The 72,089-nt window shown below is 36.7% G+C and overlaps 4 protein-coding genes across 7 annotated transcripts; 1 reads left to right on the top strand and 3 right to left on the bottom strand.

Moving 5' to 3' along the window:
* Positions 1-652: 652 nt before the first annotated feature.
* LOC129249213 (trans-1,2-dihydrobenzene-1,2-diol dehydrogenase) lies at positions 653-12,458 on the bottom strand. The gene is made up of 3 exons (XM_054888899.1): positions 12,020-12,458; positions 11,570-11,940; positions 653-1,702 (listed from the first exon to the last, which is right to left on the bottom strand). Exons 1-3 carry the CDS (start codon positions 12,387-12,389, stop codon positions 1,433-1,435), a joined length of 1,011 nt encoding a protein of 336 aa, XP_054744874.1. The 5' UTR covers positions 12,390-12,458; the 3' UTR covers positions 653-1,432.
* A 390-nt stretch (positions 12,459-12,848) lies between these two features.
* Positions 12,849-17,644, bottom strand: LOC129247681 (trans-1,2-dihydrobenzene-1,2-diol dehydrogenase-like). Of its 4 annotated transcripts, none has more exons than XM_054886919.1 (5): positions 17,542-17,644; positions 16,636-16,866; positions 13,610-13,901; positions 13,293-13,539; positions 12,849-13,214 (listed from the first exon to the last, which is right to left on the bottom strand). In XM_054886919.1, the coding sequence occupies exons 2-5, from the start codon at positions 16,835-16,837 to the stop codon at positions 12,957-12,959; spliced, it is 999 nt and encodes a 332-aa protein (XP_054742894.1). In that variant the 5' UTR covers positions 16,838-16,866; positions 17,542-17,644; the 3' UTR covers positions 12,849-12,956. The 4 variants fall into 4 exon arrangements, with proteins under 4 accessions (XP_054742894.1, XP_054742893.1, XP_054742892.1 ...); XM_054886918.1 differs by having other exon boundaries at positions 17,465-17,574; XM_054886917.1 differs by lacking the exon at positions 17,542-17,644 and adding an exon at positions 17,107-17,176.
* Positions 17,645-19,192: 1,548 nt separating this feature from the next.
* On the top strand, positions 19,193-20,225 carry LOC129247682 (transcription termination factor 4, mitochondrial). Its single transcript, XM_054886920.1, has 2 exons — positions 19,193-19,287; positions 19,344-20,225. The coding sequence occupies exons 1-2, from the start codon at positions 19,225-19,227 to the stop codon at positions 20,157-20,159; spliced, it is 879 nt and encodes a 292-aa protein (XP_054742895.1). The 5' UTR covers positions 19,193-19,224; the 3' UTR covers positions 20,160-20,225.
* Positions 20,167-21,474, bottom strand: LOC129247680 (trans-1,2-dihydrobenzene-1,2-diol dehydrogenase). Its single transcript, XM_054886914.1, has 4 exons — positions 21,224-21,474; positions 20,866-21,157; positions 20,561-20,807; positions 20,167-20,494 (listed from the first exon to the last, which is right to left on the bottom strand). The coding sequence occupies exons 1-4, from the start codon at positions 21,459-21,461 to the stop codon at positions 20,228-20,230; spliced, it is 1,044 nt and encodes a 347-aa protein (XP_054742889.1). The 5' UTR covers positions 21,462-21,474; the 3' UTR covers positions 20,167-20,227.
* Between the last annotated feature and the right edge of the window lie 50,615 nt (positions 21,475-72,089).

Consider the following 72,089-nt stretch of genomic DNA (forward strand, 5'->3'; position numbering starts at 1 on the left):
ATTTGAAAACCTTTCAGAAGAACATTTTTTTATTTATTTAAATTTTTTTTTTAATTTTTTTTTCAATTAATTTTTAATTTTTTTTCCAATTAAAAAATAAATTTTAGTTAAACATTGTTTTTTTTCAATTTTTATATTTAGAAAATTAAGTATGTAGGTTATGTGAAAATTTTCTTCTAAATTTTCGAGCTTTTTTTTGAGTTTTAAGAATCCATCAATTTAAATTTAAAAAAAAACTTAAAAGAAAATTTCAAAAAAAAAGTTTTTTTCTAATTTAATTTTTTTTTTAAATGAAAATTTTCGTTTAATTAAATTTTTTTAACATTTTTCAATTTTTTTTTTCTAATTAAATTTTTTTTTTAAATTTTTTTGTATATATGTATTTTGTATACTAAATTTTCGAACTTTCTATTATCGTGTTTTAAGAACCCATCACCAAATTGAGCTGCTACGGAAACAGAAGCATTCCCTGTTAGCTTACCACTTAAGTATAAATTATAAAAAAAATCATTTTAATTAATTTTTTACTCTTATTTCATGCGACGCTTAGTTTTTTTTTTTAATTATTATATAAATAGTTTTGTGCCTCACTTATGTATAATTTTAGTTAGCTGTAAAATACTTTCAAAACCAATAATTCTAATTATAATTATTTGCGTAATTTAATTAACTTAACAAAAATTTGCACACATCCGCACATACGAAAATATGTAACGCCTTTAATTTATGCTAAGCAAACTGTATTTCAGCTGAAATAAATATACACACATACATACACATGAATAAAAAAATACCCAATGTATATATAAAAAAAATTTCAATAAAATGCGAACATATTAAGTTTTATGAAAATTGCTTTTAATTTCACCATTTGGCTATGTTTTTGTTTTTTTTTATACAAATCCATAACTCATCGTAGTATAAAATATGCATACCATACACACATACATGCATACGTACATACATTATAAGCTTTGTAAATATAAACTTTAAAATATTTAACAACTACAGGTTGAGTAGAGATCGAATATTCTTTAGAAAAAAAAAACCAAACGTTTAGCTGATGTATTCTAGTTAATTTAAGATATTTGAGAATCAAAAGTGAACACCTAAAATAATGCAAATAAAACCCGAATAAAAAATGTGGATTATATATACCCATGGATACATACACATACATACCGACGTATGTAGCACCAATACAATGGAAATTGCATAACACTAATCGTATGTAGATAAAAAATATGTCTTAAGAGCATTAATAAAAAGCATAAGAAACTCTTGTAAAAGCACGCGGTCTGCAATCTTTATCCCTTTAGAGGCAAAGGCGTGCGCTTGTGGTTTTTCCAACCTACAAATTTCTCAAATTTTGCTTACTTAAGAGTACGCGTTTTCCTTTCGGCTCTCACGCCCGCCTCTTTTCCCGTGTGGCTCACAAATCCAAGCTCAACACATCCTCATAATTTACACCCATTTGCCGACGCATCTCCTCTTCGATGCACATCAGTTCGAGACTCTGCGCATGCGTAAACAGCGGAGATTCCAGCATACGTTTTTCGATACATTTACGCACTTCTTCCGCTTCGTAGCGTAGTCCACAGGAATTGATGTGGTTGAATTCAAATTTGGCGGGAGGTAATGGCCAGGATTCGGTGATATTGTTGGGCCTTGTCAGGGAGGTACAGCACCAATAGTTGTCTAGCTGTGAACGACCGAAATCGGAAAGAATGAAGAACTTAATAGAAGAGGTAAGAGAAGTTAAGGGGGGACTCTACTGTAAAACTTAAAAAAAATCGATTTTTTACTTTTTGTTGAAACATACTCAGAAACAACTCCAGAATGTTCCATGAAAATCTTAAAAAGAAATCTTGAATAGTTTTCAAGTTATAAAAGTTTTAGCAAAGCAGGTATAAACTGAGCGCTCGAGAGGTTTACGGTCATATGCGTGTTTTTCTCGAAACCACGTTTTCAAAATTGCCCACATCACAGCTCCGTGAAAAATTAACATATCAAGCTCAAACTTTGATAGCATATTTTTAACAATATTTACTAGTTTTTAAAGCTATGGTGGGGAAAAATTTATTATTTATAACCCCTTTTTTAATAACAAAATGACAACAAAAAAATGTCGATTTTTTAAAAAACTTCAAAAATTTTACAAACAAATTTTTTTTTTGCAAGTAATAGGCTTAACAACTAAAAATAATGATATATAATAAAAAAAATTTGGGTTTTTTGATTTCAGATTTTTTTTAAATGCGCGACAGTGTGGGCAGATTTCAAAAGGCGTTTCGGGGGAGCGGCTGTACAGCTGCCATTTTGAAATGAAAATAAATTTAAAAATTTTTTTTGTACACTCAAGACCTGTGTTTATGTAACCCTAAACTTTTTTTTACTAATTAAATTAATACAAGTATGAAAACAAAATCCATGAAAATTTGATTTTTACAGTAGAATCCCCCCTTAAAGAATACTTCCAGCGGCGCAAAATTAATCATCCTTTTGGAACATTTTTAATTTTTGCAAATGGCGTCGTACGTCAATTATGTTTGACACTTCTGAACTAGACAGCTGCTGTATACAAACAGACAAGAAATGGAGCGCGTAAGGGTCAGAATAAAAATTTCCATTACTCAACGTTTTTTCTTTTATATAGTAAAGAAGTTATTGAAAATCAAAATCGGGTGATTAATTTTGCGCCACCTTGCATAATATGTGAGAAAACAATATCTATATATTAAATTGATTCATCTATATATATATATATATATGTATACAGTGTACTCTCTTTTAAGCGGACACCTAAGGGACTGAAAAATTTCTTCGCTTATGTAAAAAAAGGTAATGATATAAAAATGAGTTCGCATTGTTTTATTCTGAGCTGACAGCCACAAAAAACACGGCGAAAGAAAAAAAACATCTCAGCTAATTTACCAACACTACCTTTAATAGATTCACCATGGTACCAAATTATTAATAAAAAAAAAGAAAAAATAATAAAAACAAAAAAAAAAACATTTTTGACGTTGGAAAAATAAAACAAAAACAAAATTGAACCAAACATTTCAGTTGAAAAGTTATGAACAAATTTTCATCATAAAAAAATTGATTATAAAATTAGCTGCTGCTTCCGTGGTTGTAGCAAGACGTCGGAAAGCTGTAAGGATAAGGCCAAAAATCATTTTAAATTTTCTGCTCTTGCGGTAAAACTTAAGAACGGGCCACTCTCCCAGCCTAAATTGGAAGTAACTTCTACTCTTCTAGACGCTTAACCAGGAGGACGACATCGGTCCTACCTAGTGGGAGGCCATCACGTCAGCTCAAATAGTTAAGTTGAGCGCTTACCTAGTAAGTTTGACTTTGTCGTAAGTCGGCCATGATCAGTGCTCCATAAGACATATTTTTCTGATATCTAATCAATCAGTGGACACGGCTGCTTCCAGTATTATCTGCATAGGCTTGGTCACAATATATTTTTCTTCACATTATATTTATTATACGGGAAAAGATGTCTAATGGTGTGGCCAGTATCAGATCGTTAGCCGGCTCTTAGCGAATTTGACAGAATCAGCGGTTGGACTAACGTAGCGGCCGTTACTCTACGATAAAACTAAAATTGTGTTAGTGATATATGAAAAAAATCAACACAATGTCACTTCGTTGCCCTGCGAACGACGAGTGTGTGAATATGCGTGAAATTATCGTGCAGATTTCGGCTGGCGAATACTCACGTGACGTGGCAGCCGAAGTTCCTCTCACAATTTTGTTTCTCGCCATAGTTGTTGGCCAAACCTAGTAATCTATCATCCTTGTATAATTGCCCTTTCACATGTCTTGAAATATGGCATGGCAGTCGTGCTACACTTCGGATTTAAATAAATTCTATTATGAGCGCGTAAACAAGCAGCACAGAACGTTATGCTTCGCCCGGTAATTGCTATACATCAAACGCCTGGAAGTATGCATGATATTTGATGTTATAACCACATCAATACCATATTCCTCACAAATGTTTGAGAAATGCTGCTGGAATGACAGTCCTTTACCGGTTATAAATTCAGCTCTTTCCGGTTACGTAGAATCGACTGCCGTGGAAACGCTGCTGGTTGTTTGTTCTGCATTTATGCCTTGTATCATAATTTGAGAAATTTCAACTTTTATTTGAATTCCTAAACCCCGATGTCGAATGACTGAGTTCCTACCACTGTTAGAACTGGTTAATTTAAACTTAACTTTTTTTTAATTATATATAGATATAACTTTTCGTGGCAGTGTACCTCTGTCACTTTCCCATTCTGTGTTGCCTTTTTTCACTTGCAAAACTCTTACTGAGAAAAATTATTCATTTCTCTAACAATGAACTCTGTCGCTACAAACCCGTTAGGTGTCTGCCGTATCTAGACGCCGTAAGCCGTTGTAAACTAATAAATTACTGCCGTAAATACGTGGCGCTCGTCGCGAAAAGGTTAAGAATTAAATCGGTTTTGGACGACTTTGGACGCATTTGAACAGTGTCATTAGCATCATTTGAGCTCGATCAGACGTCTTCTAAAGCGGAAGTGATATTTCAAAATATAGCTCACACACAAATGGCTTTGAACAAGGAGCATTCATTAACGGTGCTGGCACTAGACCAACAACAATGTTTTCAACGTTTGATTGTCAAAGCAAAGTATTGGGAGACTAGAAAACAAATAACGAATTCGCCTTGCTTCATTCTGAGCTGACAGCCACATGGACACGGCGAATGAAGGTGTTATATACAGCTAGAATTTTCAAAAAATCGATTGTTTTTTATTCACTTTTTTTTCTTAATGTACATATATTTAAGAATACACGCGGAAAATTTAATATCGTTCCAGTGAATATTTTCGAAGTTACACGCAAATTTGAAAAGTCGTTTTAGACTTAGACTCAGAGCTTTTCAAACTTTAAACGCGTTCTTCTCAAAATGGTGTTTTCAAAGTCGGTAGGCAATATTACTCGCAAACGGCTACACCGATTTGTCTCAAATTTTAACACGAGCTTCTTAAGGGGTTATATACCTTGTGAGCCCGAAAAAGTGGATGATTGTCATAATTTTGTTTAAATATGTTTTAGAACTTTTATTCAAATGAGGCATGTATCATACTGAAGGGTAACTCTCGAAGAATACATTTTGGTGTTTTTATTTAAAAAAATGTTATTATTTATTGTTGGGTTGGTGTCGAAATTCTGTATGTACAAAATTCTAAAAACAAAATTCTGCTTTTTAAAATTCTGCTTTTTTAAAATTCTGCTTTTTTAAAATTCTGCTTTCTAAAATTCTGCTTTCAAAATTCTGTATTACAAAATTCTTTATTAAAATATAATGTTAACAATGTTAAAGAGGTAATGTAATTATTGTATTTAATTTATTATTATTATTATTTTTTATTATTATTCGAGATATTAAATAAAAAATAATAATAATAATAATAATAATATTTTTTTCTTTCTTCTTCTATCGAATCCACAGTATTTTTGCGTAGAACTCTTCTAAAAAAAACGACAGCTGCGAAGAATTATTAAGAAAAGAAATGAACTAAGTCACACTACATATTTAAAAAGAATTCCAAAAAATATTGTAATTGGCTAAACTAAAATATTGTTATCGCTTAAACATATACATATGTATATTTATGGAATAAATGTTTATTTTGTTAAGAAGTATCACAAATGACATATGACGAAAATCACAAAACTTGAATAAAGCAGAATTTTTCGCATTAAACATGCAGAATTTTGAAAAAGCAGAATTTTAAAAAGCAGAATTTTTTTGCAATTTACAGAATTTTGTCACCCAGAATTTTGTAATACAGAATAATGACACGCTCCCTTTATTGTTGATATCGTCCCTCCCCCGAAACGCCGTTTTTAGAAGAGGCTTGCGGTGATCACGGTAGCGCATGAGCATGAGCAGCTCAACTGAAAACAAAAAAATTAAATGATTATTGTAGAAAAATGTTTTTTATTGAATCTGAACGGTTTATTTACCCAAAAATAAATTTTCTCGCTATGAAAGCCGGTTTTTCAGGGGTTGAAAGATTAAAAAAAAAATTAATATCAGTGAACTATGTAAATATTTATAAAAAGTGAACCATTCAGATTCACGAGGTTGTAACTACGAATAATTAAAAAGGAAGTTTAGCAAATCGGCCAAATAGTTTTTGATAAATAATGATCACCGCGACGGTAACTTTCAAACAAAACGACTTCGAGATAAACGCGTCTAAAGTTTTGCGTGCACTTTATTTATGGATCATTTTTATTCAGGTCGCGCGCTTCCACGGTCTCTAACTTTCGTTCTAGTGCTCCGATTTTTATGATTTTTTATTGAATTTATATTTTTAAAATGATGTACTTTTGGAATATGCTATAAAAAAATTTCGATTTTTTAGTCCAACACAAGTTAAAGGGTGGTTAAATTTCAAGGGCCAATGTTAAATGTGAACCACACCTAAACGTCAACGACACCGTTAGACTTCTTTCTTTGGGTTTATTTGAAAGAAAAGGTGTACGTCGATAAGCCAGCAACAATTCAAGAGCTAAAGGATGGGATAATACGGCACATTAACGGCATAGAACCTCAATTATGCCTCAGCGTCATCGAAAATTTGGACCATCGGATGGAGGTGTGCCGCCGAGGCCGCGGCGGCCATTTGGCCGATATTTTATTCCATACGTAATTTAGCCATACCAATATTATCATAATAAAGAAAAATGACAATAATTTCCTAAAAAAATTGTATTTTATTCAAAATCAACACCGGCCCTTGAAACTTAACCACGCTGTATATAACCCCTTAAATATATTTTTTAGTAATTAATCGAAGATTTTTTTTCACCGATAAATATTTTGTTTTATGAACAATTTAACGCCGAAACTTTGGTCAAAAATCGATTTTGTTCTTTTTTTGACGTGATAACGTCTTATAATTCGATTTAACAGGCTACACGCACGAAAAAATGTGTCGTTACCTTGCTCATTAGTGTTACCTTGCTCATTGCCGTTACCTTGCTCATGTGTCGTTACCTTGCTCATTGCCGTTACCTTGAATGAACTGCAAGCGAAAGCGCGGAACGAACGACAAAGCAAACAAAGCAAACGAACGGCAACGTTCGACATCTTGCTCTCTCCTACTTAAGTGAGCGTATATATGTATGTATATGCGCATATGTACATATATAAATTCACGTATTTGTATTTGCATATGCCTTCTTATTGATTATTATTAATTTGATTTACTTGAAGAATTTAAAATAAAACCAAGTTTGTTAATAATACCTGTTGTTTTAATGTTATTATTATTTTTTGACGTGATAACGTCTTATAATTCTATGTAGCCGGCTGCACGCACCAAAAAATGCGTCGTTACCTTGCTTGAACCGCATGTTATGTTATGTTATGTTATGTTATGTTATGTTATGTTATGTTATGTTATGTTATGTTATGTTATGTTATGTTATGTTATGTTATGTTATGTTATGTTATGTTATGTTATGTTATGTTATGTTATGTTATGTTATGTTATGTTATGTTATGTTATGTTATGTTATGTTATGTTATGTTATGTTATGTTATGTTATGTTATGTTATGTTATGTTATGTTATATTATGTTATGTTATGTTAAAGTATTGTATATTATGTTATGTTAATGTTAACTCATTTTCTATATCCATACAAAATATCTATCAAACAAATAAAATTAAAATTTTCTTTTGAAAAATGCAACCATTCAATCAGTATTTTCTTATGACGTTATCACGTTAAACTATCGTCAGTAAACCGACTTTACAGACAACCTCTTTCTTGTTTTAAGAAACCGCCATTTTGTCAAACAAATTTATTTTGCTTATTCCTTCCATTACGGCGGCCGCCGTAGCCGAATGGGTTGGTACGTGACTACCATTCGGAATTCACAGAGAGAACGTCGGTTCGAATCTCGGTGAAACACCAAATTAAGAAAAACATTTTTCTAAAAGCGGTTGCCCCTCGGCAGGCAATGGCAAACCTCCGAGTGTATTTCTGCCATGAAAAAGCTCCTCATAAAAATATTTGCCGTTCGGAGTCGGCTTGAAACTGTAGGTTCCTCCATTTGTGGAACAACATCAAGACGCACACCACTAATAGGAGGAGGAGGAGCTCGGTCAAACACCCAAAAAGGGTGTACGCGCCAATATATATATATATATATATATATATATATATATATATATAACAAAGTACCTCCTGTCCTCAAACAAACAGTCAGCGCACTCGCGTATCGGTACCCACGACACTGTTGACAGTTATGATTTCGAGATTGTAAAGGACTTCGTATACTTAGGAACCAGCATTAACACCGATAACAATATCAGCCTCGAAATCCATCGTAGAATATCTCTTGCCAACAAGTGCTACTTTGGACTGAGTAGGCAACTGAGCAGTAAAGTCCTCTCTCGACGAACAAAACTAACACCCCACAAGACTCTCATCATGCCCGTCCTAACGTATGGCGCAGAAGCTTGGACGATGACAACATCCGATGAAGCGACGCTTGGAGTGTTTGAGAGAAAGATTCTGCGTAAGATTTTTGGACCTTTGCACGTTGGCAACGGCGAATATCGCAGACGATGGAACGATGAGCTGTATGAGCTTTACGACGACATAGACATAGCGCAGCGAATAAAGATCCAGCGGCTACGTTGGCTGGGTCGTGTCGTCCGAATGGATACAAACGCTCCGGCTTTGAAAGTATTCGATACGGTATCAGAAGGTGGTAGCAGAGGAAGAGGAAGGCCTCCACTGCGTTGGAAAGATCAGGTGGAGAAGGACTTGGCTTCACTTGGTGTATTCAATTGGCGCCGGTTAGCGCGAGAAAGAAACGACTGGCGCGCTTTGTTAAACTCGGCCAAAATCGCGTCAGTGGTTATCGCGCCAATTAAGATGAGAATATATAATATTACTTTAACGAAATCTGTTTAGTTTTTTAATTTCAGACGATCCAGTTTAGAGATATAGTGATCACTGTCTTTTTTGAGAGGAGCTCCGGAGATCAGCTGTAGCTCCTTTCCAAATAAATATTTTTACTAATACTAAGTCTTAAAATACATTTAAAAGATAACATAATATGTGTCACAATTTTAAGATCAATAAATTTAAAAGTTTTCTCACAAAAAATTCTGAAAAATTCGCTTCTTTTCGGCCTTCTAACTGTATATAACCCCTTAATAGATTCGCCTTGCCTCTGCCTATAATTATTTTTCATTTTGTTTAACCCTCTAGTGCATAACAGTGCCTTTAGGCAATGCTTGCTTTGCAACAGAATTTTGAATTACATATTATGTAACCTTTTTTATTTTAAAAGTTAAACGTTCATATTTTATACAATTTTATGACTCTTTTTTGATATGCAAAGTTTTTACTTCACTTGCCATTATATAATGAATGGCAGTTGTCCGCGAGAAACTGAGTATTGAGCATGCATAAAATAGTTGTGTGAAAAGTGTAAACTTTTAAGTATTTGTTCGCTGGTAATTTATATAGAGAAAGTGATAAAAAAATTCAGGTAAGTTATTTCATGTATTTTCAATGATATTCAGTTGTCAAAGGTGTTAGCTTTATGTATACTTCATTAGGGTGACTTTTCAAGTTTCAATGCCTAAAGGCACCAGCATGCAGTTACCAAGTGAATACTCTTTTGTAACGAACTTCTCTCTTTTGAAAATTTTAAAGTTAAAATGAATGGTTGGAAAGAAAAAATGCAAAAAAAGGCTTCAAGTTTGACTGAAAAAGAAATTGAGGAGTTTTTGAACACTAATGATGTTATAGATGAGGAAAGCAGTGACGACGTGGTCTCAACGGATGATAAAGATATAGATGACGGTATCAACTGGGTGAAAAATTCAGTTTTGACTGTAGCGAACTGGGCATAAGTGTATCAAATCTAAATTTAACTTTGGTTACGCCTACAGCTTCCGTAGCCAGGGAAGAATCAAGTGTAAATTTACATGGTGACAGTACTCGTATTAATTCATTGCAACACGAACGCTTGACTCTGGCTGAATTTCGATGTGAAGTGGCAGAAGCTCTCACTAAAATAGGCCAGGATTCAGTCAAAGGCAGAGGAAGGCCAACAAACTCAAGCAAAGTGGAAAGTTTTGTTGTCGGTAAAAAAAAGGTTATATGCCAATATCAGATGTACGTTTTGATAACGTTGGTCACTGGTGTCAATTTCGAGATCGGTCTGCAAAATTGCATTGTAAAAATAAACCTTGTAATTCGCAGACACAATCTTATTGTGAAAAATGCGATATTCCAAAGAACTGTTTCAAAGAATTTCATACCAAGATATAACTAATTCAAATACAAGTACATACATAAGTAAGTCAAATCAATCATATATAATTATATATACATATATTATATATATTTGTAAATATATGTATTTATATATCTAATGTACATCCTAAGGCAGGCAAATATACAAAAATATAACTGATCGATCAAAAACGAAAATATGTGTACAGTAGGTTCTGTTTTTATGCGGCTTTTTTTTATGCGGTTTTGAAATAGTGCGGTTTTTTTTTTTAATTACAAAATGCATGTCGACCTATCGGGAATTGTACATATAAACAAGATTCTAAACCAGCTAAGCAAAAACTCATCACAGATTACATCAGAAATGCTAACCCTTGAAGTATGGAACCGCCTGCATAACTATCTAGATCAGACGTGTACATTTCCTCAAGTGACGAAAGTGATTTTACGCGAAATCCTAAACGAATGCGCAACATGTGGGTATTGTCTGATTCTATTCCTGACTTAAATTTATTTTTCGATTCTGACGTTTCTTAAATAAAGATATAATTTTCAAAAATACAATATTTTGTTTATGCGATTTTATTTAATTATTTCAGATTCATGCGGTCTATGGAACGTATCTATAGTTATAATATGGGACTAGTGCCCTTTTTTATGCGATTTTATTACATTATTTCAGATTTATGCGGTTTTAGCACTTTGAAACGTATCTATAATTTTACTATAGAACTAGTAGCTTTTTTTATGCTGTTTTTTTTATGTTGTTTCTTGCGGAACGTATCTACCGCATAAAAACAGAACCTACTGTACTTATTTTGATACGGTACAATGATACCTTAACTGCATGGCAGTGCCTTTTGGAAAGTATTTCTTTTCCTAATTTTTGGCAAAACTGTAGGTAAAATATCAAAAGCGATGTCGGATTCGTATTCTCTGACGGTGAATTAAGTGAAGAAAATTTTAAGTTAAAAATTAAAAAAGTATGCACTAGAGGGTTAAAAGTTATTTACTGTGCGACGCATATCAAATCCAACCTGCTTTTAATAGCAAAATTAATGCAAACAGTAGATAGTGTTGTTGTCGGCTGACAATGCGAATTTCGTTATAACCTGTGCGGAAAAGCTCACTTCAAATAGATGCTATTGTTATCAGCTGTGAACCGATACTCACGTCTCGTTTATCAATAACAAACACAAATTGATAAAAGAAAAAAAAAAATCACTCAATAACCTACAACAACTAACCTTGATTTCACCCTTGGTGCCCAGCAATTGGGCACAGTTCTCTAAATCTTCCAAGCCCGATATAAATGCAGCCAACTTTCGATTTTGGCCATAATCCATTATGAATTCACACTCCACATCGACGCCATCACTATTCAGATGTGCGTTACATTTAATGTCAATGGGGGCGCAACCATAGACTAATTGGCCCAATTGTATCGCATAGCGGCCAATATCAAGCACGATGGAACCGCCGAGTGAACGCAGCAAAACGCGTTCACTATTCACACGAAAGCCATGTTGCACTTGTATGAGTGTCACTTCGCCAATACAATCGCCAAGCAAAATTTCATGCAGGCGTGCATAGCTGGGGAAGCAACGCGACCACATGCCTGCAGGAAAGCAAAAACAAAAAATTGTATTATTTCAAAACTTGCACACCCACACATCAGACTGCTTGGCTTTCTTCACCTTCCATAAGGAACACATTACGTTCCTTTGCCACACGGTAGAGCTCCGCCGCTTGCCGCAAACTTAAACAAAGTGGCATCTCGCACAACACATGTTTACCGCGTTCCAACAATAGACGCACTACGCGATAGTGATAAGGATTTAATGTGCCCACGTAGACTGCATCAATTTCTGTATCCAGAGATAAGGCATCGAAACCATCGTAGCATTTTGGTATCTCATGACGTTCAGCGAATTGTTGCGCGCGTGTCATTTCGACATCAGCCACAGCGATCACCGTATGCTGACTATTCTCAATGGTGGACAATGCTGTGACGAAATCGTGCGTTATACGGCCAGCTGCTGCAATACCCCATTTTAGTACGGGCATTTTTTTGTTTTTCGTTTTGAGGAGTTACACGCTACACGGACGTTTGCAAACTAATGCAGAGTGGCGGCGTCGCATTCTCCGCCATTCAAAAGAGTGGGATTAATTTAATGCAACAGTTTGGCGTTATCAATTGCAATAATCATGAAGAGTGCATTTAATGCATTCACTAGCACTTGCATGTTTTTAATAGATTTCGTTTTATTTTTGTGTTATTAATTATACGTACATAGGCATATATACATATTTTTATATATGTATATAAACAAATGCAGTGTTAGTACAGGGTAAAATAATATACAAATAAAATAATAATGAATTAAGGTTATCTGTTGTTGTTGTTGTAACAGCATAAACATTCCCCATACTTACATACGGGGAATGCTGCTGGAGTGACAGTCCTTGACCGGATATAAATCCGGGTCGTTTCGGTAACGTAGAACCGACTGTCGTGGAAACGAATTAAGGTTATCTCATCCCCTTTGCATATACCTGTGTATTTTATAGAAGGATATGCAGTTTGTAACTAATAAAGGGACACTTTATATACGAACAAATTCATTTACTTTGCTAGTTATCTTCTGGAAAGACTACACCGATTTGTTTTCTAATATCATCTTGCACTTTAGCAATAATTAGACTTTCACTGTGGGTGACGTTTTCGTTTTCGATTTCACCTTTCAGTATGCTTTGACGTACTGCCTCAGCTTCGTAGCGGAAACCCTCTGACCTCGCGTAGTTAGTAGCGTACCTTCCCTTTGGCAAGGGCCATTCCTTCACCTGTCCATCAACATCGATGAGACTGATGGGACACCAGAACAATGGTATCTGCACGCAATGCAAAACAAAACAAAAAAAATGTTTTTGTAAAAGAAAACAAATATTTGAAATAAATAATAAATCTACCGTGATTTCGCCTTTCGTGCCCTTGAAGACCGCCTTATTCGCCAATTCTTCTTTAGCGCCGAAAACTAACTTGCCGACGCGTCCACCGGAATACTGCAACTCGGCTTCCACGTACTTATCCACACCGTCTTCATTGAGTTCGCCCTTTGCTATGACCTTTAGTGGCGTGTCTTGGAAGCCCCATTGCGATGCTTGTATAGCGTAGACACCCAAATCTAGCACAACACCGCCTCCCAAATCTTTTTTGCTGTCAATGGAAAACGTAAAAGTGAAATATTTTACATATTGGATTTAAAAAGAGTATCATATGCACTTACGTCAAACGATCGACGTGGCTTAAGTCGAAACCAAATGCAACATTAACCTCTTTGATTTCACCCAGTACACCGTTTTTGATTTGTTGACGCAGATATTGATAGGCAGGGAAGAAGCGTGACCAGATCCCTTCCATTAGGAAAAGGTTTTTGCTTTCGGCGAGATCTATGAGCTGCTTGGATTGCTTGTAGTTCATGCAGAGCGGCTTTTCGCACAACACATGCTTGCCATGTTCGAGGTACAGTGCAGCGATTTCCAAGTGCTGTGGGTTCAAGGAGCCAACGTAGATCACATCTGGAAGAAAATATGCAAAAAGATTATGTTTAGTGATTCAAATTCGCCGTTTATAAAATAAATCCGCTAGAACTACCACAAAACAACACAGATTTATAACAGTTATAACTGCCACTTTCGCGCACTCCAAAATTGTTTGGAGGATTTATGGGATTAGTATCTAATCTGATATTCAATGTTCATTAGTTCATTAGTATCTAATCTGATATTCAAACGCAAAAAAGCATCCATTCATTGCTTGTTGTTGTTGTAGCGCAGTTTACTAACAACAACAACAATTCATTGCTAGTCTTATGCGAAAGTAGCTGAAAACAGATTATGAACTTTCAAACAAAATACCACAATTTTTGGAATGCCAAAGGCCACGTCGCGAGTGCTGCGAGTCGATTTTTTTTCCTTTTGTAGAATATTTAATTTATTGTACAAACAAATTTAAAAATATATATATTAAAAAACAAAATATAAAAATAAGATATATAAAAAAAAACTTAAATATTTTTTTTTTTTTGGAATCTCAACAAAGTTAACAAAAAAATTAATTTGTTGCCCTTCATGGAGACTTACGTTGTTTTCTTATATATTCCGAAAAGTCAGGCATGTAACAAATTGAAAAAATTAATTAATTAACACATTTGCACTGAAGAGTGCATCTTGAAAACAAACTTGGCCCATTGCCACTTGAACACTTAAGTACGTTTACACTTAGTAATCTAGCTAACATAACAATAAAATAGTAACAAACACGACACTTAAGGTTTTTAAATAAAAAAGTTCAGCGAAATATAGGGTGGCTACTTGTATGTTTCCACAGCTGTCAAAATATTCCTTTTCCCCAAAAAAAGTTTCGAAATTCCCACTCAGGTGTAAATATTGGGTCTTTTTTGGCAAAAAAATCAACTTCGAGGCCCACTTTTGGCTTTGCGGTTATGTCAGCAAGCAAAATTTGCGTTACTGAACCGAACACAAGGCACGAGTGTTCGACCAAGCACCCAAACATTTACAAAGATTGAGCGTCTGGTGCGGTTTCTTTTCTATATTTACTCCATTACCGTCCGAGAGACTCGGTATAGAGCGATTTTAACAGACTTTCGGTAGCCAGAGCTCGACAACATCGATATATTCGAGATTTGGTCCTAACAAGACGAGGCTGCATGCCATAAACCGGCGAAATGCTCGAAGTTGTGAAGGGGAAATTGAAAGACTGAGCACTTTGATTATTTTCTCTGGGACTATGTCAAGTTTTGTCTGGGACTGTGTGGTATACCATGGACAAAATAGCTTCAATATAAAGCCAGAACCAAGTGATACCTCAGTTGTAGTTTTAATGAAATTTCTTTCTTAATGTTTCTATCTGGTCACCCTATAAAATATTCAATGCAACTGAATTATAAAGGGTGTTTTTTTTAGAGGTTAGGTTTTCAAGTTGGCACTACTTTTTTCGTAGATGGTCTTTTTGACAGCTGTCACTTGATTTATGCTCAGTTTGGTTTGCCACTTCATAATGAATAGACTTACACCTGAACAAAGTTTGCAAATCGTACAAATTTATTACGAAAATAATGGTTCGGTTCGCGCTGTTCGAAAATAATGGTTTTTGTTCAGCGATGAAGCTCACTTTTGGTTGAATGGGTATGTCAATAAGCAAAATTGTCGCATTTGAAGTGAACATAATCCACAAGCCATTGCTGAGACGCCGTTACATCCTCAAAAAGTCACTGTTTGGTGTGCTCTATGGGCAGAGGGAATCATTGGTCCATATTTCTTTAAAAATGAAGCCGGCCATAATGTTACAGTCAATGAATTGGACGATGTTGATGTGGACGACCTTTGGTTCCAACAAGACGGCGCTACATGCCATACAGCCAACGCAACAATCGATTTATTGAAGGAAACTTTTGGTGAGCGCATTATCTCGCGCCGTGGACCTGTGGCGTGGCCTCCAAATCGTGCGATATAACACCGCTGGACTATTTCTTGTGGGGCTATGTGAAGTCGCTTGTCTACGCAGATAAGCCCGAGACGATTGACGTCTTGGAAGAGAATATTCGGCGCGTTATTGCTGACATACGGCCCCAATTGCTGCAAAAAGTGGTCGAAAATTGGGCCTCTCGGCTGGAATTTATTCGAGCCAGCCGCGGCGGCCACTTGCCCGAAATCATTTTTAAAACATAAAGGCAAACCCTTATCTTTATAATAAAGCTAAATTCTTGGCCATAACATTAAATTATATACGTTTTATTTCATCTTGAAAACCTAACCTCTAAAAAAACACCCTTTATTTGACAACTTTTAAATTGACTGTGAAGTGTAATTTAAATATGCTTTTGAAAATGATCGGAACGAGTTTTTTTAGCAAATATGCGGAGACCACCGTGGCGACTGGGTTTGTGCGTGACCACCATTTTTAATTTCAGCATTTAGCTAATCCAATTTTAATATAATATATAAGACTTTATAGGATATATCATTTTTCAAACAGTAATTTAACACCTTGTGGAATGCATTTTTTCTGACTTATCTGGTTTAGTTTGCCATTATTTTCATATACCGTTAAAAATTATTTCACTCATTGATATTGATCAAGTTTTTTTGATTAGCTTTACCACAAAGTAATTTTTCTTATTCGTGGTTTTAACTGGGTATGCTCGAAATTTCCCCGATATGCATCAACAATTTCGTTTTTGTATTTTATGCTTGAATTACGCTGTTAATACAATTTTTTTACAATACTCACCCACGTCAGCAAATCCAGCCATCTCTTTATAGCTACCAAAAGCATTTGGTATTTCATGTTTCTTGGCGAATTCCTCAGCACGATCCTTTTGACGAGCAGCCACGGCTACTATCTTGTGATCACTTCCCGGTAAAGTACTTATGGCAACGGCGAAATCATGGCTGATTTTACCAGCAGAAGCGATACCCCAACGCAAAGCCATATTAATTCTATTAGAAATTCTGTTCAAACCTGTTGGAGAAGAAAAACAAGAGTGAATGAATTTACGCGTTTACAGTTTATTAAATATAAAATAAGTTAGTAAGATAACGAAGTGTTTTCGTTTTGTTTTTTGCATTTATGAGATAAGGAGCAAAGCGAATGTTAATAGCTTAGGAACTGCTGAAGAGCAGTGTTGATAAGGATAACTAAAATGACCTCTTCTGCACTGAATATTCTACGTGATCACATCTTTTCGAGTACCCCTTTTACCATTCTTATGCAGTTATCAAATTATATTGCACACATTGTTGGTATTTATAACCATGAACGGAATTTCACAACTGTTTGGGGGTTTTTGGTGGCAAATCTTTAATAGCTTACGCGGGATATATGTTATCCATATACTGAATTATGTCATCAAATAATGTTATCAAAAAATGCAAAACACATTTAGCGCAAAATAGCAGCTTCAGAATGACGTCTGACTATTGTCAAGGTCAACGAAAATAGAATAAGTTTATCCATCTATTCTATTCATTGCATATTGGTGCATGCAAAGAAAGTTAATAATAATTATCTTAAATTTATATAAATAAGATGAGTAAAAGAAATTTCAGAAATCACTAACAATTATTAAAAATTATAAAAATCGCACTAAAGATTGCTAAAGTGACTGTGTTTATATGCAAATAAATTTTCACACACAGTTCACAATTGAGCCGGCTGATAACAACTTCACAAGGTGACAGCTGTAGGGTAGCTGTAGCGTAGCTTTTATGTGTTGTTTTTTGTTTTTGTTGCGATTTGGTATTTTGAATGGATTCGCTGATGTTGCAAAGCTTGCTTGTTTATTGGCCTCTGGTTACGGTCCAGCATTGCTTGACAAGCACTTTATATGTGTGCGTGTCGGGTGCTTGTCGTTTGCCCGGTAACGTTCAAAACAAAAAGCGATCAATCCACAGTTGTATTTAGAAGTATGTCTTCATCGGATGATGAATTTTTATTTATGTAAATTTGTATATACGTAATTATTCTATGGCTGAAAAGCGTAAGTAAGGGAATTAAATTTGAGTTTGGGATATTTTACAAAAATTAAAGGTAATCTGCTTTAACTTATTCTGTTCGTTGTTTGAGAATTTTTTTGTTACCCACTTTCTATGTTATATTAAAAAATCCCAATATGTCATGCATTTATTTAAAACCTATGGTTTTCGTGTTCATCCCTTTATTATTATTAAATTACTTTTCTATTTCAGTTTTAAATAATTTAATTTGCATATCAATTTTTAAAGTTTTTGCTTATTTATGTACATATTTCATACGGATTGTGCTTATTTTTAGTATATGTAGGTGTTTACGAGTAATATACTATTGGGCAACCGCACACTAAATACTAACCTCAATGCTAAGTACAACCCTGCTGTTTTGTCCATGAGACTCCGACACGATCAAAAAAGTAAGCGTCAAACGAAAATATCAAAAAATTTTGATTTTCATCAAGCATCGTACGTGTAGCCGACAACAAATACGTGTGTCACGACGCCACCCGACTGCACTAACACATACAAAGCGCAGTCAAGCATGCTGGACCGTGGCCAGAGGCCATATATCCTGTTTGAAATTTCGGCACTCAAAATACCAGATTCCAAAAACAAAATACATGTAAATGTTGTGCTTACTCTGGTGCCACCACCTTTTATGAATTTGCCTTTCGAAAAATTTGTTTTCTCCGACCTAATAAATGCAACTCGCTAAATGTTTACGGCTCGTATCTATAATTTCTAAACGCAATTCTAAATCAGAATTTATTTTTAACTTATTACATATGGACGCATGTCGAATAAATATTATTTTAGCACTAAACATTGTTCCTTTTTAAAACTTCCTTTCTCAGCTTTGGTACATTTTACACGTGCAATTAACAACTCCCCATTTTACGCTATTGATTTAGTGTTAATAGTAGTGTGAGTAAGTAAAAGTTAGTCCTTGTCTATTCCCTTCTATTTTCATTTTATTCCCATCAAAAGCGGATAGCAATATTAAATTAGGAAGTGGAAGTGACCACTACCCAAAGCTGTTTTAAATATTTGTAAAATGTATTAAGTTGTATATCCAATTCTCATATTTCATATGCAAATGATAGGATAGCGCGGCGTGCGAGCAGTTGTTTTGTATTCAATAACGATGCTGAACATAGCTTAAATTTGAAGTGAGCATCTAAAAAAATTGTAAAACGCATTATTTTAATTTGGTCGAATTCCGACTACTTTGCGTTACTTGCATATTCGCATTTGAGAGATACGGCATTCCTGCAGTCAGCTGTTATTTTCGCCGTCAGCTGGTTCGCCGCCAGCTGTTTCGTCACTCGTCTTGTTACAAATCATCGTGATGTTCAAAAGGTTCATATCAAAACTCAATCAAAATGTACAAATTCTTCAAAGAAATCAACAAGTAAGTGTTACAATACTTTTGTTAAATTGAACTGCCTTCAATTTGTTTCATCTTAGTTCACCCGATATCAGTTACCACCATTACGATGTGTTGCCACAGTGCCCGACGAGCAAACGTTGCTGGAACAAGCGCATATTGACGAAGCGGTGCGACTAAATCCACTGCTGGCCAGAGTATCTGCCACGCAATGGCAACAAGCCCACGAAACCTTTATGAATCACGGTCTGTACACCAGCAACTTTCTGCGCATTGTCATTGGTAATCCGGCGGTGCTCTCACGTCCCACCCAGCGTATAATTGATGCGATTGAACACTGGCGTAGCTGCCAATTTGGTGAAAAGTTGTTATTCCTCCTCCTAACGAAGTACCCAGAGTTTTTAGATGTTACTGATGAACTGCGTCTACGAAAGCAGATGAGATATTTGAAATCATTTGCGGGTACAGATAAAAACGTGTGGAAGTTGCTGATGAATTGTCCCGATGTATTAGAACAGTCTCAGCGGAGTATAGAGGAAAAAGTGCAGTACTTGAAGAATGTTATGCGTGTTGAAATTCCGGAAATCCTCAAGTCAGAAGCATTGTCGAAATCATTGGAGGAGATTCGTTGCCGGCATGTTTTTCTCGAAAGATTGGGCCTATTCAAACCGCGTCCTTTGAAAGTGGATCCCGATGAGCCAACGAAAAATCCGCGCTTGTATCAAATTACCAATACATCGGACAAAGCATTTGCCACCAAAGTGTGTCATGTCAGTTTGATGGAATTTGAAGCATTTCAAGAGCTCTTTGATCGCGAACAGCTGCGGAAACAAAGCGCTGACGATGCAGATGAAGATAAAGATTGGGAGGAAGAACTTGAATATAAAAAGCATTAAATCAAATATCTATGAATGCATAAATAGTTTTAGTTTGTAATAAAGCATTTTTATTTCAACGTTTAACACTAATTTATTGCTCTATCTTCCGAATAAATGACGCCCAATTGCCGACGGATTTGATCCTCAATAGACGATAATGCCAAGCTTTCCTTGTGATTGAGTAAATCACTTTGTGTTTTACGCTCCAAAATACAACGTCGTACTTCTTCTGCTTCAAAACTCAATGCGAGACGATTGGGGAAATATGTCGACAGGTTGCTTTTAGGCAATGGAAATTCCCTTTGCTCACCATTGGCATCGATAATTTTCACAGGACACCAGTAATCGGGCACCTTTTTAGCAAAGAAATGTAATAATTTGTATTGTATTATTTACCTCATTTCGCTGGCATCACTCACAGTTATACTGCCACTGTGGCCCTCTATCACCGCCTTGTTGTTGAAACGTTTTGTGCCGCTAAGCATTATTTCCGCCTTAAGACCAGACCCAAAATCCAATACAATATGCGCCTCTTCGTCAACACCATCTTCATTTAGTTTGCCACTGGCGCTCACTTTATGTGGTGGATGTCCAAAGACCCATAATGCGAACTGGAGTGCATAGACACCCAGCTCAAGGGTTATGCCGCCACCAAGGCTGCGACGCCTAAGAACAAAAAAAATGTCAGTAAAATCATTCATTCCAATATATGACATTCACTCACATTACACGTCCTACTTTTTGCATTGGCAACCCAAAAGTACAGTTCACATTGAAGACATCACCCAAGGCGTCACTCTCAATCTGACGGCGTATATACTGATAGGCGGGCATACAACGTGACCAAATGCCCTCCATGAGAAAGCAACGCTTACTGTGCGAGTGTCCTATCAACTGCAAAGCCTGATCTTCATTCATACAGAGTGGCTTTTCACAGAGCACGTGCTTGCCATGGTCTAACATCATGCGACTGATTTCCAGGTGAAAGGGATTCAAGGATGAGATGTAGACGACATCTGAAATATTGTATTTTGTTTATAAAGTGCCATTCAATTGGATCTGTGCATGTTATTTTTACCCACCAACATTATCAGTAGACGCCAAATCTTGAAAGCTTTTGTAGATGTGTGGTATGTTGTGTTTGGCGGCAAAGGCTTCGGCAACTGATTGGTAGTAGGATGTGCAAGCGGTCACGACATGGTTTTTTTGCGGTAGTACTTTCAGCGCTGTAACAAAATCATCTGCTATTAAACTGACCGGCGCCATACCCCAACGTAGAGGCTTCGCAATTTCGGTGGTTGCTTTCTCAACAGACTTCATTCCACTGCAAGGGCATACTGGAATACAGTTGAAGATGAGAAAAAAGTATAGAGAGGAAGCGTTAGCGGAAATTAGTGATATTTAAAATAACTACTCTTAGAGCCAATTTATATGAAGATTTTTCATCGTTGGAAAATCTGTGCATTTACACGACGACTTTTTATTTGCGGCTTTCCTTGCGTGCTTTTGATGTTTAAGCGGACAATTTTCTTAGGTCATTTGTTCATTGAGCGCGAGCCCAAAGTGCAATTGAATAAAAATACGACCCCGTTGACTTCTCTGCACTTTTTGCCACAAAGCTGAACACGAATGAAAAGAAGTCGTGTAAATTGGCTCTTATAAAATTTTGAGATACAGTACAATTCCTCTTAACCGGTCACCTCGGGACTGCATACCTGGCCGGTTGCCGTTTTGGCCGGTTAATCCGAAGTGTACTTGCATAATATATTGTATACATACATATAAAAAAATGGAGAAGCATTTTTTATATATTTATGTATTTCATATTTACATATGTTAATGTGTTACATCAATAAAATATAAGTGCAACAATTATTTTTTGAAAAAGTCTGTGATTTTCTTCTGTTTTTTAACCTTCAGTAAATTTCTGAATGCGACATCCCTCCATTTTCTAATCACCAAAACGTCTAATGCTGTTGACTCATGTTGCTGCTCAATGTATTTGAATGCAATTTCCATCACATTTTTGGCTTCTTCATGAGAAACTGTTTTCTCCTCTTCAACGTCACTACTCTTTTCATCTTCCTCTTGTTCTTTGTTTGCTAAATCTATGATTTCGTCATCATTCAAAAATTCATTTTCAAGGTGTTCGTCACAGTTTATCATCCAATTTTCCACATCTTCTGCCTGTAATGATTCGTTACCCGATAACTTTTGAAAGTCTTGTAAAGTAGATTTGTTTTCTTCTTCTTCAGTCCCTGCAATATTCGAGATCACAATTAGATTCTCAACATCTGGCCAAAGTTTTCTCCAAGACTTAACAAACGTTGAAGAGGGCATTTCTTGAAATGCTGTAGCTAACATATAGATAACGTCCTTGATATTGATCTTTTTGATAACTTCTAAAAGACCTTTGTCTTCACTCTCCGAATGTTGCAGAATTTCAGAAACAAGTTTACGCCTGTATCGTCTTTTTAAGCTTTCGATCACTCCTTGGTCCATTGGTTGCACTAAGCTTGTCACATTAGGAGGAAGATTAACTAATTTTATGTCATCTACAGCGCAGTCATGAGGATGGGTTGGAGCATTATCTAACACAAGAATTACTTTAATAGGCAGGTTTACACTTTTTAAATGTTTTTTAACTTTAGGAACAAACTCCAAATTAAACCACTCTTTACACAAGTCTGAATTCATCCACGCTGATTTTTGTGACTTATAATAAACCGGAAGGGAAGATGGATTCAAGTTTTTGAATGCCCGTGGTTTAGCAGACTTGCTAATAACGAAAAGAGGAATTTTATGAGTCCCTGCTGCATTCGAACAAACGGCCACTGTAATACGTTCTTCGTTCTTTTTGAAGCTAGAGGCAGACTGTTCATGACTGCCTAGAAAAGTTGTTTCTGGTAACATTTTAATGTTTAGCCCGGTCTCGTCCATATTATAGACTTGTTCTGGAGATAATTCCTCTGTTTTAACCATTTCACCAAACTTAGTCTTGAATTCTGTCGCACCAGAAGTATCAGCAGACACTTTTTCTCCACTTACATGTGCGAAATGAATTCCGTGTCGCTTCTTCCATCGATTAAGCCAACCATCACTTGCCACAAAGTCACCTCCAATATTAATCTTCTGGTGGATAGCCAAAGCTTTTTCTTACAAAATTGGTCCGCCAATCGGTGTACCTCTTCGAGGTTCCTGAAGAAACCAGATCCACAAAGCTTCATCGACGACCTCGCAAATCGGTTTTTTTCTCCTACAACGTCTACCCAGATTTCTATCAGATTCCATTTTCGAGCAAAACTCCTCAATGGAAAGCTTATCTCTTCGCCAGTCATTTACAGTGCTTTTTCCAACATTAAATTCTACACATATTTTCGCTACGGATTCACCATTATCAATCCGCCTTAGCACTTTTAAACGTGTATCCATCGAAACCACAATTCGTTTGCGCTTTGCACTCATTGTTAAGGAAAGAACTATGTTATATCCGTACCCACAGCAAAAACAAACCAAATTGATCAAAACGACAAACGACAAAATCCTATCTAACATCGTTTATAGTTTACTTCGCCGGGATCTCCCCGTAATATGGGGGGAATCCCAGCCGCATCGCCTCGCCGGTGAATTTCTTGGTAAATATTGCACTGCGCTCGGCTGTTGTAAACAGGCCGGTTAATCCGTCGACCGGTTAATGCGAAGCCGGTTAAGGGGAATTATACTGTACAACTTTTCACTCAACAAAAAAGTCTGGTTCAGGTTCAGGTTCTAACATTAGATTTTATGACTCTCACATATCAAAGGTACGCCCAATATGCTAAGAAGAAGTCCCAGATACCAACCACTTATTCACATATCCCCTAAATCAACTTATATAGGACCCCTCTTCCTTTGACCCAATTCCAAGGGAGCAGCCCCCTTTATAGAACTATCGTTAGATGGCTTCTAAGGTAACACTTTGGTTGGATTAGGGGGAACTAGAATGGTGGTCAGCGTTTAATAAGGCTGCTATAACAACAACAACTTGAGGAACTTCAGCTGCAGACAGAAAACTACAGTAAAGTTATGTTGTGTACGCAGTGCTGCGGGACTACAACTATGTTACGTCCAGAAGGCTATAAACTGAGAGCGTTTCCTAACTGCGGAGTCAGTACTGAAGTGCATTTGGCGTCCTAAGGTAAGTAAAACTTTTTGCTTAACTTAAGATTTCTCACAGGTTGTCTCACCGTGAATAAACGATTGCGTTTGCATCGGAATGGTATATCTATTAAAGCAGAATGCCGACTACACTAACGAGATTCCCCGACCAAACACAAATGCAACCACTGGTTCGGGCAGTATATAGACAGACATTAAACGACATTCATCGGGAGGCTCTTACCACCTTCTTCAATTCTCGACCCCCGAACGCCGTTATCGGAGTCCATCCACCAGCCATTCAGCTTCGATCCACCACCCAAGAGTTTCAGCTGCCTTGTGAGAACTGCGTAACTTTGGCTCAATTACGGTTTGAATATTGTTGTAGGTTAAACTCCTATCCAGAATCGACCCCAGCATACTTAGTTTATGTATGTTCGGCACGTGAAAGTACCCCGCACGACACTAACCATCTATTCACAAGCTCTCTTAAACCCACTTACTTAACACCTCTCGCCTTGTAGACCCGCCGTTACATGAGTTAGACGATGACATTCAGTGACTACACCGCACTGAGTTTGCTTAGTGAACTGTTACAATAACAACTGATTATGTATAAGGGAATAATATTATTTGAGAAAATTGTAGATGATCCTATCTGATGCGTTTTGTTGAATCAATAAAGAAGAAGAGGAAATGAGTGGAAAGCTTGTGGATCTCGTCTTCACTCATACCGACATAAGGAAAAAGAAATCATGCTATAGTGAAAGAGATCTACCATAGATGCTTGTTTGAAACTTCCTTTGTTACAAAATGGTTGATTAATTTCCGTTAGAAGTTTTACTAAGAGTTATACGAAAAGTTTAACGAGTTTTGTCAGGATACCTAATCCAGACAAAGTGCAATTTTTTCGCGCTGCCAAAATAGATTTTAAATCAATAAAGGAGAGATGCTACGAATCTATTTTAAGGCTGCTTTTCTCGGATTTGGCCGACAAAGTATCCTAATTTGTAGCGACAGTCAAGCTGCGCCAAGAGCCCTTGCTAACCCACGCTGCTTCTCGAAATTAGTCGATGAATGTAAGGCAAAACTCAACATAACAAAGTTTATCTTATTTAGGTGCCTGGACATTGTGGTATTACATGGAACGAGCGTGCTGATAAACTGCTAATGAAGGCTCTACAAGCATACCTGAACCCTTTCTAGGTGTCAATTGTGCATCGATTCAACTATGGATTGACGACTTCCTTAGGTCTATCCATATAAGACGTTGGTCTGAGTTGGGCTCCTGCAGAGTAGCCAAGTGCTACTAAGAAAGAACCAAACAGCAAACTAGCGAACTTTCTCCAAAAGCTTAATAGGAAGGGTCTGATAGTACTGATGGGTGTAATCACAGGGCATAACGTTTGTGGTCACCATATGGCTACCATGGGAGTTATTGACGACCCAATTTGCCTCTAGGGTTTAAGCGAAAAAAAACATTATTTTTGGGATTTTTTTTCTTAAATATGGAGTGAGCAAATTTATTAAAACCTTTTGTACATTATTAAGCATACTTTTAACTAACGGGTGATCAATCATGAGGTGCTTTTTTCAATAGTTAAAAAAAAACAAAAATGTAAATTATGTTCAAAACCTTTATTTATCATTTGAAAGGACATTCTTTGACATTTACTTTTTGAATATGACTTCATTCAAATGTTGGCCGCAACTACGCTTAAGGTGGTCCATTCTGAAGGTCCAATTTTCAATCACTCGTTCGAGCATTTCGACTGGTATGTCGTGAATAACACGCGTAATGTTGGCTTCCAGAGCTTCAATCGTAGCTGGTTTATCAGCATAGACCTTGGACTTCACGAATCCCCAAAGAAAAAAGTCCAAAGGTGTGATATCACAAGATCTTGGTGGCCAACTCACAGGTCCTAAACGTGAAATCAGCTGCTCTCCGAAATGACTTCTCAATAAAGTCATTGTTTCACGAGCTGTATGGCAAGTGGCTCCGTCTTGTTGAAACCAAATGTCGTAGAGATCATTAGATTCAATTTCAGGTAGCAAAAAGTCCGATATCATGGTACGGTAGCGAGCACCATTCACAGTTACGTTGCGGCCATCATCATTTTTGAAAAAATATGGACCGATGATTCCACCAGCCCATAAACCACACCAGACCGTTGTTTTCTCTGGGTGTAAAGGTAGCTCTTGAACCTGTTCTGGTTGCTCTTCATCCCAAATACGGCAATTTTGCTTATTGACGTAACCATTGAGCCAGAAATGCGCCTCATCGCTGAACAAAATTTTGCTCGAAAACAGCGGATCTTCTTCAATCTTTTCAAGAGCCCAATCAGCAAAACGGTGACGTGCAGGAAGGTCATTTGGCTTTAGTTCTTGTACGAGCTGTATTTTGTATGCTTTTAAATGAAGATCCTTCCGTAAAATTGACCAAGTTGTTCCATACGACAGTCCAAGTTGCTGAGAACGGTGCCGAATCGATTCATCGCGGTTTTCACGTACACTCTCTGCTACTGCCGCTATATTCTCAATGCTTCTTGCTGGACGTGGTCTATTCGGTCGAGAATTATCCACCAATGAATATTCGGATTCAAATTTGTTGATGGTATGTCGAATAGTGTTTAAGGCAGGCCGATTATGTTGACCATAATGCGGTCTAAGCGCACGAAAAACATTTGTCACAGAACGCTGATTTTCATAATACAGTTGAACAATTTGTAGACGTTGTTGCGGTGTGAGTCTTTCCATGATGAAATGCCAAACGCTGTTCAACAAATCCACGATGACAGTTTGCCACAACTCGCGCGCGATCTGTAAAAAAAACGCAAATGAAAAAACTCCTCTTAATTGATCACCCGTTATATTCTCTAATTTTATCATGCGGAGATACTTAAAAATAAGCCGGTGACAGACCATGTCCGGGAACGTCTTGAAAAAAAAAAACATTTTGCAGTGATCACTGTATCTCGGTCGGAAATTATCTGAAACCAAAACCAATTCAAATTTAGTCAAAGTATCTTCCCCCCAACGTTGCCCGCTTATTTTTTTCTTCGTTTAAAAATTTTAGGCGGCGGTCTAAATTGAAAACTTCTATTTTCAAAGAAATTTCCGCCATTTTGTAGGCGGGAACCCCCTTCATGTCAAAAAAAATGTAAACTAAACGTTGGGGGGAGGCATTTTATATGAAGAAAATGTGTGCCAAGTTTGGAATGAATCGGTCAAGTAGTTTTTAAATGGCAGTGATCACCGACTTTCAAAAAGTAGTTTTAAGAAAAACTTGTTAGCCGCGCTGCCTTCCCGAACGCTCGCACCTGCCAGAGCTAAGACGCGAGACTAATTGGACAATAACTCCAAAAGTTTTGCTCAGATCGGCTTAAAATTTTGGGAATATATTCTTGAAATGTTAAACAATAAGATAAGACAAAAACAAAAAAATCGATTTTTTGAAAGTGCAAACCCTTAAAATCGAAAACACGTGCTAAAGTAGATTTACTCAAGACGGCGTAACTTTTAGAAAAAGCAAACAATGGCTAAGCAATCTGGTAAGAATGTTAATTACAGATGTGGCAACCTAACAAAAAAAAAAGAAATCAAATCAGTTGACTTAGAGCGTCACCAGGCGGTTGTTCCGGGAGCTGCCAAATCAAAGTGGCATAACCTCGCTGTTGTTGTTGAGGTGGTTGAGTATTTGTACTAAATAGTCTTAATTAGGGAATAGCGTCGTTTTATTGCCACTACTCTCGTGTGATGCCTCTTTTTTTGTTTTTAAGGGGGTGGTAGGGCTTAGCGCTAAAAAAAAAACACTTTTTTTTTTGAATTTTTTACAGAAATATGGCTTAAGATACTTTAATAAAATCAGTTGCATGTTATTGTACATCTTTTCAATAAGTTTTTAAAAAATATTAATAATAAAATATTGACAAATAAGCCCATGACAGAGTTTTTTTGGAGATATGTTTTTCGAGAGGTGCTCTGCGGTGCCAATCGGCATTCGTCGTAGAATCATCTGAAACCAAAAAAGTCGAATTTTTCAGTTAAAGTATGACGTAATGCTCCCCGCCACATGAATAAAAATTTTTTTTTTTTCATTTTTGTAGTTTTGGTGGCAAAAAAACGTAAAACGAGCATTTTTGGCGAAAAATTTCGCCATATTTGTAAGAAGTCGTTTCGGGAAAAACGCGTTTGAAAAAATGACTCTGAAAAATTATCTATCCTCCGCATTCGAGGTAGAGTGCCTACAAAGGCTATAACTTTGAGAGTTCTGCTCCGATCCACTTAAAATTTTGACACAACATTCTTGAAATGATTTACTATAAGATGAGTGAAGAAAAAAAATTTCGATTTTGTGACCCTAAAGTGAAGCAACGAACTCAGTTGTTGACTATTTGCCGCCCCCCTGCAACACTCCAATTGTAACTAACAACTTGCGACTGTTTTGACTCATTAATCCAACGCGCAAAATGCATACCAAATGAGCGAAACCACCAGTAGTCTGTGTGAAGAAGAAGCGACAAGTGAAAATACGCGCCACAAATTAGCTGACAAGAATTTGTAATTTTTCTTCTTTACTTGGGCGAATATTAAAAAAAAAAAAAACTAAAAAATAAAACACGTACAAATTTACAAAACAATTTTTTACGATTTTTGGCAACGAACAACGAAAGTGACCAACCAAAGTTTTTAGGTGCTAGCAGGGAGATTTTCAAAAAAAAAAAAATACAAAAGTTTTATTCAAATGTTTTTTAGGAAATGTTACGAAGTGAAAAAGTAGAAAAAGAAAATTTGTCGTTGCGCGTTAAAGAAACGCGTTAGGGTGCTGTGGCTGGGCAAAAGAAATACGAAAGTCTGCACGTACTAAGCAAATATGCGTAAATGTGTGTGTGTGTGTGTGTGTGTATGTATGAATGTAAGCATGCGTGCATGCGTATGCCAAAAAGAACGCCAAAGCTTTCCCACAAATTTCTACACGCTACTACTTAAGAGTTATGACAAATTTGCTAATTGAAAGTGAAAGTTAGATTTATAAGCGAAAGAAGGCAGTCGGCGCAGTGGCATATCTCTATTGGTTATTAACTATCCTTAGTGCGACGACAGCGGCGAACTTAGCTTCACACGTACCACCGCCGCGATTGCATAGCGAATGAAAATTTAAGCAAAAGAATCACATTACGTACGTATGTATGTATGTACGAGTACTCGTGTGAGAGAAGTTTTACTTTTTTCTTGGATTTCAGTGCAACAGCTGGTGGACTAACCGGCCGTGTCATCTTGAGCCATAAATGCGTATCGCCTCCGTCGTCTCTTCAGCCACAAGCAAATAATAACCAAATACGCACATTCATTCATTGCATATCACTGCTAAACAAATATGACTAATTATGGGGGAAGCAGTTTGCAGTTTGCAGCAGAGTAACGAAGCAGCAGTCCAATTGGTTAGCAGCAGCAGCTGGCGGCAGCAGCTAAGGCTAACTGAAATCTTTATGTTCATTTGTCACTAAAGTGGCTGCCAACCAGATGCGTGTTGCGCACCAGAGGCACACAAACAACTAAATAATACTTCAATACGCCAGCAGCAGATCCAGAATTCCATATTTGCCTAGCCAGTAGCAGCAGCCACTTATTGATTTGCTTACAACTACCCAGCTGAGAGTGGAGTCATTATGCATCTACATAAGTATGTATAGTGATCGGTACTAACAAATTTGATATCGCATTCTTCCGATGCTCCTTTTGTTTCAAAAAGCGGAGTAGTTGAGACTATCGATGACATAAAACTTCCATTTGTCAAAAGGAGAGGACCCTGGGTGCTGGAACCAATTGTGGTCAATAGACACAAACGCAGCATAGATAGAGACATAAGAAGACGAGCCTATAGCAGGAAGCTGGCTACAAATGGTCCACTTCATGAACGCCGTTCTGGGTCTTCCCAATGTAATGCATAAATTAGTTGCGGGGATCTTGTCTCCCCAAAAGAGGAGAAAGGATTGTTTTAGTGGCCACATCTCCCAACGCAGTAGACGACGCTCGCTGTAAGGGAGAAGGCATTTTGAACCCTATCTAACCCACAAAAAAAAAGTTGTGATGTCAAGCGGCATATGTGATCAGTTAGTAATATGGGGGGGGTAAGGGATAAACGCTAAAAAAACACTTTTTTCATGAATTTATTGTAGCGAAACGGTTCAAGTCAGTTTATTAAAAGTTGTTGCATATTATAAAGTAACATTTCAAGAATATTTGATAAAATTTTCATGTAAAAATATTGCAAAATGAGCGAATGAGAGCACATTTACGTAGACGTCTTTTCAAAAATACATTTTGCAGTAGTCAGCATATCTCAGCGTAGAATCATCTGAAATCAAAAAAATCGAATAATTTAGTTAAAGTATGAGTTAAACTTCCCCCCAACGTTTATTTTGACGATTTATTTTCATTTTCAGCCATTTGGTAGTCGTTTGAAGTAAAAAGTGATTTTTGACGAAAAAATGCCGCCATTTGTAGGTGTAAAACCACCTTAATATAAAAAAAAATGGCAAAAAAAAACGTTGGGGGGAGGTTTTTTATATGTAAAATATGTGTGCAAAATTTCAAAAGGATCGGTTGAGTAGTTTTCAAATGCCAATGACTACGCACTTTAAAAAAAAAGGTTCGAGAAAACCGCGTTTAAAGTTTGTAACGGACTACGCGCGCAACTGCTGCGTCTCGGCAGATGTTTGAGGCGGCTCGGCTTTATGCTCTATAACTTAAAAAGTTTTGCTCGGATTGACTTAAAATTTTTTTGAAATGTTTTACTACAATAACATGCAAAAAAAATCGACTTTTATCCCTAACCTTTGTTCTTTGTACTATGAACGGCGAATAGTTTTTTTGAAGAGCTTTTTCATGGCAGAAATACACTCGGAGGTTTGGCATTGCCTGTCGATGAACGATTGCTGTTAGAAAAAACTTTGTTGTGTCATTTTGCTGTTTCAAGCACAAAGATTCGAATCTACGCACTCTTGAATGGTAGTCACACACCAACCCATTCGGCTACTGCGGTCGCCATACATATAAAGAAAGAACTAAAAACTGGCAGATTTTGTTACCTAACCCCGGAACTACACCAGAGTCTGCCTGAATGGTACGTCAGTGCTCTACACTACTGATCATTGAGACAGCGCCGGCAATGTGAGCTTGGCGCAGGGCTGTCGAAAAAGCAGTATAAATTCATCAGCCGCTCAAATGGAAGATATTTGGAAAGAACTCAAACTAGTCATGGTCCAAAATTCACCAGAAGCGAGCGAGTTCGGTAGCAGTGGATTTCCCTGTATTGACCACTTTCAATTCACAACTGGAACCTGCTTGTATATGCATGTGTTTTTAACTTGTACGCATGCATATTATTCCATTTCATTCATCATCACATCTACACTGCACAATCCTCAAACGTTTTGGCTTCGAGCTGAGCTGTAATTGTTTGAATGTTGTTGTTGACTTTATTGCTGACGCTGTTGTTGGCAGCAACACCCGCAATTTCGCCAATTCCTGGAAATTGTCGTGCGTATATACGTACATATATACATATATGTATGCATACGAATATTTATGTGGACCTCCGTTGAGGCGAATGAATGAATTTTAAGCTTTGTAATTTTTCCGATCCTTTTTGATTTTCTTTTCTTTTGTGTTGGTAACAAAACGTTTGCATGCAACTGCAGTTTAACGCATTGAACGAGTGACTGATGAACTGAGCATAAAAGATCTTCTTCTAGATTGGCACTTTGTGTGTTTCGCTTGAGCTTCACGAAGCGCATTAGTAGTGTTTCTTTTTTCCGAGAGCCGCCTCATCGCCCATGCTGGCGCCCTAAAGTACTAGGTTGTTCAGTAAGTTTTGCGTTCGATGAGAAAACACACAATTTTATGATTTGAAATACACTTGGTATTATTTTATTATTTATAGTTATTCGCTATAGTCTCTCTGAGCATAAGTGCACTTGTTCCAATGATATTCCAATTTACGAAATCCATTCCTGCAGTAAGAATTAGGAAGGGCTGCAAAATACGTGCCACAGCAATTACGACCTCATCATTTGAAGCAAAACGCTTTCCGCGCTAGAAATTTTTTAGGTCTGGAAACATATGGAAGGCGCTAGGGACCAAATCTGGTGAATACGTTGGATGATCCAATAATTCAAACTTTAATTCTTGGTTTCTTACTATTGAATACTCTTGTGACTCTGTAGTTTGGTGCATTGCCCTGATGAAAGAAAATTTGTTTCTTTGGCAAACTGGGGTTTTTCACGATTTTTGTCTTTCAGCTGGTCTAACAGATTATAATAATATTCAGAATTTATTGTTTTACTAATTTGCTGGCAATCCACGAACAGAATTCCTTTCGCATACCAAAAAACTGATGCTGATGATCGGCTTTCTTGACGGATTTCTGGACACGAACTCATTTCGGTGCCGAAGAACCAGGTTCGCACCACTCTTTAGTCTCTTGTTTTGATTTAGGATCATGGTGATAGACCTAAGTCTCATCCATAATGATGGATTTGCGCACAAAATTCCAATTTATCCTTTCGCAAACGCTCGAAATGTTGCTGAGAAAGTCGCATTCGAGTGGGTTTTTATTCCATTGTTAACGAATATGGCTGCCGCATTTCTGAAACCCGATGCTTAAGTCAAAATATTGTTTTCTATGCCCAATGAGATGCCTATGGCCACTACTAAATCTTTTTCAGTCCATCCACAATTTTCCAATACGATATTCCTTTATTTTTTGTTGCTGTTTTGGACGTTCTTCAAGGCTTGTACGACCACGTTTCAATTCAGCAACCCATCTATCTACTGTGTTTTATTTGTGGTGGCAAAAAGTTCTTACACACTTTCAACATTCCTTTGCTTTTAAACCTTCCCAAAATAAAAAATCAATCACTGTACGTTACTGAATTTTTTCCATTGTAGAAAATACTGTGACACATCGATACTAAATGGCTTGTGAACAAAGAATGAATTGAAATGAAGCTCCACATTTGTTCATATGAAGAGTGCACCAACATAACAGAAAAACACTTAGGATAGTAGCAACGCCCTCTCTTATCGAACCGCAAAATTTATTGAACAACCTAGCAGAATAGGCCTAAAGATCGTTTTAGAAAGTGTAATTTTGATTCGGCGAGTAAGTACAGGGTGGCTGATGAATTTTGCTACATTAAGAAACTCAAATAACTTTTTTTTTAGTGTATGGAATTCATTTATTTTTTTTTTCAAGTTGAAGGTCATTAAATTTTATTAAATGTAGCTTAACTAGTTTTAAAAATAATTGAATTTAAATGACCCCCATGTTCGTTGACACAAGTGCGGCATCTTAGTAAAAAGTTGTTCATTGCTGCTTTGAGAGTTGCGACAGGAATAGCCGCAATTGTTGCCCGAATGGATTGTTTTAGTTCATCCAAATTTGTTGGCTTTGTTTTATAAACTTCTTGTTTACATAAACCCCACAAGAAAAAGTCAGGTGCAGTAAGGTCAGGCGACCTGGCGGGCCAACGAAATTCGGAGTTTCTTGAAATCAGTTTATTGGGAAATTTTCGTCGCAACTCTGTCATAACAGTCTGGGCTATGTGAGACGTTGCCCCATCTTGTTGAAACCACACAGAGTTGAAAGGAGTTCTCTTTCGGCGTAGTTCTGGATAGAAAAATTCTTTCAGCATTTTCAAATAACGGTCTCCAGTAACCGTAACGGTGTGACCATTTTCTTCAAAAAAATAAGGCCCGACAATACAGCGTGAAGAAACCGCACACCACACTGTCACGCGAAGAGGATGCAATTCCGTCTCGTGGAGTATCTGTGGGTTAGAAGTACTCCATATTCGACAATTTTGTTTGTTCACATTGCCGTTTAAATCGAAATGGGCCTCATCAGACATGAAAAGGTAGTTTAACATGTTTTGGTCTTCTTCCACCATTTGCAGGATCTTCTGGCAAAATTCCAAGCGAATCGGCAAGTCTGCTGCATTCAGTTTGTTAACCATTTGAATTTTGTAGGGAAATAAGTCTAAATCTTTGTGCATTATTGTTTGCAAAGACTGTCGGCTAACTCCAAGTTGCGCAGATAAGCTTCTTGTTGAAACCCTTGGATTGCTTTGTATAGCTGCAGCTACAGCAGCGATCGTTTCCTCCGTCCGAACTGGTGGGTTTCGATGATAAGGCCTTCTTGCGACTGTTCCTTGCTCAGCAAAATTATTCACCAGTCTCATTATGGTCCATCTGCTCGGGGGATCACCGCCAAACATCCGCCTGTACTCTCTCTGTACCAAAACTACGGACTCCAGTGCGTGATAGCGGCGGACTATCCAAATTCTTGTTTGCGTGTCCCAGTTATCCATTTTAATAAATTTTAAAGATCAATCTGCAAATTAAAACAAAAATGGAACAGATAACTTAAAAAGAAAAAAAGTTATTCAATTTTTTTTTTGGTAGCGGCTTTCATCAGCCACCCTGTATTTCACTGAGCGGAAAATATAATTTATGGACAAGAGTAATTCTTCGCTGAACTTCAGGAGTGACATTCTTATATGCATTCATTCTAGCTTCCAAGTAAACGAAGTTCTCTTCCACCTCCAATTAATAACTGTCAGGAGTGATGTGTCATGCTTTGATTATTTTTATTATTTATTTTATTTTATTTAATGTATGGAAAATAACAATAAACTATTATTTTACAATAAAAGGAGCACTAGCTGCCAGGGCTTACGGCTCACTGCTCTAATAAATTATTTTTTGACTAGAAAAGTTAAGCTATTAGACAGTTTTCCAGTTTTCTGGAAAAGATTATAAAGCACTATCGACACATGAATTAATAAAGAAATTAAGTAATGAGGGAAGTAAATTCATAGGATGTGCGGAAGCTTATTTACAGAGATATTTAAGTAAAGAGACTTATGATTTAAATCAATTTTCTCAGATCCGCTCTAATTAAGTAATCTGTTATGTTTTCAATGTTTTCCTGTGAAGGAGTCTTTAGTATTTTCGATGGAAGATGGTTGTTGAAACTTGTGTTCCTGAGATTCATAAAATGCGTGCAGTCGTCCAAAAGGTGTTTGACTGTTGATGTTGATAGGGTGCAGTACGGGCAGGGAGGTGGCCTCTCACCATTTCAAATGTGCGAGTGTGTACCGATTGTGTGTCCAATGCGAAGTCAGATGAAGGCAGTGATGTCCTTGGTACGGCATATGGCTTGATAGTAGGGTTTAGTGCCAGTTGTATTTAAGCTTGCACAATGGTGTTGCACTGCTCTCCATGCCTCAGTTATTTTTGCTTCAAAATATTCATTAATTAGTCCGTAGATGTCCTTCTTCAGCATGCAATCAAATGTGTGCAACGGTTCCTTTGCTGCAGCCTCAGTTTTTTGGTCGGCAAGCTCATTCTCTTTAATAACAACGTGGCCAGGAATCCACATTATTTGGACTTTATTTTGATGCTCAATTAATATGCTCCGTATGCGTGAAATAAGAGGTGATGTGCCAGTTATATTCATGATACCCGATATTGTCGACTTGCTATCCGAACAAATTATTGTTATTTTATTAGTTTTTGATACAACTATTATGGCATTGTATTATACATATATTGCTATAGCTTCTGCTCTATACACAGAACAGTTTATTATTATTATAAGGGTATTTAGCACTGCAACCTGAATGATCTATCTCTCTATCCTCCTCCTGCATAATAAAATTAGCATTTGTCCTTTTTGATGGCCTGGTTGTGAAGACGTAAAATAAAACACATAAGAAAAATTTCGAATGGAAACAAGCAAAAGGCTTTTATTTTTTAAATTGGAAATGTCGAGCCAAGAAGCACCGAGAGGTTTGGTAACTCCCAAAACATTCAGGGTACAAAGCCGATTGTATTTAAAGCTCTGAAAAGTGAAAGGATAGATGGTCAGGGAGGAAAGGAGAGAAGTAACAGAAGGAAAAATACAGGATAGAATAGAAAAATAGAGGTAGTTAGACCTGTGAGAAATTTCCCGTTTTTTTTTTTTTTTGGTAAAACTGAAAATATCCTCCCGCTTGAGAGAACGAATTTTACTTGTTCTCATGACATCGGAACCCAAAATTTGTAGCCTTGCTCTAGCAAAAGCAGCACACTCACAGAGAAAATGCTCAGTGCTAACCATCTCTTCTAAGCACGACAGGCAAATCAATCGGGACCTCAATGATTCCAATGGTGATCGTATAGCACAGCATTTACTTCAGTATTTTGTTCGAAAAAAAGATTATGTATAAAAATACAAAATGTATGGTGTTTTTAAGAGGACAACAATTATCAGTTTTATGCCTCCAATATGATCAAATAAAAACAAAATTAACCAGGAGAAAATCAGCTATTGCATTGCACTTTTTAGGTACTGCTAATTAACTTGGCAATGTAAAAAGTTTCCTAAGTCCCTACATATTTCACACACTTCATACATTTTCTGTAAAACAGTAGTCTTCTTATCACTTAGCATTTCAAGTGTGTGCACATACGCGTGTACAGCCCTCAACAATACATGCATACATACATACATACATCCATACATATCCCATTGCCTGCGTGTGCACTTGCTGGTTACACTCATCCGCAGCGATTTACGCGTCGCACTTTCCATTTCTACCAAATTTGCGTACAAAACAGCAAAACATTGTAAAAGCCACAGTTACAACAACAACAACCATTGTTATGGTCATCGTTACTGCACATTTTGGTTTTGCTTGCCGACGCAACGTGCCGATGAGCTGCAGCACTAATAAAATTAAAAGGCAAATGCTTGTCGGGTTATTGACGGACGTCTCTACTACGAGTAACGACGTTGATATGGCTCTACGAAGTACGAGTAGCGGTAGTGACAATAACAATTGAAGCATTTGACATGCGCACCCACTAATACACACACATACACACACACACACACATGCGCACACATTTGGCTGTTGGTGCGTTCGTTTGCTGTAGTGTTATTTTTCCCCTGTAGGAGCATGAGATTCTGCCAATGACAAAGGCAACGGTGAACTGACCCTTCAATGTTAAAAAAAGTAGGTATTTTAAAAATGATCAGAAAAGACGATATGTTTGTATTTAACAAGATTTGATTTCGATAAAGGGGTACAACCTAGCAAAGAAAATATGTTAATGATGACCACATTTTGCTTAATTTATTATTTTAATTTATACTTTATACAGCTTAGGTGTGAGAGCATGGGTTAATTGAAGAAGGGGATAAATTACATTTGCATATTATAAAGAAGGTTTTCAAATTACCTGAATGCGCACCTTCTTACGTTATCTATCTTGACACAGGATTAGAACAAGGACACATTTATACTATATCACTACACAAATATACTCATAAGACCTTATTCGAGTAGAAGAAAGAAATACTGCCTCATATTCGGTCAAATAAACGTAATAAATAAATAAAAACGAAAAATCTTTTTACGTTGGAGAACTCAACAAAATAGGAATGGCTTATGACCTAAAATCACACAAGAAATTGGAATTATCATCAATGCCAAATAATGCTGAATAGCATTAAAACAGCCAACAAAGAAAAAATGTGGTAATGTGCAATGAACAGTAGGTACTGACAGAATATATAAGCCTTAAGATGATAATTTAGGGACGATTTGAAAAAGTGCAGAATTTAATTGATTTTTAAAGCTAGGATTAGGTGCATTATGCTACACGGGCTGTTTAAAAAAGCTGCTACACCTGTAACTTAAATGAAATTGAAACAATCCAGCATTTTAAATTAAAATTTGATCCACACGGAGTGTTAAGAAACACTTTCTAGACCAATCTGAAATTGTACAAGTTCTGAACGGTATCGATGATGAAATTGGAGACATCTTACGAACTTTGTTGTTGGTGCTTACGATGTAGGCATTCATTTTAGATGAATAATATTGATATTTTTTCCGGCAATGAATGTAAGATATTTTTTGTAATTTATTTATAAAAATATTTTAAAATTGAATAATTAACTTACTTTCGATAAAAAACCTTTCTAAGCTCTTACTGGGTCGTCTTCATTTGAATGAGAAATACGTGCACATTCACATCCAAAACACACACACATACACATAGAAATATACAAATTTGTTCAATGTATGAGCCATGCTTGCAAAATTAATCATTCAATTTTATTTTTAAATAACCTTTTCATGAAATAAAAAAATATGGTATGATTTTGAGTGATGAAAATCTTTATTTTGACCTTTACGCGGTCCATTGTTTGCCTGTATACTGCAACTGTATAGTTCACTAGTGTCAAATAAGATTGACGTACGACGTCAGCATTTGCAAAAATTGTAAATCTCCCAATAGCGTGGATAATTTTACGCCACCTTGTATCTTAGCGTCATCGCTGTTTTCAACTCTTTCCAAGCATCCCTACAGGGTAGTTATAGTATTAGTTGCGGCCTGTCGGCTGGTGTGCGAAGTAAATTAATGTGCTTTATGACAACCGATTGACAAACTGAAAAATGTGCATAAACTCCGCTGATGGATCAGCAGCATTTGTAAAATGCACGCATTTTAGTGCGAATTTCAATTTAACGAATTTGCATAATGAATATCGACAGCAGGCGGCCGATTGCGGCTAGCCATGTGAGAGGCAATGTATACATACATACATACATACATACATACATACATACATACATACATACATACATACATACATACGTACATATATAAGTAGACATATCCGTACTCACTTTTATGTTTTATGCGAGCGCACTAAGCACTAAAAACGTGTCGGCATGCGCGGGGTGTGGCAGCGGTTAGGTTTTTCTTTTCTACTGCATAGCAAACAAATAAACAAAACAAAAATCTAAAAAAGCTTTTTCGCCCCTTGAGACATTATTTGTTTGTTTGTTTGTTTTCTATTTGTTGGTTTTGCTATTCTTGCTAGCCAATATAAACAGCTTGCATTTGCAAACACAACAACAACAACAACTAAATAAACGAAACACTTGTGTAAGCTCTTATGTTTTACATTGTAAAGTAGGTTTTCAAGCGCTCGCTCATTGGCCCACAACTTAGTCGATCGGTTGCCAAGTTTTTCATACTTATAGAATTGAAGAAAGTCACATTTTGTTTTGGAATTTTATTGATTTCGTTTCTATATTTCAATGCACTCATCAGCATTGCTTTCGCGCAAAATACATTTAAAGCTGCAGTGCATTTCTATTGGCAAAGCAAAACCTCTTGACTGATACTTAATCGTATATTTATATATGCATGAATATATCGCTGCACCGATTTTGATGCAAGAACTATCCTTCGAAATAACGCGCCAAAAATTATCTAACTAATCCATTGAAAGTGGCTTGAAACAGACGCTTACGAGCATTTTCGTAAAAATGAAAAAAAAAATCAGAAATTCATGTGCTTTCTAAATACATTTTTTGTGCATTAAAACCCTTCACAACAATTTGAAAAAAGCTAGCAAATTTTTATACAAGGTTTTCCAATGAGAAGTGTTCTTTTGATATTCAAGGAAAAATGCTATTTTTTAATATAAATGATGGGATGTTTATTTCATTATAAAGAGGAAGGTATGCCGTTAATGGTGGAAAATAACATCAGGCCAAATGACCACCACGACCACGCCTACAGGACAATATCTTTTTCATGAAATTTTCCATAAGCGAATTGCAAATTGGCTGCCCTATGTCCTCGATAGCCTCATGAATTCCATCTTTGAGGTCATGAATCGACCCTGGGCTGTTGACGTAGACCTTCTCTTTCACGTGGCCCTAAAGAAAAAGTCACAAGGTGTTAAATCACAAAATCTCGGTGGTCAATTGTGATCACCTCTTCGAGAGATAACACGGTCCGGAAACTTTTCCCGTAAAAGATCAATGGTTTCGTTGCTTGTGTGGCACGTAGCGCCGTCTTGTTGATAATAAACGTTGTCCAGATCAATACCATCCAATTCCGGCCATAAAAAATCATTAATCACCTCTCCTGTTTAACACCTAACACTTGTTGATGGAAAACCCTTTACACAATTTTGGGCTGTCATATCAGCGCAAGTGATCTGGTTGCGGTCACCACTACACCAGAAATGGTCGATGAAATTTAAGGCAGGTTATGGGACGAGCGGTACGGGAAGGTGTATGAAATTGAAGAGGGTTATAAGAGAGAGCTTATAACTACCACTCGCCTCCCTCTTAAAATGGAGATTGTAGGTATACCCCTCTCAACCTACAAACTGCATGGTGCAAGTAGCATTGTCACTTCAGAGGTTATAAACAGTTAGAATTTTCAAAAAATCGATTTTTTTGTATTTTGTTTTCTTAATGTTCATATATTTAAGAATACTCACAGAAAATTTAATATCGTACCGGTGAATATTTTTGAAGTTACACGCAAATTTGAAAAGGTGCTTCAGAGTGCTTGAAAGTATAAGGCGAACTTTAAATGCGTTTTTCTCAAAATGGTGTTTTCAAAGTTTTTAACTCGAAAACACCAAAATCGATTAGTCTCAAATTTTAATACGAGCTTCTTAAATATATTTTTTAGTAATTAATTAAAGTTTTTTCTCACCGATAAATTTTTAGTTTTAGGAAATTGTGGTCAAAAAACGTTTTTTTTTCGAGAAACCGCCATTTTGTCAAAAAAATTAATTTTGCTTATTTCTTCGATTAATTACTAGATTTAACATTACTTTAACGAAATCTGTTTGGTTTTTTAATTTCAGAGGATCCAGTTCAGAGATATAGTGGTCATCGCAAAACGTCTTTTTTGAGAGGAGTTCCCGGAGATCAGCTGTAGCTCTTTTCCAAATAAATATTTTTACTAATACTAAGTCTTTAAATACAGTTAGAAGATAACATAATATGTGTAAAAATTTTTAGATCAATAAATTTAAAAGTTTTCTCAGAAAAAATTTGGGAAATTTCGCTTTTTCGGCGTTCTAACTGTATATAACCCCTTCAGCCAAAAGGCGGGTTGATAGTCTGAGATGTAATGCTACAAAAAGTATTTGGCCAAATGGGCCAGTCAGGCGCTCAAAGGCGCTACTCAAACGCTCAACGAAAAACGTCTCTGTGTTAGTTGCTCTGATCACAGGGCACTGTGTCCTAGATTGTACAAGAATGAATGCTACAAGAATGAATATTTTTCATTTCGTCTATTGGAGAAGCTGCAAGAATGAAGAGGAGGACGAGTCTGTCACATAGCTTCTTTGTTACTGTCCCGCGCGGCATGCCACTAGGTTTAGATACTTTGGCTCATCGTTCTTGAATGAAACTGATGACCTTAGGGATATAAGTGTCAGCTACCAATGGGTTTGCACTTAAAAGAAAATGAGTTAACGAGGAGTAGTTGATAAACTGCTAATATTGGATTAAAATGGATCAGCAATGGCCTAAGTTAGTTGATGCAGAGACCGACAGCCATTTCTACCTATTTACCTTCCTTCCTAACAGTGTTGCCATTTTAGTGATTTTGAGCTAGATTTAGCTCTTTGCTCCAAAAATTTGAATTTAGCTCCTAGCTCTTTTTTTTATGTACAAATATTTTGAATATTCAAACAAATTAGTTTACTATTCTTTGTACTTAAATAATTCGTCGTGTTTCGAACTTTTTTTTGTTGTCGTGTGGTAACTCCTATAACCATTAACGATTTCAATGTGCTATAATCGAATAATTTCAAAAGTTTCATACCTAATTTTATTGGCGCATTTTCATGTTAAAATGCGCAATGGAGAAGTAAACCTTTTTTATTTTTCTTATTAAAAATACTTTAAGAGCACTTTTTATTTATGTAGGCTTATAAGAAAAAGACTGCCGCAAAACAAATTTTATTGGAATTAAAAGTATTTTAAGGAATTTTTTATATACTTATATAGACTACCGAGTTCTGAAAATGATGCCGAGGAGGGCATAACTTGTTATTACTTAAAGTAATTTTGATAAAAAAAAAAAAACTCATGTGAAATATAATAAAAGTCACTAAAAAAACTTTAGCTCTTTTTATTAGCTCCAAAAAAAAATTGTTGGCTCTTTTTAGCTCTTTATTTTGGATAAACTTTGCTCCAACAGCAAATTTTTTTTGGCAACACTGCTTCCTAGGCTTATCATATGCACCGGATTTTCTAATATTGCACTAATGCATGAAAAAACGATCAGCAACATGCTTTCATTACAACACATCAGATACATACAAAGGAACAATCCATCAGTGGTAACAGACGAAGGTCAGCGTGAATAAGCTAACAAAGCCAAGGCAACTGCTTTTAGTATTCACCCAGTTTCATTTACATCGACTACCGTAAAAAGGCTAAGAAGATCACCGACGCAGCGCTGTTGGATTGATTCAATCCCAATTTGAAGCAAAAAGATCTTCTCCGCCGAACGAATCGACGGCGCTCAATCCGTAATGTCGATAGTAAAATTGCATGAGTGAAGTAAATAATTACTTCCTCAATCAGCATATTTTTAAGCTTTAGCTATCTGTGACTTTTATCTGAATCGATAAAAAAACGCAATTTTGAGAATCTCTAGAATTTTTATTACTGGGAGGACTTCCTGAAATTGCAGAATGATTGGGTGAAGTTAACCAATCTAAAATCTGTGAATATATATTCAGATAACCAATCCGCCCTGAAAGCTTTAAAATCGTCTAATATAAATTCGAAGACAGCAAAAGAATGTATCGACGCTTTGACGGAACTATCACAATACTTTGTAATGAACCTGCTCTGGGTGTCGGGTCATAGAGACATAGAAGGCAACTGCAAAGTAGATGAACTAGCGAGATTGGGTATCACATTACCGATCCAACCATACAAAGCGAACATACATTTGGCAACTTGTAAGATGTTTATTGACAAACACACTATCAAAGCTGCCAACAGGCTATGGACCCAGTCCCTGACCTGTGCAACAAGTAGAATGACGTGGCCAGAATGGAACATGGACCGCACAAACCGACTGTTGAAACTGAACAGGAAATCTTCTCGGGGTCCTAACAGAGCATTGTCTGATTGGCAGGCATGCCAGTAGACTGGGAGCACTCTATAACGGCTATAGCAGAAGTTGTAACGACATTGAAGAAGATGAGACTGTAGAACACTTTCTATGCGGGTGCATGGCTCTGGATAGAAGAAGGTTCAACTGTTTAGGAAAAAGTTCCCTAAATAACTTGGCAGAAGTAGCCAATATAAAAATAAAGGTTGTCAAAAAAGTCTTGCGGTAAAGCTCTTTTCACGTGCTAACACGTGTTTGATTAATTGTTGTTTGCTTTTAGTTGCTCGTGAGTTATAGCGTCGCAAACATGGAGCAAAATAAAGAGAAAATACGGCATATTTTAGAGTACTACTACGATAAAGGCAAAAATGCATCTCATGCTGCCAATAAAATTTGTGCAGTTTATGGACCCGATACAGTTTCCATTTCCACCGCACAACGATGGTTTCAACGTTTTCGTTCTGGTGCAGAGGTGATCGAAGATGCGCCACGGTCCGGAAGGCCTGTCGTCGAAAATTGCGATAAAATCGCTGAATTGATCGAAAGAGACCGGCATAGTAGCAGCCGTAGCATCGGCCAAGAGCTGGGCTTGAGTCATCAAACCGTTTTAAACCATTTGAAGAAGCTTGGATTCAAAAAGAAGCTCGATGTATGGGTACCACACGACTTGACGCAAAGAAACATTTTTGCCCGTATGGATGCATGCGAATCGCTTCTGAATCGCAACAAAATCGAGCCGTTTTTGAAGCGGATGATGACTGGCGATGAAAAGTGGTTCACTTACGACAACGTGAAGCGCAAACGGTCGTGGTCGAAAAGCGGTGAAGCTGCCCAGACGGTGGCCAAGCCTGGATTGACGGCCAGGAAGGTTCTTCTGTGTGTTTGGTGGGATTGGCAAGGAATCATCCACTATGAGCTGCTCCCCTATGGCCAAACGCTCAATTCGGACCTGTACTGCCAACAACTGGACCGCTTGAATGCAGCACTCATGCAGAAGAGGGCATCTTTGATCAACAGAGGCCGAATTGTCTTCCATCAGGACAACGCCAGGCCACACACATCTTTGGTGACACGCCAGAAGCTCCGGGAGCTCGGATGGGAGGTTCCTTTGCATCCACCGTATAGTCCGGATCTCGCACCAAGTGATTACCACCTATTTCTGTCCATGGCGAACGAGCTTGTTAGTCGGAAGTTGTCCACAAGAGAGTCCTGTGAAAATTCTCTCTCCGAGTTTTTTGACAATAGGGAAGCGGGCTTCTATAAGAGGGCCATTATGAAGTTGACATCTCGTTGGGAACTCGTCATCGAACAAAATGGCGCATATTTGACTTAAATTGCATTATTATAACCAATTTTATGAACAATTGAAAATTCAATAAAAATACCGCAGGACTTTTTTGACAACCTTTATCAAGGGGCTAAAGCCCCAGGTTGGTTCAAGGAGGACAATGTAGAGTGAGGAGAGGGGACAGCCCTGGTGGTATCACAATGGGCCTACAACAGGCCTAGGTGTGTCAACTGACAACCACTAAACCTACCTACCTAATCAGTCTAAAATGTGACTATGTTGGAAAATACAAGGTGACGCAAAATTAATCACCCTATCGCAAGATTTAAAATTTTTGCAAATGGCGTCTTACGTCAATCGTATTTGACACTTGTGAGCCAGACAACTGCAGTGTAAGAGGCTTGTTTGAAAAATCCCTGCAAAAATATAAACTACTTCATTGTTTCAGGCTTATACACTTCGTCGAACGCTGTTCTAGTTTGTGGATCCCTTCCGTGTAATTGGATTTGTCCAAGTCTGAAAAATAACCATTCCTTTCTGCAATCACCTCTTCATTCGAGCAAAATCTTTTTTTCTCTCCAGTCATTTTTTCAAATTGGGGAACAAATAGTATTCCGAGCTATCCAAGGGAGCCCAGTCTGGCGAAAAGGGGGGATGTGAAAGGAGTTGGAACTCCATTTCCATTGATTTCGCAACTCCAACTGCTGAGGCGTGAACTGGTGCGTTTTCGTAATGGAAAAGGACCACATGAAATTCTTTTTCGTGCATTTTTTGAAAATCTCTCGATTTCCGCGATTCAAACGAGTTCCAAACACAAAGAAATATACCGATTCGACTGAAACTTGCTGTGTATTCTTCCAAGAGATGCTAGTAACGAAACATAACCTTGATAAGCGCCACTAGTGCCATCTCTCCGACTTTGCAAGAACTTTTCCAGCGACCCTCGTACGAGCAATGGAGCACGTAAAGGTCTAAATAAATATTTCCATCACTCAAAAGCATTTTTGTTTTTATTTAATTAAAAAGTTATTCGCAAACCAAAGTGGATGATTAATTTTGCGCCACCTTGTAAAACATCTTTTTGCCAATTTGGTGTCTCACGTACTTATTGACGCAAACTCGTTGCTGAAGTAGGTACACAAATCAAGTCGTATATAAAAATAACCGTTTGTTCATTTTTAGTACAAAAAACGAATTACAGGCAAAAACTCATTTCAACATTTTTTCAGCCAATTGGTTAAATATTTAGTTTACATTTCAGCATTGCAATGATTGCATTGATTGCAGCGTCTTGTAGTAAAAGTTATCCAAGTAAACCTTCATATTCATCCAAGAAAAATGGCACATGGGAAACTATAGATTTTGTATAGTAATGGTTCATACTCAATTTTTCATTTTCCCATCAATTTAATTTGTTAAAGGGCTTTAAATTTTCAAAGGACTAAACTTAAAAAAAATTATTTAAAATACTTAAACAGCCATGATATCACTAGAGATATCAAATGAAAGAAAATATGTTCAACTAATTTTGGCTTAGCTTACTATTACACTTTATTCTTCTTGTTGTTTTATAAAAACATAAAAAAAGTTCCACTTTCCACCTATGAAATAAAGTATACGCAGTGGATACTCTAGAAATTTTATATTTGTTCTAGCGAAAAGTGAACAAAAATTATGAGAAAATTCTAAATTAAGTATGCTCCACTACTATACAGCCTCTGCAGTTGCTCATACATACACAATTTTTCTTGGTTAAAAAAAAAGTTAATTTTTGTTGCACGGTGTTATCAATTTTATTACATAATTGCATGCAAGCTAAAAGAGTATTAGCCTGAGTTTAGATTTTTCTTGACGTTTTTTTTTTCTAAGCGTGTAAATTTATAAATATATTAGTTACGCCCTTTCTAGCCAATACAGAAAGGAGTTGAATGTCTATGAATTATTACAAATTTGCCACCTGTTTTGCAACTGCTTTCTAGAAATTTCGCAAAGCTTTTATGACCCAAAATTTGCTATCTTCCCAATGTCTATCTTTGCTCGTATCGTTCAGCTCTTATGCTTGTGCAACTTTACTATCTCAGTGACGCATACATACATACACACACATTGAACATGTATGCATACTCACATACATCTCGCAAATTACGTTATATTTGTTTTTGGATATTTGCAGCCTTACTTAAAAAAAAAAACGAAGCGTGCAACAAAAGCATTGATTGACCTCTGTGTAGACTTGATTATTCCCATGCCTTCCCAGCCAAGTCAAATCAAACCAAAGCCAAGCAAAGCAAACCAAATCACATCGAACCGAAACAAAAGAAAACGAAAGTTAATAAAATGTTTGCACGAATACAGCGCAATCGCAATCGCAAATGTGTGTGCGTGTGTATGTTTGCACTCGGTAGCACGGTAACACATTGAGTGGCATCACAGCAACAACATAAAATATGTAAGCAATGATCAAGCTTGCCGGCAATGCTGGCGGTCGGTGTCATCCGTGGAGTGGCTGGGTAATGATTTTTTCATTAGCTGATTTTATTTTCATGTACGCCGAAAGGCGATGTTATAATGTTCGTTTGACAAGTGACAGGTGACAATATGAGTACTTCTCCACACACACACACATATGCACATTTGGTATGTATGTACGAGTATGTGTAGTTTACGTACAAGCATATGATTTTATGAAAGGAACAGTTTGTTATTTTTTTAGGTGTGTTCATAAATGCTGTAACGCAATCAAGATGAAAATGAAATTGTAAAAAATATTTTTGCCTTTTTAGATGTGGCTTACATTTCAACTTTGTAACTTTTCGCATTTGTTTTGTTGGAAGTGGAAAGAATATGTAGTTATGCGTAAAATCATAGTAATCTGTAAATGGTAGTCCAATTGTGTTTTTTTTTACTAAATGAAAAAAAAGGATTAAAATTATTTTGAGTGATGAAAATCTGATATTGATTGTTTGTTTGTCTAATTCACAAGAGTCGTATATGATTGGCGTGCGACGTGTTTTGCAAAAAATATAAATCTTCCAATAGGGTGAATAATTTTGCGCCACCTTGTGCATAGCATATATGATATATAAACACAAACATATATATGTATACTACTCAGTTGGGGGTTATAGTATTCCAAAAAAGAGAAAACATCGTAACGTTCTTCAGCACCACTACTATCAACGTAGAAATCAGAGTGGACCCGTGGTTAAGCTGAAAATTTCTTTGACGAATAAAGTTGGACACCCCAGGCGAAACCAAGTTCTTCCGAACTTTCCAATGCAGAGGAGGCATTCCTCTTCCTCTACAATCATCAGCTGGTACCACATCGAATACTTTCAGAGCCGGAGTGTTTACATCCATTCGGAAGACATCAACTAACCAGCGGAGCCATTGAATCTTTATTTTCTGTGGAACAACATCAAGACGCACGCCACTAATAGGGAGGAAAAGCTCGGCGAAACATCCATAAAGGGAGTGAGCGCCATTTATACATATGTATAGAGAAGTATATGTCGCCGAAAAGGTCATACAGCTCAATGCCCCATCGCCTGTGATACTCCTCGCCGCCAACGTGCAAATATCCAAAAATCTTCCAATTTCAAACACGCCAAGTGGCGCCTCAGTGGATGCTATCATCGTCCAATTTTCTGCGTCATGTAATAGGACAGATTTTATGAGACACTTACAAGGTATTAGTTTTATTCTTCGATAGAGGACTTTACCTACTGCCTACTTACAGTCCCAGAGAGGACTGTCTACTTAGTCGAAAGTAGCACTTGTTTAAAAGAGAGATTCTCCGTTGGCTTTCAAGGCTGACATTATTATCGTTGCTAATATTAGCTCCTATATAAACGAAGTCTCTTAATAAATTATTTAAGTTCTGCGGCTGCCACAATCTTTTCCAGGTAAAGGAAGTCACAGGGAGGTTTCGACACAGAGTCACCTTGTCTGAAGCCTCGTTTGGCATCAAATGGCTCGGAGAGGTCATTTTTAATTCCGATGGAGCTACTGGTATTGTTCAACATCGTTTTGTATAGCCGTACTAGTTTTACGAGGATACCAAATTTAGACATCGCGGCATATAATCACCTTTTTTCATGCTGTCGAAAACCGCGTGTGTCGATTCTCCTTTCATAGGTATTTTTCAAGACGTGGCGTATTGTGAGCATCTGGTCAATTGTGGCTTTTCCAAGCCACAATGACAAGGTCCAATCAGTTAGTTACTGAAAGAAATAGTTTGGGCTTCAGTTTTCCAATATGCTTGTGAGCTCGTGCGGGCAGGTGGGAGTTAGGTGGACTCAGCGAGTGCCAGGAAAGAATAAGCGTATGTAAAATTGAAGAGTGTCATGCCCAAGAAGTATAGAGTTACTTGTCTCCCATCGGACGCAACCCCAGGTGGCGGATAGGGGAAAGCTAGATATACAGGGTAGGTGGGAAATAAATTACCACCCGCGGACCAAAAACAAGTAAACACCTGCTTAGAGGTTGGGCAGGCGGGCTGCTGCAAACTATATACTTGTCTGAAATTCTCATGCTATTGAATCGTCAAATTCCCCGCCTCGGATAACAAAATCAAACCCATCGTTGGCGGCCGGCCTGTGACTATAGTATAAGGACTAGGATAGGATTTGACGGCCTATGCTTCAAATAGAAGTTAAAGGATTCCATATATTTTATGCCCAAGGCTGGATCGAATGTGGGCGATGGCGCTTCTTAGCAAACTAAGCTTAGTTTTTGAGAATGGCGAGTGCCTTAACTGGACACTATCTAATGGGAATTCTTGCGGTAAGATTCTTTTAGAGTTTGATTATTTGGAGTCCTCTCAAGATTTCCTAAGAAGTCAAATGGTCTAACAAATGTAGATATAACATAATAGCCGCCTATGGAGTTTTCTAATCGACAAGCAGCAGTTCTCCAATTAACCGAAAAATGTTACCAATCTTCATCTGTTTTACTTGCAAACCACTTTCGCTTATTTTCTTACTTTTCGCTTTTTTAGTTTTTTTAATAGCAGACTCTAGTGGGACTGCAGGCAGAGCATATTCAAAATGGACCTTAAGAAAAAGAAATATGCAGGAAATATTTGTTACAAAAGGTTACGGTGCGCTATGCGTATACGCTCAGCACTCGATAGCCTGAAACTTTCTGATACTAAGAAATGGTAACTCAAGCTTCAAACAGTGTGAAGCCTTTCTAAGATAAATGACCGGAAAGATGACGCCAGTTCGTCGAGGGGACGGCAATAGTCTTTCACATTGCTCCTGGTTCTTGTATGGTAATTAGGGCTCTGGCAAGACTATGGGCATATTCGTTCCATGAAGAGCCATGTCTTAGGGTGCCAGCTGGAATTTACCTCATCTGGTGGTAATACAAACAAGAATGATAGAATACAAGATTACACAGAAGTAGAACTTTGACTAGTAATTTTGCCGTGACGTCATCTTGGAGCAGCTACGAGAGAGAATTGACAGAGATGTGTAGAAGATAATAGATAACAAGAGAAAACGATTATGTTATATAGGGGGCGCCATGTAAAATTTGCTTTTTGAATCGGCTATAAAAAAAAACTAATCAATATTTTTTCAAACTTTTTTTTTATTTTGAAGACTGAACGTTGCCATTTATGAATGAAAAATAATATCGTTCAAATGACTGCCACGACTGGCTTTACAGTAGTCCATTCGATCAACCCAATTTTTAAGCACATTTTCGATTGTTTGGGCTCCAATTTCATGAATGGCAACTTCGATTTCTTGTTTTAAAGCATCAATCGTCTCTGCATGGTTCGCATAGCATTTGTCCTTAACGGCTTCCCACAAAAAATAATCCAACGGGCTTAAATCACAGCTCCGAGGCGGCCAATTGATATCGGAATTTCGGCTGATTATTCGGTTTTCAAAAACGGTAGCAAAAAGTTCGAGTGGATTAGTGTGGATTATCTGAGCCCCAAATCCGACAATTTTGCTTATTCACGTAGCCACCGATGTGAAAATCAGAAAAGAAGAAGAAGAGCCGCCACTTTAGAAATAGGTTTTCAATATATCCCAATTTTGTTCAAGCGTATAGCGTCCCATTTCGTAAATGTCAAACCTTTAAGTAAATTATGAACACATTTGACATGTCATTTGTGTTACCATTCTCAAAAAATAAGTGTTTCAAAAAGCAAACGCTATATGGCCCAGCCTGTATTAATACTAGGTTGGTTTAAGACTTTTTTATAGTCGATGCTACGACTACTAACACGCCGGTCAACTTCGACTATTTGTGTGATTTCATCGACATTATCCACATTTTCTTTAACATGAAAAATACCTGAATACCTGAACGGAGTCGACGAAACCAAAATTACACGTAATTGGTTGTTACAGTATCAGCACCATAAACACCGTTTATAATTTCAGCGGCTTGGCTTGCATTTTCGCCTTTATCAAATAAAACTGCGCAACCTTCTGCATACTTTAAACGGTGCATTACAATGGACTGTTACTATCCATAAGTCTATGTATGTCCCCTCAACTTCTGTAGTACTTACCTCAGTCTTATCTAACGGAAAATGTAAAAAGTAATCTCTTCAGTGTATGTACATATGTATATACCTAAATATATAAGTTCCTTTCGAGACCATTTATTATAGTTAAAAAAAATTAAGAAATCTCGAAAGGACACTTTGGCGGCTTCTGCGTTTTGTCTGCTTCAAATGCTTGTAAACATTTCCTTCCAATCGAAAGCAAAACAAATAAATTGCACAATTTGCAAGTATGTATGTATGTATTATCAGTGCCGTTAGCGAGTTGGCTAGTGAGAGTGCAAAAGCGAGAAGTCATAGCAAACAAATAGCGGCACGCACGAGGCGCTCAACAAGCGCCAAAACAAGTGATGACGACAACAACAATAAAAAGATGAGCAAGCGGAGTAGTCAAACAGAAATCAAAACCACGCAAAAACGGCAATTGCAACAACACATTAACACGGGCAACAAGCAAACACATACATACGAGTGCAAACGAAGAGCACGAAACGAAGGTGGCGCTGCACCCGCCACAGTCACAGTCGAAACTCACTGCTGCGCCGTTGTCATTGGCTTAGCAGAGTCTCAGTTGTTAGCTATGCTCACTTGTTTAGCCATCAATGTTGTTGCTGATGTTGTTGTCGATGTTGTTAGCGGGCGACATCAGCAATTGCAGTTAAATTCGATAGTTTTGCTTTTTTGCTCCACAATTTTTATATGATTACGCTGTTGTTGCTGCCTTTGGCATTGCGCGTGCCGTAGCTGGCGATTTTGTCTGCCTACTCACTGCCTACCACCTGACGATGGTCAATGCGACGAGACGCTGACTGCTGCGCTTTGGCGTTTCGTTGCAAAGCATTTATAAACGCGGACGCAGCCAATGTTGATGTGACAGCTTCTTTGATTATGCTGCTACTTTGCTGATGTTGTTGCTGTTATTATTTTGGCTATGCCTTCATATGTGTTTGTGTATGCTTTTTACGCGTTTGCGTTGCAAAGCCAATTTTTCCCAACGCTTCATTTGTGGCCACAGCCAACTGTTGCTTGCTGCCGTTGCGAGGTAGCCGCGTCTGCCATCGCCGGCATTGAGGCAGTTTTTTTCTGTTGCTGCTGCTTTTTTAAGTTGAATTTCGCGCGACAAGTTGCTGGCCGCGTGAGGAAACACCGCGAAATCAGTTATCGAACGAACGCCGCATTGAACGGCTGCTTTAGCGGAAATCAGTTGGTGCTAAGTGGAGAATTGTAAAGTATAACTACACGCACATCTACATACATATAACTAAACGCGACTTAAACCAAACCGAACCTACCAAATCAAGTTGCAAAATAAAAATCACATTTCATTGGAAAAACAAAATTAATAAAACGGCTGTCGAATGCATTAGAAGGAGCAGCAGCAGCAGGCAGCAACAGCGGAGGAAGACTCTCAAAGTCTATAGACCAAATTAAAGCGCATACGCGGACTCGTTCGACACGTACACAAATACGCGCACGGTCTGACAATCGACAACAGACCAAACAGACATACAACAGGCAGACACACAGTCGCGCATATTACTCCTCTGTCTCCTGATTGACTTGCGGCAGACAGGCTCTATTGTGGCTAACGCTGTGTCGGCTAACAGTTGTTAGGTGCGTTTGTACATAAAAAACAACACAACAAAAGTGAAATTTTACTCAATGAATTGTCAACTAAAAATAAAAATCCATTTAAACACCAACAATAATTTCACGCATTTGAGTGCATGGGACGCATATAAATAATACATACGTACATGTGCGTGCATATGTGTGTAAGTAAACAAATGAATAAAATTTAAAAATTTAACTCAAAAACAAAAAGAAGAAACGCAAACAGCTTCATAAAAAAGGATATTTTAAAAGTATAACAGAGTGTTGGCTTAATTGAGTGTGAAATAAGTAAAATACACGAACATACATACATACATATGTGTATTATAAGTGGCAGCAAATAAAAGAGTTGTAGAAAAAAATCACAAGTTCGAAGCACAAAAGTGTGTTAACTTCTAACACAGGACACAAAACACCAAATAGGCGAAGAAAAATTGTTTGGATATTTACACAGTTTATGGTAAGTGGAATTGGAAGATGTAACCGAACACCATATCAATAATAAAGGGTCTTTCAAAAGTGACGCCTAGATGCCAGTAGTAGACTAAGAGCCCGCGACGCCCAGACCTTCGTTAAATTATAAAAGTTGGAAATTTTTCTATATACGTCTCCTATACAGGTATAAGCAAATCCAGATTATTAAACCTGGGTCGCGGTGGCTTTGGCAGGTAACAGGCAGTAAAGGTGAGTAAAATTGAGTCTCAAATTTGTAACAGTATAAAGCTTAGTTTTTATACATTTCAACTTACAATCATATCAGAAACTGCCTCGTCCATTGGCGGACACTTAGGGCGGTAACAACCCCTCCCCAGACACCCTAACATTCTAATTATTTATAAATCTACTTTCGTCATAGTATAAAATCTAATTTTTATATATGTTATTCAGAGATCTATAAAAATAATGTTTTCACAATCCCCAGACAGTTTCGATGGTTCCCCTATCTTCCCAGACATAATGAAGTCCACTCCAGGCGTGAGCGCGATGAATATATATGTACGTTGGCGCGAGTGAAATAGTGCGATCTGTTCTCTAAATTTATCAAGAAAATTCATTATATACATTTATAACAGATAAAAAAAGTAAATTTTTAAAGGAGAACGCAGAAAAATTTTCATATTAACAAATTATTAAATCAACAATACAATAATGCGATTTTTATTAAGTCAAGTGGAGATCTACGAAAGTTGTAAATATCAATCGAAAATTTTTTCTAGTATTGTGCAGAAAAAAATACGAAAAATCGACAGCTGATGGTAAAATTCTAGAAGTTTAAAGTTAAGAAGATGAATTTGTATGCATGTTAGTTTTACTGTAAGGAGAGAGCTGGAGCTTCGGAGTCATTAGATTCTTCACTTGTACTATTAGGAGCTGGAGCTTCGGATTCATCAGACTCTTCAGTTGTATGTAACTCGACGTTCTGATAAATAATTCCTACTGTGTCGTGAAGAGTGTCCTTTCCATTAGTAGTTTCCACAAAACGATCGAAATTGTCATATACCAGACCAGCAAAAAGATTAGGGTTCTTTTGAATCTTTTCGGGACATAATGAGGACTTTTCCATTGAAGTATATGTATTTTCTGTTTCGAGTTCTTCAATGCCTTGATAACGTATACAATGCCCGTATCGGTTGATGATATCAATAACTTTTCTGCTGCTTGTTATACTCTTCAAAGTCATTCCCAGCATGATGTGCTTTGATGTTTTCACCTGGCCATTATGGACTCCAAAAATAATGTCTTGACAATAAGAACGCACTTGACGAGAACACTTTATGCTTTTTTCCGCTTCTGATTACACCCACCGAGAAGAGTTGAATAAAAGTCCAATAAGGGTTCTGGTATAGAGACTTCTCCTGTTATCAAATGTTGCGCTGTTATATTTTTAGAAGGTAATTTATTTTTTTCAATTTTCAGAATTAGTTTCCTTAAAAGTAATGCGGACTTCTGTAAAATATTTTCTGTGTGTAAGCTGTCGAGGACTGTTTCATCTATTGATTGTAAATATTTAGGTGCGACAATTTTTTTATTTCGAATAGTAAAAAATTTTATATCTTCAGAATATACTTTCATAATTTTTTCTTCGAGATGGTGTGCTGTGAAAACGAAGTTCATTTCAACGGAATTATCTTGATAAATTTTTTCAATTCAGAATATAAATTTTGTTCTGATGATGTTGGAGATTTTGTTGCGAGTTCGGTAGTGAACTCAGGTACTATCGGTGTATCTGGAGATAAATTGTCTACACTAATCGACTCTTTGTTTACTCTTTTTTTCTTTTTTAAATCTGCAGGCTCCGAATTGTAGTACTGTTTATTAACGCCTGTGAATGTTTTATGGCATTCCCGGTGATAACCTCCATCTGTATATTCATCAGGCAAAACAACATTCGCATATTTAAGGTTGTGTTTTTTTCTGACTTTCAAAACAGTTCGGCACTTCTTTAATGTCTCTTCAGAAAGCAATATTAATTTCCCCTCACTTTTCTTACAAATAAAACAACTTAATTTGTTTTTTTCCGGTTCCTCCGTTTCCATGACAACACTTTATCACTAGACCACTTATTTTATAATAAATTTTGCAAATAAATTATTAAACGCTTGCTGTACGTATAACAGTTCACACTACATAATATACAATACGGAGTATTATACAGAGTATAAGACAGCTGATGCGCAGAAAAAGATCGCCGTAGACCAATCGCGCTATTTCACTCACACCAACGTACATATATATTCATCGCGCTCACGCCTGGAGTGGACTTCATTATGTCTGGGAAGATAGGGGAACCATCGAAACTGTCTGGGGATTGTGAAAACATTATTTTTATAGATCTCTGAATAACATATATAAAAATTAGATTTTATACTATGACGAAAGTAGATTTATAAATAATTAGAATGTTAGGGTGTCTGGGGAGGGGTTGTTACCGCCCTAAGTGTCCGCCAATGGACGAGGCAGTTTCTGATATGATTGTAAGTTGAAATGTATAAAAACTAAGCTTTATACTATTACAAATTTGAGACTCAATTTTACTCACCTTTACTGCCTGTTACCTGCCAAAGCCACCGCGACCCAGGTTTAATAATCTGGATTTGCTTATACCTGTATAGGAGACGTATATAGAAAAATTTCCAACTTTTATAATTTAACGAAGGTCTGGGCGTCACGGGCTCTCACTCTATAGTGAATAATTGCTAGATGGTAATTTTTTTTATTTTATCTTTGGCATTTGTCAAGTGGACTGAAGTACAATTTTACACGATAGAAAAACGGCATGAAATTAAAAAATTAAATCGGAATTATTAATTATTTTAAAAATGATCGAAATTTAAGAACAAAATATCGCAAAATTCGTGTTTTTTTTGGTAGAAATACTCGTCCGAATCGGTCGACAATTCAAAGGTTGTTGGAAAAAAAATTCAAGAAACTGGCTCTGTAGAGAAAAATAGAAAAAGGACTGGCAGAGCAGTCTCTGATCTTTCCAAAGTAAGGTCTATGTGGATAGGCCAACAATGATTCCAGAGCTGAAATACAACATACGGATCGAGATTTGAGATGAGCTAAATGCGCTAAAATGTTAACGAGTCCTTGACAGTTTTAGTTCTCGTATGACAGCCTGTAGACGTTTTCACGGTGGACATTTAAATGATCTCATTTTTTACATATCATTTGTTAAGAGCCATATTTGGAATAAAATAAAGTGAAACTTGAAAGAGTCTAAATTTTTACGTGTTTTATTTTCAAAACAACATCTAGGCGCGTCTTTTGAAAAAGCTGTATAATACAAGGTGACCTAGAAATTATCACCATATCAGAATATTTATAATTTTTGCAAATGGTGTACGTCAATCATATTTGACACTTGTGAACTAAACACAACCTCGATACGCGCAAGTAGTGACATCTATCTAACTTTGCATGGACTTTTCAAACGGCCCACGTAAAAATAAGCAAACAAGATCAAAATAAAGAGTAATTAGAGAGAATTAAAAAACAAAATTTGATGATTAATTTTGTGCCACTCTGTAGAAATCAAAGCAGTTTTTCGAAATATTAAGAAAAATTTATGATTTTTTTTGTTTATTTAAGAAAAAAGTTATTTAAAAACAAAATTGGATGATTAATTTTGCGCCACCTTGTAGAAATCAGTGCAGTTTTTCGAATTTTTAAGAAAAAATAGTGATGTTTTTTTGTTTATTTAATGAAAAAGTTATTTAAAAACAAAATTGCGCCATCTCGTAGAAATCAGAGCAGTTTTTTGAATTTCTAAAAAAAATTTTGATTTTTTTGTTTATTTATAATAATAAAAAAGTTACTTAAAATACAAAATTGTATGATTAATTTTGCGCCACCTTGTAGAAATCAGAGCAGTTTTTTGAAATTTTAAGAAAAAATAGTGATGTTTTTTTGTTTATTTAATGAAAAAGTTATTTAAAAACAAAATTGGATGATTAATTTTGAGCCACCTTGTAGAAATCAGAACAGTTTTTTGAATTTCTAAAAAAACATTGTGATATTTTTGTTTATTTAAATAAAAAAGTTACTTAAAATGCAGAATTAGCTGATTAATTTTTGGCCACCTTGTAAAAATCTGAGCAGTTCTTCGAAATTTCAAGAAAAATTAGTGATGTTTTTGTTTATTTAATAAAAAGTCAATTAAAAAAACAAAATTGGATGATTAATTTTGCGCCATCTCGTAGAAATCAAAGCCGTTTTGAATTTCTAAAACAAAATTGTGATTTTTTTGTTTATTTAATAAAAAAGTTACTTAAAGTACAGAATTAGGTGATTAATTTTTGGCCACCTTGTAAAAATCTGAGCAGTTCTTCGAAATTTCAAGAAAAATTAGTGATTTTTTTGCTTATTTAATAAAAAGTTAATTTAAAAACAAAATTGGATGATTAATTTTGCGCCACCTTGTAGTAGTCAAAGCTGTAGTACAAAAACTTTGCATGCAATTTTTTATTGTAATTTTGTAGTTTAAGTATCAAAATTCCAATCAGAATGCAACCACTTCGACGTGGAGCCCTTAATTGTACATATTATATATTGCGATTTTGCGCGCACATTTTCCAATAGTCCGGTCTTATGAAAAACGAATGAGTACCTGCACACCCGAGCAGGTGTTCCATGCTTATTACTCCTTACTGACGTAGAAATTTTCGAGCGTGAGCTCTATCAGTTTTTTTTCAGTGAGTTTTTTACGTAATTTGAGCGTTGCTTGTTTTGATTAGTTTGACTTTTTTGTCAGCACTTTTCTTAAGAGTTTTACAAATTATTCATACATAGAGCTAACATTGTTGCAAAACTAAAGAAATGCTGATAAATGAAATAAAAGAGCTCAAATCAAGGAAAAAAAGAAAAAACACAAATCATTAGTTTCATTTTCTATGGATTCGTCTTGGTGCTAGTGGCATTCGCTTTAAATGAAAAAAAGTTGAAAACGTTCAAAAATTTCAATGTTTTTTCAGTGTAGCAAATTAAACAACAAATTGTATGTTTTTCATGAGCCTTGCGAATTGATTGTAAAAAGGTTTGTTATAGTGCTTTTTTTCGTTATGCTCAAGAAGCACAAGAAAAATATGCTCAAACCTTTGAAAAAATCTTAGTTCAGCATGAGAATTAAATATACTGAATTTTCTGAGGCAAATCAAAGTAGTTAAAAAATATACATTATGTAGCTGTACAAAAAAATTATAGCAAAATTAATCACTCGATCGGTATGTCGTCGTACGTCAATCGAATTTGACACCTGTGAGCTAGACAGTTGCAGTATAGAAATAGGCAAACAAGGGAGGGCATAAAAATCAAAATAAAGATTCCCAGCACTCAAAATAATTTTTTTAGTAAAAAAAGTTTTATTTATTTATTTATTTTATTTTATTTTATTTTATTTTTATTTAGTATAAAAGTTATTTAAAAACAAAACGGAAAGATTAATTTTGCGCCATATGAATGTGCACTTAAACTATTATTTAACTGAGAATCATAAAATTCAAAAATAAAAATTCACCTGTTATAATTTGGTATTTTTTCGTATCAATGGCAGCGCTTGGACTAAATAAGAGAGCAAGAGATAGCATTCCGTTCTGCTCATGTTTGTGATCGAATTGAGAAAATCACCTTTTTAAATTTGAGAACTAATGAAAATACCCTATCAAAATTAAACTTTTTAGTGTAAAAAAGGTATCAACGGCAAATTTAACGGTATTTTAGAACAAGCATTTACTATTTGAGCAAATACGTAGGTATCAAATGCATCTCAAATTAAAATCCAACAAAAATGTTTTTCAGCTGGCGAGAATAAAATTAACATAAATAATAACGATTTTTCAATTGCAATCAAATATACCCCATTTTTTTCCATAACTTTCAGTCTATTTTGAAGGCAATTTCTTTATTCAGAAAATGAAAAAGTCATCGTGCGTATTCAGCAAAAAAATGTAGCCAGCTCATTTTCACAAACCTCCTTCGAGATTAGTTTTATGCCAGCGAGAAAATTTTGCAAATTCTTAAAGTAGGGACAATCTCTTAGTGTCAAGCCATGACTTAACGGTGAAGGTGATAGAACTTCTTATACAAGCTCTCAGAGCTTTTGACACGGAAGGTAACATCTCTCTTATTTACCAACTATGGCCGATTCTAATCGATCGCCTGCTTAAAGATTATTCACATTGAACTTTGTTACGTTTATGAAAAGGGTCACTGGCGTCAATTCGTTTCAAATGGTTATTTTTGTTACACATTTTGTTTTTTTATTTCAAGTGTTAATTTCACATGGTAGCCATACATAGAAATCCTCTCTTAAGCCTATCCTTAAGCAACTGATTTTATTTGCATATTTTATGCATTCTGCAAACTTTATTAGTGTTTTTAATAGCAAATTTAAAAAGAAATCAAGCTATCAACTGGCTTGCCTATCCTTTTTTGCCAAAAACGCTTAAAAATTCATCCACAAAAGATAAATACTCCTCACAGAGTACCCGAGCCGCATAGCTCAACAGTTTTTGACATGGTTGTCTACTGGTGCTCTATTTAATAGTCCTTCTTCTTCTTAATTGGCGCAATAACCATTTACGCGATTTTGGCCGAGTTTAACAAAGCGCGCAAGCCATTTTTTCTCGTGCTAACCGGCGCCAATTGGACACACCAAGTGAAGCCAAGTCCTTTTCCCCCTGATATTTCCTACGCAGAAGAGGCCTTCCTCTTCCTCTGCTACTACCAGCTGGCACCGCATCGAATACTTTCAAAGCCGGAGCCTTTGTATCAATTCGGACGACATGACCCAACCAACGTAACCGCTGGATCTTTATTTGCTGCGCTGTGTCTATGTCGTCGTAAAGCTCATACAGTTCATCGTTCCATCGCCTGCGATATTCGCCGCTGCCAACGTGCAAAGGTCCAAAAATCTTACGCAGAATCTTTCTCTCAAACACTCCCAGCGGCACTTCATCGGATGTTGTCATCGTCCAAGCTTCTGCGCCGAATCCTACGAAGCTGGTATTCTGGGGTTTGTTGCTGCCTTTTATTAGCTTACCAGGTACAGGGTTGCCCATATTCGACGGACCCGACGGGCTTCGATGACTCTTTGGGCCCATTCCAATCGACGAGGCTTGTCCGCAGGCAATAATCTTTGCGTCAATTGAATCTTATACGGGAATAAATGTGAAGAATTCGTTGTAAAGTGGCCCGAGCAATGCCCAACTGCTGAGAACGGCGATTTTGGGGTGTCCTTGGCGACGCCATGGTCGGTTTTGATTTGGCCTCTTTGGATTAGAAAGAGCATCACCAGTCGAAAACCTCTCGTACAAACGTTTAATGATGTTCTTAGAAGGCGCACTTTTCACATTATTTAATTTTTTACACGCACGTTGAGTTTTCACAATTTACTTCTTTTGTTGAATGTAAATTTCAACATTTTGGGAGCGCTCGGGTGGCGTGTACTGTTCCATGGTAAAAATCTGCTTGGACTGACGCTTCCAACGCGATATGTCATTAAGCGATCTGACGTCTCTGTCAAAAGATACAGGGTTGCCAGATGGGTCTATCGAATATTGGCAACCCTGTACTAGTAGACTACACCGATGTACTACTCGAGCTATAAAGCTCAAATAAATGGCTTTTTGGAGCTTTAGCGCTCAATAAATAAGCATGTAACGAAAATATCAAAATCACCCATAAACCCATCCTAACACATGGGCTGAAAAGTCCCGGGCAGTTGTCTTTTTAACAGCAGTCTTCTTAAGGTTAGTACTAACTGAAAAAGAGGTGAATACAATATAACTAGTGCCATCTATGTGTAGGCCCGAGACTTTTCAGCCCATGTATTATAATTGATCGCTCACGTTTCTCTTCTCTACAACCGGCGTTCCACTCTCCCTAAGCTATTCAAGGACCTTTAAAATCATCAAAACACAACAAAAAATATGTTTTCTTATTTCACTTTTTTTTTTTTAATTCCGTCAAAGTCTCTCAATTATTTCCCAAGCTCACTTCATTTGACTTGACGACTTTTTTTTATTTGCCTACCACAGCCCTTTGCGCGTTTTTTTAGCACAACAATTTAACAATTTAATTGAACGATTAGTCATGCTTGGAAACATTTTCCCAACACTTAAGCTGCAGCTCATTAAAAAGGACGATCAAATCCAAAAAATAAATCTTCAAGCCTTCAAACAGAAGTCTAATCGCCCGCCCATCCATTGGATGTCACTAACACCGGTGGCACGGCGTGCCATTGTCAATGTGATTAACATTAGTTTCACTTAGTCACCGAAAGCTTTGGTGTCAAACGAAGAAGCATATCAACAGATTGACTGAAACACTGACTGACATACTGACAGACAGATGCGGCTACCACCAACTAAGCCGAGAAGCAAAGCAAAAGCCGGCAACTGGGCATTTAGCATTTATTTTATGCATTTAGTGGCGGTGAGGAAGCGCCGGTGTGCAATCATGCAACAAAAACAACAACGAGCACAATTAATATTAGCAAAAACAAAAAAAAGAAAGATAAAACAACAATAAAGCAAATGTGCACTTCAGCAATGGTAACAACACCAATACTTGCCGAGAGTAAAACAGTGAATGTCGTGCTTAAGTGTGTGCGCGCTGTAAACAGTTGCTGCGTCTTTCGCGCTGCCGCCATAGGTATAGCATCAGCAGCGCTGCTACCAGCATCAGCACAAGCACCGCCACTCCCTTTACGGTGGCGACAAGTGTTATGTGTTAACTTCTTTCACTTAAAGTGAAGATGACATTCTTCAAATGAAATTAGCTACCGTCAACAGTTGGTCAATTGCCGCTAACCACTGCTATTTTATGTATTTGTTTTTGTTTTTGTTTTCGCTAATGTTATTGTTATTGTTACTGCTACTTTAAACGCTGTTATTATTATGGCTGCCCCACCATTGCACTTGCACTTGCACTTTATTTGAATTGCTGCAGCTCGCTAATGCGTCTCATGTGGTTTTCATGTTGCTTTTATTGATTTTTCCAGTTATTACTCTTTGCATTCAATTTGTGTATTTGTGTGTGTGTGTGCGTTTTCTTATTTTACTTCTGCGTGCGCTGTTTTTTTTATATTGCTTGATTTTTTCTTTATAATTTTCATGGTTTTTCCCTTTGTTTGTGGCGATCGGTTCCGCTACTAGCCCAAGGTGCATTCACTTAAAAGGCACTTGATTTTATTTCAATCATTTGATTTTATTTTAATTAAATTATTATGGTTTAAGAGCGTAAATTATTTAATGGCGTATTACATCTATCGGCCATCGTAGCCGTATGGGCTGATGCGTGACTATCACGGATTCGAAACCCCGTGCATGAAACACCAAATGATAAAACAAGTTTTTTCTAATAACGGATGCCCTTAAGGGGGGACCCTCATTTAGACGGTCGAAAAATGCATCATTTTTGGGAATTTTTTTCTCAGGTAAAATAACTTCAAACGTTTTGTAATTCATAAAGTACTTTAATAAATGTCTTGACTGTCTACAAAAATTTTCGGAGAAGAAAAAAAACATTTTAAGTATGGAAATATACACCTCGTCCATGGCACCTCATTCTATCTGTGTACATTCTAGCGCTCTGAATTTTTTTCTGAAATAAAAAAACCAAATTTTTTTTAAAACTTTAGGATAATACCTTCGATGTGACATTTTGATTTAAAAAAAAAATGTCGAAATTGATATTTTTTACCCAGTTTTATGTTAAAAGTGATTTTTCATGCATAAAAATTGACTTTAAAATTACAAAAAAATATGAAAATCTTTTTTTTTAAAAAAACACTTAATGTCACATTGAAAACAATTTAATTATCTTTAAAATGAGCTATTGTAAAGCCTGATTGGTTCAATACAGCGTTCTCAATTGTGTACACAAAATCGAAAAATGATGTTTCGAGAAAAACGCGTTTAAAGTTTTGGATACAGGCGATCAGGCCACCCGTCGCGTCCTGTTAAAAATTTTGTCACTCCTTCAAAAATACAGATATCGACTTGAAATTTTGAAAGTATATTCTTAAATAGTTGTAGAATAGATTAAAATTATTTCCAAAAAATCGATTTTTTTGACCCGATAAATGAGGGTCCCCCCTTAAGTAGGCAATGGCAAACCTCCGAGTGTATTTCTGTCATAAAAAAGCTTCTCATAAAAATCGATTTGCCATTAGAAGGCGGCATAAAACTCTAGGTCTATCCACTTTGGAACAATATCAAGACGCACCCCACAAATAGGAGGAGGAGCTCGGCCAAACCCAAAAGCAATGGAAGTAAACAAAGTACGGCAAAGTTCAGTAATAAAGGGTGAATAAAAGTATAAATACAGGGTGAACGATGTTACCAACTTCACACTGCTTGTATCTGTAAAACAGCTCATGACATCAACGTCAAAATTGTTCTTATGACAGTTCAATATATTGTTTATAAGCCATCAAAAGCATTTGCGTCTCAGTTTTGTTGAATTTGTTTTCTGTGATAGAATTCAAACGTAATAGTGTGATTGCGTTATATTTGGCTGGAAAATCACAACCAGCCATTGTTCGTGAGCTCTGTCACCTCAAAGTGAATAAAATGTTTGTGTATCGCACTATAAAACGTTACAATGATACTGGTAGCATTGCAAAACGCTATGGAGGTGGACCAAAAAAAACCGGCTCGACTTGAACGAAATCCACGTCGAAGTGGAAGAAAAATGGCCAAAGAACTGAAAATATCGCAAGGCAGCGTTCGACGCACATTGAAAAATGAGCTCAAAGTTCCAAAAAGCACACGATCTTTCACCCCAGCAAAAAAAAAAAAGTTCGGTGCGAAAGAGCAAAGGAGTTGTTGCGCTTGCACAAACGTGGCGAATTTCCTAACATTGTGTTTTCTGATGAAAACAATTTCCCAATTGAGCAGTTCATAAAAACTCAAAACGATCGTGTTTACTTGACCGAACGCTCATACGAGAATTTGAGCCTACGTATGGCCACTCGAAACAATTTCCCATCGCAAGTAATGGTTTGGTCCGCAGTGACCGCTGATGTACGCTCTCCAATCGTTTTTATCGAGCCTGGTGTCAAAGTGAAAGCGACTTATTATCGAGAAAATGTTTTAGAAGGTGCTTTAGAGCCGCAACCACGCAACCACGCAAACATTTCGGTCGTAGACCATGGACGTTCCAACAGGACTCGGCACCGTCTCATAAGGTACGTGTGAACCAAGAATGGTTAAAAAATCATGTTCCATACTTCATTTCGTCCACACAATGGCTTTCGGATTCGCCAGACGCAAATCCGATGAACTATTCCATCTGGTCCATTTTGGAAAGCAAGGTGAGGACTAAAAAATATGCCAGTATGGATGTGCTTAAAAAAGCGATTATATGAGAATGGGCCAAAATGCCTTAAGACCATACTCGTGCAGCATGCAACTCATTTTTTGACCGTTTGAAGGCTATAGTCAAGGCAAAAGGTGGTCATATTGAGCTAAAGTGAATATATGTATGTTAAAATTCTAATCATTTTTGAACAATTTTGTCTTTGAAATCAATAAAAACTAATTTCACACAACAAATTTATGGTGTTTTGAATAGGTAATACTTCATATCGTTCACCCTGTAGTATTTCACAAATGGATTTCGAATGCTGAATAATCTTCACAAATTTTTTTCCAAAAACAATTTTTTTTAAGTTGCCACCTAAATTTCATTGCAAAGAAAAGGTGTTGTCACCTATTTTATTAAAACAATTATAATTTATTACAATAAAAGATAGGTATGATTATTTTAGCATAGACATCAAGCAAATATTTTCGTGAACAGTTTATTCCAAAAACAATTTTTTTAGAGTTACCACCTTAATTTCATTGCAAAGTAGCAATTCACCTCAAATTTCAGTTCAATTTTAGGCTGTATATGAGTTATAAAATGAAAGGATTTTAAAGGAGTTGCAAACAAAAAATGTTTAGCTGGTGTTGCCACCTAGTTTTTCAGAAATTAATAAATTGATAAAAAAATACATTAATTGTAAAAAATATGTACCTATACTCGTACATGCATATTTCAATGCAAAGGTAAAGATAGCATTAATCTTGTAATAGTTTTAAATGGTGCTGCCATATGGTTACATATTTCTAGTATAACTAACGACTTGTGCTTCCAGGTAGCTTCCTAAAATTTAATTGTCTATCGATTTATGGATATAACATATTAAAAAGGGTTCTCGAACAGAACAATGGTGCCCAACCAAAAAAGGTGCCAAGCGCAGGGTTAATATAAAGTAAAAATTTTAATTAATAACATAATTTAATTACAGGTTAGAATAAAAGTTTCAAACAAGAAGAATGAACAAAGCTTTCATTACAATTATTTGTGTATGGTGTTGCCACCTCTTTTAATTCTTTAGATGAAAATACTAGATAACAGTGCATTTAAATTACGTATTAGTGTGTACTGATATCACGCAAGTTAAGACAAAAAGTGTTTTAATTAAAAAACATGTTTTTATTAGCGTTGCCACTTATTTTTTGATTCGGAAAATCTTGGAATTGCCTAATAATGTAAAGTGCGTGCATCTACTTTTGAAGGTACAACAGACGAAAACTACCTTTCGTTTTTGTGTACAGGTATACTTATATAATTTGAAGTATGCAACATTCCCCGCTAAAGATGAACTTAAAAAAAAATTAAATTTGTTAATACAAGGATGCATAAAATATTTTTCAACATTCCAACGTTACTTCAGCAGGTTGACCCATAGTTTTTCGCCAGTTTAGCCCACAATAATTTTACCTGTCTTCACGACTTTGCAGGTTTGCTTAAATTCGGTTTTTCGCTATGGAGCTCACACAGGCTCAAAGCACATTCTAATGCCGCACGGAGAATTTATCTTGATCTCTCTTAAAACCAATGTAAACTGCTCAAAAATTTTAGATAATCCCTGATTTCATAACTCCACAACTAACATCTTCCAGCTCATTAAAAAATTGCCTACCTACCTGAAGGTCACAGGAAAGTCGCACAGAAAGTGCAAAATCGTCTCTTCTTTTTCTAAATATCTTCTGTAGAAGCTACGTGACTGCGCGTCTAGCCTCTAAACATATTTTCTTATTGGATAGTGTACGTTATAATCATAGAGAAACTCTTAGAAATTGGCAAAAGTCAGGGCATGACAGGCTTTAGTGCAGTTTGCGTTACCCAGACGACAGCATCTGTGCCATTACTTTTATAAGGTGAAAATGATTTTGTTGCCCAATTTATTTTTCTTTCTCTAGAAGAGAACTTGCAAACATTAGCTAACTAAATAATTTCTACATTTTTTCAGAAAAAAATGTAAATTGTATATACCTTCAAGTCCTATAATTGGCTGTGAAAGTCCTTGAGCCGTTTAGGAGATCAGCTCAACATACAAAAAATTTATAGCCGCTGCTTTCGGTTTTGTTTTCAAGTGAATCTTCTATTAGCTTAAAAGCCCCGGTTTATTTATTTTTGCGAACCAGCACTTCAATTTTGCGCAAACATACATATAAATAAATTTTAGAAATTACCAAATTTTAGAAATTTATTTATAAAATTAAAAATTAGGACATTTGATTTTACAATATTTTAATTTCCTCCAACATACCAATTATATAACTAAAATCTTATACCTAAATAGACAGAATCATAAGTATAAGAACTTTCGATTTTGCATTACTTTATTTTCCTCCAAAACACCAAATAGTCTCCAGTCAACAGTCCACTGTATCGTAACAGATTTACTATAAGTGAGGTTCGTGCCCTAAGTCTTTCTTACATAGTAAGTCCCCTACACTGTACTTATATATGTACATGAGAATTCATTAAAAATAAAATTACTTCTAATGTGTTGACAAGTTTGCATAAATCATTGTTGTTGGCGAAACTATTAACTACACTCACTTTTACTACCCACCAAGTACAGTAATAAATATATGTATGTATGTACATATACATATTCATGCGCACATGTATGTGGGATAATAAGAAAGTGAGCAGAGAGTGGTGAGAGATGGTGGGCTTAGATTGCACAGCTAACTCAAAGCAAATAAATTTATGTAAATGCGTATGTATTCAAGTAATAAAATATATTTTTGTATTAAAATATATTTAATTGCTTGTTGGCAGGATTTATTTTTGCCGAAAAAGACAACCAACATCCGACATGAAATATACGCAAGTAAAAAAGCATGTAATTAACAAATTATACATTTTTCATTTCGTTTATTTACATGCCTGTGACAATGCAAATGTATATGTGAATGTTTGCGTGAGCAGATTTTTTACCAAAATTGCATTGGTTGTCAGCGAGAATTTGTAGAGACTGAAATGAGTTAAAGTTGTTTCTCCCAAAAAACAAAACGAAAAAAAAAAACAAATGGGGGAATGAGGAAAAAAAGTTTTAAACGCCAACACACAAAGCAAAAACAAAAGTCATAAAACACCATATCATGCACACTCATGCTCATACTCAAGTGTGCAAATGTAATGCCATTCGTGCCAATTCACAGCACACTCGCTACGCCACGGATGGTTTGGAGATGCACAAACCCATCCTGGCCCAAAAATATCAACACCAACAACAACAATATTAGCCTACATTAAGAACCCTGTACAGCATTGGCATGAATACCAGTATATCGAATTGTTTGGGAAACGATGGACTGAAAATGAAATGTTTGGCGTAACCATTTTCACTTTCAGTCATAAAAAATAACAACGGCAATGAGGCATAGGAAGAAGAAGGAATTATGCGTGTGGCGGCGCTACAAGTACAAAGGAATGGCGCATAAATGCCCTGCAGGGAAAACTTAACTCTTGGTGGTGCTTTGGTGATTAGGAACCGCGATATAGTTCGAAAGTAACCAAAGTATAACGCTTTCTAATAAATAATTAAATTATTTTTTTGAAGGATTTGTATATTCCTCCATACGACGCTCATGGTGTTGTCTAGGACGATTGCGCAATGAAGGGACGACAGGGGACAATTATCGAAAAAAATCAGCTGTAGACCACTTGGTACTTCCTAGGAGACTCCCATGCTAAATTTCATTTGATTTTATTCATATCGACAGTAGAAGGTATATTATTGGTTATTGATTCTTAAAATTCCCTACCCTATGAGCAGTGAATTTTCCTGCAGGGTGCACTCCCGAATTTGTATGTTGAAATATGTTTGACCATACATTTGCATCACTGAATGGCGCCGCGTCAGTGCCTGCGCCGGCTGCTCCCCTAAGGACATGCAGGCCACACTTGATCTTGATTAAAAATTCAAGAAAAAAAAGAGGACAGCAAAATAAATAGGTTGAAAAATTGAAAAGTGAATTTACAAAGCAATACCGAAAATTTCGCACAAAATCACACGCAATGTGGGTGAAAAAAAGTCTGCAACATAAAAGTATTTTTATTTAAAAAAAACGCACATCAAAAGCAGAAAAGAAAAAAATCGCATAAAGTAAAACAGGAAACGAAATGAATTGTACGCTGAAATGACTTGACAGCACAACCAGCAGCCCACCTGTATAACAAATGAAGCGCACGAATTGCATCTGAGCGAGCACCAATAGGAACGGGGCAATTTAGTAACCCAGCAAACCGAAAGGAGCTTCACTGAGCTTTTGAATAATGTTTATTTGACATATTTTTACATTTTACGAGGAGCTCAAAATTTTTTGAGAATCACGAAACAGGAAAAAATCGATGCGAAATCGACATCGCTACTGCCATTAAACAAACAGTGAGTCCATGGCGCACCTCAACATCCACGTTACTTTTGACAGTAATGATTTGGAAGTAGTGGAAAACATGGTTTGGGAAGTGAGAAACATGGTTTGGGACCAAGAAAAAAGTTATTTCTAAGAAGAAAACCACTAAGTATCAGCTTTTTGGGGTGTAAATATTTTGTATGCCTATAGCTTTTAGGAATGCAGTTACTAAGAAACCGCCCTTTGCCTTCATTAGAAAATCTGAATCTGATAAGGACTTATAAAAAATCTTCTAAATTGTGTCCTACCCGTTGCTGCGATGCCAAAAGTTCCAAAACTCCACTCTTCTATTTAAGGCTTATAACAGGTGGCGCAACCTTCCGATGTTTTTTGGCTGTAATTTAAAAAAAAATGAAAAACTTTGATTCTTCTTGTGGATTATTTGTATTTGGTCTTTTAATTTTTTACATCAAGTCGAGAATATGATGACATGTAAATGGCCGCCGCCACAGTTGATTGCCATTTGAACCCTTTTTATGGCATTTTCCATCACTTTGGTCAAAACTTTTGGCGATAGGTCCTCACATTCTTGACGGATATTGTCTTTAAGAGCTGCAAGAGTCTGAGGCTTGTTGACATAAATCCGCGACTTCAAAAAGCCCCACAAAAAGAAGTCTGGAGCGGTCAAATCAGGCGATCTTGCTGGCCAGTGCAAATCGCCAAAACGGGAGATTAGGCGCCCGGGAAATGCATCCTTCAGCATATCGGTTGTGGCATGTGCAGTGTGTGCCGTTGCACCGTTCTGTTGGAACCACATGTTTTCCAATCCCAATTCATCAAGTTGCGGCAAAAAGAACTCGTTGATCATTGCTCTATAGCACTCACCATCCACAGTAACCGTTTGGCCCGCTACGTCTTCGAAGAAAAAAGGTCCGATGACTCCTCCAGCGAAAACATCACACCATACAGTGACTTTGAGCGGGTGTAATGGCTCTTCGTGGGTTACACGCGGATTTTCAGTGCCCCAGAATCGTAAATTTTGCTTATTTACGTACCCGCTAAGATGGAAATGGGCCTCACCACTCATGATTATTTTTGATGAAAAATCATCTTCCTCTTGGTGGTGATTAAGGATGGCTTGAGCGTATGTTAGACGCGATTGGCGGTCAGCAGCTAACAGCTGATGCACCGTCTGGACTTTGTACGGAAACATCTTCAAATCTTGTACCAAAATTCGCTGTAAAGACCGTCGACTGATACCCATTTGCGTGGCACGTAGTCTGATCGATGTCAACGGCGCTTCCATGACATCCTCGGCTACAGCAGCAATATTCTCTGCAGAACGGCTACTCCGGGGTCTGCCACGCCTGGCAGCATCTCGTGTTGTGCCAGTCTCTTCGAGGCGAGCGGCTGTGTTTCACCAGTGTTTCACCAGTAGGCGTTGGACGGCGAGGAAATCTGCGACGAAATTCACGTTGTGCCAAAGTCACCGACCGATTATTGGTCAAATAAATAGTCAACAATATTCCGCGTTCTGGAGCAGTGTAGCGTAACATTGTTTATTAACGTGTATTTCGCATGTGTTTACAATTTATAGCATTTTCTGATAGGAGGATTACTTTAGCGCCACCTGTTGTATAAAGAGCATTTCGCACGATATAAACAATTTTTTCTTTCAAAAACCGTCGAAATGGACTTTTTATTAAATGTGTTTATTTGACATCCCACTTTCCAAACCCCTCTGTCGTTATTCCAGCCTTTAGGAGTTCTATACTGCATTCTAATGTGATTTGGAACTCCGAAGTAATTTTCACATACTTGGCTCAGTACCCCTCATAAGCTATCCTTTTGGTTTCATCGAACTCTTGAGTGCTTTGAAATTCATTGAAAGTTTGTTAAGTTTTTTTAAACTGAAATCATAAACGAAAAAGTTACAACATTTCAACCTAGTCTAATGCCAATTGGTAACTTAAATTTTTTGCCCAGATGTTACTCTTTTTTTGCGCTATGAGAGTGAGATGGACGAGTGTGAAAGCGAGAATGCGCAGACACTTTTTTCGAAAAATATACGCTATATTCAATTTGATCAAGCATGGACATTCACAAATAAATCTGGAATAAGCACAAGCAGAACAAACCATACTTTTCAAAAAAGATGGCACAAAAGTAGTCATCCTATCGAAAGATTTATATAGGGTTATTCAATAGGTGCGCTTCAACTTTTTTCCGATAGGGAGGGCGAACGACGCAATATTTTTTATTTTTCGCTTGTCATTTGTAAACTTCATTAGTATACATTTCATCATGGAACGCTACACACTTGAGCAACGATTGCAAATCGTGCAAATTTTTTATGAAAATAATCGTTCTGTTGCTGCTACTTTAAGAGCATTACGGCCATTTTACGGTCCATTTAACAAGCCGTCCCGTTTTGGGGTTATGTGAAGTCATTGGTCTACAGTAACAAGCCGGCGACGATTTGTGAGCTCAGAGCCAATATTGAACGCGAAATTGCTGGAATTTCGGCCGATTTATGCAAAAGAGTGGTCGAAAATTGGGTTCAACGATTGGACTTCGTAAAACGTGCACGCGGTGGTCATGCAAAAGAAATCGAATTTCATACTTAAATGTATATGTATCGATAATAAAAAAAAAATTAGTTAAAAAAGTCAAACCGTTTGTGTTTTATTCAAAAAAGTTCAAAAGTTGAAGCGCTCTTACTGAAAAACCCATTAGTTTTTGCAAATGGCATCGTACGTCAATCATATTTCACACTTGCAAACTAGTTAGCTGAAGAATACAAACAGGCAAACAATAAGCAATAGAGCGCGCAAAAGTAAAATAAAGTTCGATTACTCAAAAGCATTTTTTTTATTGAAAAATGTATTTAAAAAAAATTGGATGATTGATTTTGTGCCATCTTCTATGTTATCGTATTCCTTTTTTGCCATTATCTCTCTGCCACCGAATTGCTTGCCTGCCCACAGCTTCAAAGCAACCTCCAGAATACTTTCTCGATAATAGGTATTTCGCATTTACCTTGACGCCAGGCTCGATGAAAACGATTGGAGAGCGCCCATCTGCGGTTACAGCGGCCCAAACTATTACCTGTGGCGGGTGGTGGCCTCCTAGTGGTCAATTGATGGCTCAAATTCTCGTATGAA

The sequence above is a fragment of the Anastrepha obliqua genome, chromosome 5 (assembly GCF_027943255.1).
Source record: "Anastrepha obliqua isolate idAnaObli1 chromosome 5, idAnaObli1_1.0, whole genome shotgun sequence".
In the NCBI taxonomy this organism is placed as follows: domain Eukaryota; kingdom Metazoa; phylum Arthropoda; class Insecta; order Diptera; family Tephritidae; genus Anastrepha; species Anastrepha obliqua.

Excerpts from the sequence above, each read along its gene's own strand:
- LOC129249213 (XM_054888899.1), bottom strand. The coding sequence starts at position 12,389 with ATGCCCGTACTAAAATGGGGTATTGCAGCAGCTGGCCGTATAACGCAC. Across the intron at positions 11,941-12,019 it reads TAATGTGTTCCTTATGGAAG|GCATGTGGTCGCGTTGCTTC; the intron begins GTGAAGAAAGCC and ends GCTTTCCTGCAG. Across the intron at positions 1,703-11,569 it reads GCACCAAGGGTGAAATCAAG|CTAGACAACTATTGGTGCTG; the intron begins GTTAGTTGTTGT and ends GGTCGTTCACAG.
- LOC129247681 (XM_054886919.1), bottom strand. The coding sequence starts at position 16,837 with ATGGCTTTGCGTTGGGGTATCGCTTCTGCTGGTAAAATCAGCCATGAT. Across the intron at positions 13,902-16,635 it reads GGCTGGATTTGCTGACGTGG|ATGTGATCTACGTTGGCTCC; the intron begins GTGAGTATTGTA and ends ATTTTCTTCCAG. Across the intron at positions 13,215-13,292 it reads GCACGAAAGGCGAAATCACG|ATACCATTGTTCTGGTGTCC; the intron begins GTAGATTTATTA and ends CATTGCGTGCAG.
- LOC129247682 (XM_054886920.1), top strand. The coding sequence starts at position 19,225 with ATGTTCAAAAGGTTCATATCAAAACTCAATCAAAATGTACAAATTCTT. Across the intron at positions 19,288-19,343 it reads TTCTTCAAAGAAATCAACAA|TTCACCCGATATCAGTTACC; the intron begins GTAAGTGTTACA and ends GTTTCATCTTAG.
- LOC129247680 (XM_054886914.1), bottom strand. The coding sequence starts at position 21,461 with ATGAAGTCTGTTGAGAAAGCAACCACCGAAATTGCGAAGCCTCTACGT. Across the intron at positions 21,158-21,223 it reads GGCGTCTACTGATAATGTTG|ATGTCGTCTACATCTCATCC; the intron begins GTGGGTAAAAAT and ends ACAATATTTCAG. Across the intron at positions 20,808-20,865 it reads CAAAAAGTAGGACGTGTAAT|GCGTCGCAGCCTTGGTGGCG; the intron begins GTGAGTGAATGT and ends TTTTGTTCTTAG.